Raw genomic sequence first — 72,089 nt, forward strand, 5'->3', positions numbered from 1 at the left:
CTGATGCTGGAAGCAGCTACAGGAAGCCAGTGAAGAGAACGCAGCAGTGGAGTGACATGGCTGAATTTAGGGACATTGAAGACGACCCGTGCTGCTGCATTCTGGATAAGTTGCAGGGGTCTGATGGTGCGCAGAGGAAGACCAGCCAGAAGAGAGTTGCAGTAGTCAAGTCTTGAAGTGACGAGAGACTGAACAAGCACCTGGGTGGCCTCTCTAGAGAGGAAGGGTCGAATTCTCCGGATGTTGTACAGGAGGAATCTGCAGGACCGAGTTACGTTTGCAACATGACTTGAGAACGATAACTGATCATCCATGACTACACCAAGGCTTCGAGCTTCTGTAGAAGGAGTGACCAGTGAGTTCTCAAAGGTGATGGCAAGATCATTTTTGGTCCAGCAGTTCCCGGGATGTACAGCAGCTCCGTCTTGCTGGGGTTGAGTTTGAGGTGGTGAGCTGCCATCCAAGAAGAGACGTCGGCGAGGCATGCTGAGATGCGGGCAGAAACCTGTGTGTCAGACGGGGGAAAAGAGAGCATGAGTTGAGTGTCATCGGCGTAACAGTGGTAAGAGAATCCATGAGAGGATATCACTTTACCAAGAGAGCTAGTGTAGAGTGAGAAAAGAAGAGGACCAAGAACCGAGCCTTGTGGAACGCCAGTGGAGAGACTACAAGGAACGGACGTGTCACCCTGCCATCTTACCTGGTATGAGTGTCCCTGCAGGTATTATGCAAACCATTGCCATGCAGAGCCGGTAATTCCAAGGCCGGCAAGGATAGACAGGAGGATCTTGTGGTCCACTGTGTCAAAAGCTGCGGAGAGGTCAAGAAGGATCAGAACCGAGGACAGTCTGGCAGCTTTAGCTGCATGGAGCTTCTCTGTAACTGCAATGAGAGCAGTTTCAGTAGAGTGTGCAGCTTTAAAGCCAGACTGGTTAGAGTCCTGTAGATTGTTCTGAGTGAGAAAGAGAGACAGTTGGTTGTAGACAGAACGTTCGAGAATCTTTGAGAGGAAAGAGAGAAGAGAGATAGGTCTGTAGTTGCCGATGTCCAAGTTGTCCAGAGTTTCTTTAGGATAGGCACAACTCTGGCAGACTTGAAGGCCGATGGTACATGACCTGACAACAAAGAGCTGTTTATGACAAAGGAGATGAAAGGAAGGAGGTTTGGAGCGATTGTTTGGAACAGAGGGGATGGAACAGGGTCTAGTGGACAGGTGGTAGGATTATTGGAGGTGAGAAGATGTAGGAGGTCATCTGTGAAAAGTGGAGAGAAGCAGGTCAGAGAAGAGGGAGGAGGAGGGCAGTGCCTAGAGAGGGGGGTAGAGGTAGGGGGGAAAGATCGGCGGATCTTGTCAACCTTTTCTTCAAAGAAGGAGACAAAATCTTCTGCAGACAGGGTAGTGGGAGGTGGGGGAGTAGGAGGGTTGAGGAGAGAGGGGAAGATGGTGAAGAGTTGCATGTTGGGTCAGATGCAGATGATTCCAATTTCCCCCTGTAGTAAGATGCTTTAGCAGCAGCAACTTCCGTTCTAAACCTGGAGAGAAGAGACTGATAGGAGTGGAGGTTGGAGTTGTGTTGTGACTTCCGCCACTTCCTTTCAGCCAGTCTTAGCTCTCTATGGTTGTTGCGGAGAACATCTGACAGCCACAGGGAAGGTGGAGAAAAACCAGCCTACCTTACAAGCTAAAGATGACCCCAAGTAAAAAGCAAGCACACATATTGTGTATAGTATAGTAGTACAGTAGTATATTGTAGTAGTAGTATATTGAACATTTTGAATTGTATTTGGCCTTTTTGAAATGTAGAGAAAAAGTCCTGACTAACTAGCTGTTGTAGATGTTGTAGGCAAATCAAACTTTTAATGAAACTAGCCTACACTTTAATGCTAAATGTAAGTCGTAAGTAAGAAAAGTTACTAGTCTGCATTTTGTAAGAAATGCTTGTGACTAAAGAAAATATTTTGATTAGAGTATAATTAGAATATTTAGTTTGTATTGAAAATTAGAGTGTTTAAAATTGTTTATTCAGTGGTAAAACCAGACTTGGATATAACTGTAAATATATGTATGATATGTTCTTTATACTAAATACAAATACAAAGCTTTTCACTTAGCTTGAAAAGATTTTTTAAAGATTTTTTTTGGTTGATATTAAATCAAATTATGAAAGTAAACTAGATCATAAATATAAAGAAAAACTAATAATTTCATTTTAATTTGCTCGAAAGTATAATTTATTTCAGTGTAGTTGTTGCATACCTCTACATCATGTTTGTGTCTGAATCCACATGACAAAACATGGTAAAACAACTGTTGGTAAAAGTGCAGTTGTGAAATATGTGGTTCTTTAACAATTTTATTGGTAATTATCAAATGAAATTAAATCAGGTTTATTATGACATCACATTAACATAAGTGTAACGGTACATATAAATGTCTATATGTCCATAGTAATGGAAAATCTTCACATATTATTATATACTAAACCTGAACATTTTTACAGTGCAATGTATAGTGTACGTATAGCTTAGATTAGTGTATGTATACACTATAACTTACACTATACACACACTATACATACACTACATTACTGAACATACATTATTGAACTGTTAACAACTGTTTAATCTGTAATCTGTGGGATGTGTACTTTTTTAATCAAAAAAAGTAATATAAGCTTTATTATTTATTATTTACACTTTATAAACAAAACAAGAGAAAGTAACAACGGTTCTGAAGTAAATGCTTCAGAGCAAAGACAAGTCATGACTTGATTAAATGCTACATTGATTAATGTATGAGCCTGTTTATATCTTTCTAATTTGAACCAAGCATGCACCAAGAAAAGGCAAAGGCAGATTCAAAGTACTTGGTTTAGCTCTCCATCTAGTGGACAAAATGGAAACACCAGATTATTTAAAAAAAAACTTTTAATAAATAAAGTATAAAACAAATTTGCACATGTACATGTAAGTTGAATGACTATTTAATCAGTTGATTGCCTATAAATAATGATCAACAAAAATACAGGGAAATACTTCTGTTTTTTATTTGTATATTTAATTACAAATACTATATTTCCAGCACAAAACAGTGTAGCTACAAACTGTAACAGGTTTCATTTCTATATTCTGAACCATGCATATACATTCTTAGATAGTTAGCTGTTTGTTACACTGCAATAAGGTTACTGTAAAATTAGATTATCACTATAACCATTTGAATTCTGAAATCTGAAATCTTTAACATTTTACCATGAATTTGTATTAGTATTAGTATTAGTACCTCCTTTTGCTGTGCACCTGAACTGTATGGATTCCAAATGTTTGTCCAAAAGCCCTTTATGGGCAGAGTCTTGATCTTGCACCCATTCTTTGCTTAGTGATAATCAGCAATGGTTTACTGCACAGTAATGAATGACAAAAGGGTTGTCTCTAAGAGTGCCCTCATGTTTGTGCTCTATCATTATTGATATAGTTAGTAATCGCTGCTTAATTCACAATGAGTGAGAAACTGAACTGTAATTCTTTGCATTACTGTTACATATGAAAGAATATATTCTAATCAATATGCTTATTAGCTTTTCCATCCCATTACATCAGAATTGCATATAACATTGATGCAGCCATACAAATCAACCCCCCTTCCAAACCCCCCCACCATCACCCCATTCATGTAGCTCACGGAGCAGGTGTAGCATAGAGACAAGAAAACAACACAGCAATATATTTTATCAAAAAAAAAAAAAAAAAGACAAGAAATTCTCCTTAGTTTTTTAAAAACATTTTGGGTTTTCCTGTAAATTAAATAATATTTTCTCTGGTGGGGGGGTACAAAGGTGATACAAAGGCTTTGAGCATTTGAGAAAATAAGACATAAGGCTTTGATTTGGAAGAAACATCTAACAATAAATTAATAACAATTAAACAGTGCTGCATTATGATCTTATCTGTTGGTGGGTTAGCAAAGCCATGTCCAGAGCCCCCTCCTGAGAAAGCTGGAAGCCAGAATCCATGGCTATCATCTGTTGGGTACCACCAAAAGATTAAGGATCTTAAGGTTTTAAATTGTGTGAAAATCAGAAATCAGCTGGTGGAAATGAGATAGAGAGAGAAAAAGAGTGGAGAGGGAGAAAGAGTGAGAAAAGCAAGGAGGGGAATGAGAGCATTAATGATACTTTATTTGTTGGTTAAAATGAAGGATGTCCATACTTCTATGATTAGTCTTAAAAGCATGTCAAAACTTAATACTAAAGGTTAAATGAAAAGCCATTGGATGGCATTTATCAATGTGGCTGCATAAGCAGAGTCTAATTAAAGTTAGAGTTGTTCAACTCTGATGATCATAACAGGCACCACTCTGTCTTCTGTAACGGCTTGCAAATGATTCTTATCAAGGAACAATCATTCTCCATGTGTCAGAGGTCCCTGAAAAGGTGACTGAGAAAGAATAGGCGTGTGGAAACAAGCCCTATTCTAAATGTGTTTTTTTAACCATCCTATCAGTAACTGACAAGCAACACATTCTATTCTGATTACCCTACTTATGGTTATTCATTAGTAGTGTCAATTGATTCAAACGTTTAATGACGTTAATCACAACAATATTCAGTGATTAATCACAAGTTAAAATGCTAGCTAGCAAATCCTTGAATTTTTGGATGGGAGAACAAATAAATGTGTGGTATGTCAGCATTGAGCTGTGTAGCAGTGGAAGAACTGAATGATACTTTTGGGATGAGTTGGGGAGTTGAGGGTGACGTGGGGTGGTGATCAACCAACATGTTTGCCTGAGTAATGTTCTTAACCAAAAGCTTACAGCGATGCTCCAAAATCCAGTATATCCAGTTACTCCAACAGTTCCTCCAGCAAAAGCCAGATAAACTCTTTTTGATACCGTTGATTTTGGAAGAAACAATGAATCAGCAGGCGTCCCAATACTTTTGGGATATTTATTTTCCATATAGTGTATGTCTTTTGTCCTTTGTCACATCTACAAAACCGGCAAGGTTCATTCTTGCATCAGGCAGGACGTATGTGGCTCAAAGAGGAACTGAAGTCGGATGGGTGTCGTTGCAACTAAGGGTCTGAAACTGTATCTTTGATTAGTAGAAACCAAGTCTGAGTTTAGAAAACCACAACAACCTCATTGTATTTGCAGGAGTCAGTGATAGCTGAGGATATCCCTCGAAATAAACTCTGTCTCACTGTACAGACCACCGTTCAAGGCAGTTGCTTTGTTTAGAAGTGTGCACCTCAAAGTTGCTACTTGCTGCGTGCTGACTGCAGCTAAGCCGAGACACGAACAGTAAAAACAGGAAATGTGCAGACTTGTAGCATCAGCTGAAAGAGCACCTACACACTGGAGCTGGAAACCGTTTGAGTCAGAACCTCCCATGATTTATTTACCTTCTCATTCTCTGAAACTAACTAGTGTCACCTCTAGTAGAATCTACTACTCTAGTAGAGTAGTAGAATCAGCTTAGCAGATGTTTTTATTTGTGGAAAAATGGAGATTGCAGAGAATATGATAAAAGCAAGAGTTTATTTATTTATTTTTGATGCTATATACAGTAAGAAATGACACATTTCACAAATATGCCATTACACCAAGTACATTAGATGAGATAAGATAAACAAGAGGATGTTTGGTGTAGGTCTTTAGTTTTGCACTGGAGCTGTGAAGATAAAACCCTCTGATTAGCACCTAATTTAACTACAGTGGGGCCAAAAAGTATTTAGTCAGCCACTGATTGTGCAAGTTCTCCTACTTAGAAAGATGAGAGAGGTCTGTAATTTTCATTATAGGTACACTTCAACTATGAGAGACAAAATGAGAATCCAGGAAATCACATTGTATGATTTTTAAAGAATTTATTTGTAAATTATGGTGGAAAATAAGTATTTGGTCAATAACAAAAGTTCAACTCAATACTTTGTAACATAACCTTTGTTGGCAATGACAGAGGTCAAACGTTTCCTGTAAGTCTTCACCAGATTTGCACACACTGTAGCTGGTATTTTGGCCCATTTCTCCATGCAGATCTCCTCTAAAGCAGTGATGTTTTGGGGCTGTTGCTGGGCAACACAGACTTTCATTATTATTCGTGGCTAGGCCACTCCAGGACCTTAAAATGCTTTTTACAGAGCCACTCCATTGTTGCCCGAGCGGTGTGTCTGGGATCATTGTCATGCTGGAAGACCCAGCCATGTTCCATCTTCAATGCTCTCACTGATGGAAGGAGGTTTTGGAATAAAATCTCATGATACATGGCCCCATTCATTCTTCCCTTAACATAGATCAATTGTCCTGTCCTCTTTGCAGAAAAACAGCCCCAAAGCATGATGTCTCCACCCCCATGCTTCACAGGTATGGTGCTCTTGGGATGCAACTCAGCATTCTTCTTCCTCCAAACACGGCGAGTTGAGTTTTTAATAGAAAAGTTATATTTTGGTCTCATCTGACCACATGATATTCTCCCAATCCTCTTCTGGATCATCCATATGCTCTCTGGCAAACTTCAGACGGGCCTGGACATATACTGGCTTGAGCAAGGGGTCACGCCTGGCACTGCAGGATTTGAGTCCCTCTCAGCGTAGTGTTTTACTGATGCTAGCCTTTGTTACTTTGGTCATAGCTCTCTGCAGGTAATTCATCAGGTTCCTCCGTGTAGTTCTGGGATTTTTGTTCACCGTTCTCATGATCATTTTGACCCCACAAGATGAGATCTTGCATGGGGCCCTAGATCGAAGGAGATTAGCAATGGTCTTGTATGTCTTCCATTTTCTAACAATTCCACAGCTCCCACAGTTGATTTATTCACACCAACCTGCTTGCTTATTGTAGATTCACTCTACCCAGCCTGGTGCAGGTCTACAATTTTCTTCCTAGTGTCCTTCGGCAGCTCTTTGGTCTTGGCCATGGTTAAGTTTGGAGTCTGACTGTTTGAGACTGTGGACAAGTGTCTTTTATACAGATAACGAGGTTAAACAGGTGCCATTAATACAGGTAACTAGTGGAGGACAGAAGAGCTTCTTTAAAAAGTAGTTACAGGTCTGTGAGAGCAAAAAAAATATTCTTGTGATTCTAATTTTGTCTCTCATCGTTAAAGTGTACCTATGATGAAAATTACAGACCTCTCCTATCTTTCTAAGTAGGAGAACTAAATACTTTTTGCCCCCACTGTATATGCTTACTATTCACGCTGTCCTTAAACTATAATGTTAAATAATCTTACTTGTGTGCTGGGGAAAAGCCACCTTTTTTACACTAGTAAACAAAATGCCATAAAAAGTTATTTAGTCATTTCTAATTACCACAGACTAGCTAGGTCTTCCTAGCACACAATACTACCAGTTAAGCTAATGCAAAGACATTGACCAACTGAAGCAGAGCACTAGTGGTGGGAGGAAAATGCTAGTGCTAACTGCCAATTCTGTTATAATCAGCGAACAGATGCTCAAACTGGATAATATTACCGGAATAATCCCCTAATCACTCAGTGATAGGGCTAGCACTTAGGTGGCTGCACAACCAGAAAACACATTTTTAAAATGACTATTCAATTTATCTAGCAAAACTATCCAATATGCAAATCAACCATGTAAAATGTTTTTTTACTGAGAATTTCAGCAGATCAAAAGTTTTTTACGGAGAATTTTCGCAGTTCAAATGCTTTTTTACTGAGAATTTCAGTAGTTCAGATGTTTTTTAACTGAGAATTTCAGTAGTTCAGATGTTTTTTAACTGAGAATTTCAGTAGTTCAGATGTTTTTTTTACTGAGAATTTCAGTAGTTCAGAATTAGTTTTTAATGAGAATTTCAGCAGATCAAAAGTTTTTTTTACTAAGAATTGCAGTAGTTCAGAAGTCTTTTGACTGAGAATTTTAGCAGTTCAGAAGTTTTTTTTACTGAGAATTTCAGCAGATCAAACGTTACTGAGAATTTCCGCAGTTCAAATGTTTTTTTTTTTTACTGAGAATTTCAATAGTTCAGATGTTTTTTACTGAGAATTTCAGTAGTTCAGATGTTTTTTACTGAGAATTTCAGTAGTTCAGATGTTTTTTTATACTGAGCATTTCAGTAGTTCAGATGTTTTTTTTTACTGAGAATTTCAGTAGTTCAGATGTTTTTTTTTACTGAGAATTTCAGTAGTTCAGATGTTTTTTTACTGAGAATTTCAGTAGTTCAGATGTTTTTTACTGAGCATTTCAGTAGTTCAGATGTTTTTTTTTACTGAGCATTTCAGTAGTTCAGATGTTTTTTTTACTGAGAATTTCAGTAGTTCAGATGTTTTTTTTACTGAAAATTTCAGTAGTTCAGATGTTTTTTACTGAGAATTTCAGTAGTTCAGAATTTGTTTTTACTGAGAATTTCAACAGATCAAAAGTTTTTTTTTTACTAAGAATTGCAGTAGTTCAGAAGTCTTTTGACTGAGAATTTTAGCAGTTCAGATTTTTTTGACTTAGAATTTCAGCAGTTCAGAAGTTTGACTGAGAATTACAGCAGATATACTCAGGCTTGAATACAGTCAGCTCTGCTAAATATGAACATCACTTACATTGAGGTTTACCATCAGAGTGACACTGTCGCCACACAGGTTTTGACAGACATGCTACACCATGATAAAAAAAAACCCCCATAAATACAGAGGAGCTAAAAAACAAAACAAAACGGTTAATAACATTTTAAATAACATCTATAGATCATCACTGAGTTACGGTGACAGGCATCCTCTGCAAGTCGAGAAATAATCACAGTAACTAGATGTAGCACATATCCCACTTTAGCACTACTCCCTCTGCAAAGACAACTTTATAACTTTTGACAACTAGTTTACAATGGAGGATGCTAAGCTAACACTGCTAGCTAACAAACATTGGACTTACAGTGTCACCACTCTCACTTTAATCAACTCTCACTTGTGTTTTTATGACTGAATTCAGTGTATAAGAAAATGAAAAACAAACTTGTCCATACAGTGGAATAATGGGGCAGCCATTTTGAGGAACATGAGCCCCTTTTACCTTAATCATGCTGTGCACTGCAGTCCAGTGTGGAAGCAGGCTAGTACTAGAAAGATGGACGTTCTGCAGATGATACTGGTCAATCTGCACTAATTAAATAACTGTGTTTGATTTTTGTAGCAAATAAATTTAGCCCATTAGCCTAGCATCTCCTGTTCTGTCTTGGTGGATTAATTGTATTTGAGCCATTTAGCCATATCTAGCCAGGTTATCTCTTTTAGTATGCATTGTTTTCTCAATTGCAACAATAACAAATTATATAATAACAAATTTCACAAATATGCCATTACACTAAGTACATCAGATGAGATAAGATAAACAAGAGCATGTTTGGTGTAGGTCTTTAGTTTTGCACTGGAGCTGTGGGAATAAAACCCCACTGATTAGCACCTATGCTAACTATATGCTGAAATATTCACACTGTCCTTAAACCATGACGTTAAATAATCTCAAAGAGACTAATTTGCGTGCTGGGGAAAAGTATTTGACTACAAATTGTTCTTAGACTAGTAAACAAAAAACAATTTTGTGAAATATATAAAATATCGATTTTCTCCGAATTTTAGTCATTCCGATCACCACAGACTGGCTGGGTCTCCCCCAAAACACCATACTACCAGTGCTGAGGTGTGAGGGATAGCACGTGTTTCCTTCGAGTCACGTAAAGCCAGCTAACTGAGGCTAATGCAAAGTCATTAGCCAACTGAAAGTGTTCAAGGAGAGCGCTAGTGCTAATGGCCAGTTCTGTTAGTCTGAGGTTTGTTTGGGGTGGGTGGAAGGGTTGCTTGGGGGCGATAAATGTACAGAAATCCCTAGAAATCTGGGCTGTTATGCCCAAAATCGCTATGCATGGAATAGCACCCTCATTTAGCCATGTAACTTCAATTTAGATAGTGTCAAAGATTTAACATCTGCCACTTGCTGACATTTGGAAACTCAAAAACACAACAAAATAGCTTTGCAATAATGCCACAGAAGAACCCCTTTTGGTTCCCTGGTTTTGAGACGCATGGGTGTGGAGAACCTTTTTAATGTTTAATGAAATGCTTTGCTTGTAAAACTGGACTGGGACACCCTACTGATGTAACAGGGGGCTTCCTTAGCATCTTTCCTCTCACGTGACTACAAGAAATTAACCACACTTCATAACACTACGGCGCTAGTAACAATATTTTACCTCTAGCTTTAACATGCAAATGCTCTGACCTTCAAAGTGCAGGGAGAGAATGGAAACTTCCTGTGCGCCATATGGGGAAGTGTGTGTGTGTGTGTGTGTGTGTGTGCGCAATCTTTCACTTCGCAAAAAACAACAGTAGCAAGCTCTCGTAGCCAGACTTTGAGGTGTACATTGTCCTGCAAGGTTTGTACAGCAGATCCATTTCATTTTGGGGCAGGTGGTCATCTTGCAGGTTTAAGGGCTAAACGTGTTTCACCATTGTGCGACCGACCGGGTGTGTTGCATGTTCACTTGATGCAAAAAGTGCTCAGACGAAGGAATCACGTTGTCGAAGCTGAGCTGAAGGGGAGATGAAGAGTTCCTGGCTGCCTGCGACCCTCCCGCTCCTCTTCCTTCTTGGTAGCGCCCTCCCTGAAAAGCACAGACACTGCAAAGGTGAGTTGAGGACCACCATTGTATATGGCAAGCAGCTATTCTGGTAGCTGTGGCCTGAGACCATGCCTTAATATGTGGATAAATTGTTCTTTCTCAATGTGAGCCATTTTCACATGAATAAAAAGTGTTATAAGTGTTAGATGAACACACATGAACATTTCAGTTCAAAGACTGTATTTTTTAGTCTAGAATAATACAATATAATTGCTGTTGTGCATAAACCTCGCATAATCTCCAATATGACAAATTTACAGAAGAAAAAAAAACCTTTAATAGAAGTCAGTGTTAAAGGATGTTGTTCTAAGTCATTGTGGAGCATTTCTATTGGTCAATTCATCATGAAATTCTGAGACAATGTTAAGAAGAACTGCAAAAATGGAGATGCAACATTTTTTTGTGAGAGCGACAATATTTATTTATTGATTTATATATACGTCATAGTGCAGATAATTTATATAAATTATTGATAGTTTTTATCGTTTTACTTTATATATGTCAAAACTCATATAATTTATAGCTTATATATGGCTTTAAATGATACTCTCAGCCAGAGTTCAATCTATATACATTTGTATATATTTATATTTATATCCATATTTATATATATTTATATTTTTATGTCATGACTGCACCATTTGCAAAAAGAAGTTAATCAAATTAAATGTTAATTTCTTAAGTAATGAAATTCTAAAAAGAAATAATTCTTTTAAAAATCTTTTTTGATATAACCAGAAATATACATGGTACTGTACAACTGTCATATATAAAATAACGAACATACACAATCATTTTAACATTTCAAAAAGGCGCTACCGATTACAAAACTGAATTTCAAAAAATAGGTTATAGGATGTTGATGCTTTTACAGATATAAACAGTGTGATTTAAAAAACTGTAAAGAGCTGTACACCGTTTATTAAAACGGACACAGACTCGGGCCTATGAAAAGGGGTTATTTAAGGTGAATCTCTTTTAGAGTAAGCACAAGGCTGTGTGTGGAAGAGGGCTTCTGTAAGTTGATGATTCAGGCTTTCCTTTCTTTTTTCTCTCGCATGTTTTTACTCGCATGTTTTATCTCAAGTGACGACATTTCTCCGTTGTGTCTACAGTCTATAACCACAACTGTGCAGAAACGGTGCAGAGAAAAAGACCAAGACTGTGTTTCTGAATCGTTATGACACGTGGGAGGACAGTGGCTCATCACTAGTGTTGTGTTTCTTGACTGCATGGGGAAAAACGAGAAATTGCTCTTCAGGTTTCTGATGATTAGCTCATTATCACTTGATAAACGGAAAAGATAAAAAAAGTAAGACCTACAAGAGAATTTGAGGAGCTTTTACATTTCTATGCAAACATGAAGGTTTATGGAACACATCCGAGTAGCTGAGGTCATGTTACCTCTCAGAAAAAAGAAACTCAAATTAGAGCTTCATTAGCTGTTAGTGCAAAATTGGCTTTTGTAAAAACGTATAGCTCATGTGGGAATTAACAGTCTTATACAAAAATGACTAATTTAATAATAATAAAAAATAAGAAGTAGTAAGCACAGCCTCTGTAGCTAATCCGACATAGAATATGATATTTTTCACACCATGCCATCAGCATATGGTAATATGGGAGGATACGGTTAGAGAGGGTAAAACTTCAGGTTCAGGTGGCTTTTGCATTGTGGTCGATGGGCATATTCAAGATAAAAGGAGATGTGAGATTGTCCACTTGCCCAAATTCTAATGCACAGTTACTTTACAGTTTTTCATAACATAATATAACATACATCAGAATCATCACTTTGGCTTGTGCAAATGTTGTGAAGCTCTAAGCAAACCCTCCGAGGCCTGAGGCCTGTCACCAATCGCCATCCGAAACAAAAAGCTTTCCAAGCAAATTCTCATCAGGATACAGTCCAGGTACTAGTCACATGAAGGTGACCAGGTGTAGCTGGGGTCTTTAGTGTGGGCCAGAACTGAGCCATGACTATCGGATATAGGAGTGGTTTGGGATCAGGCTGAGAGGTGGGTTTAGGTTTTGCACCGAGGTTAGGATTAAATGCAAACCCAGCAAACTCCTTTTTGAAAGCGAAAGTGACTAATGCCCACAAGGCAGGGGAGGGCTATAAGAAGATTCTTCAGCTTGTGGTTTCTACAGTGCATACTGTTATTAAGAAATGTCACTTCATGGGAACTGGTGGACAAGATGAGGTCTGAAATACCAATGTAACTCTGAGATAACTGCTTATATGCTGATAAGACAGGCGACTCAAGGCCTCCATATGACTGCCATAAGCCTCAATGAAAGGGCATACCTTTCCACTGTGCAGCATTGCTTGCTTTTAGGTCTGCTGCTGCAAAGAGGCCTTCAGAAATAAGCCGCAGAGTGTTTTATTGTACTCTGTGAACATCCTGTGTTATCTCTGGCCTTCTTGATAAGTTACTGTGTTTTGTAAAATGTATTGCACTCGTATGATTAAATAAATGTAGATTATTTTGATTAGTTTAATGCATTTTCAAAATTTCTAACCAATTCATTATGCAGGGATTATGAAAGTAATCTGCGTAATATTCCCTTTTAGAGGGTCACGGATGTGATTTAATATATTGTAAGTGTATGAATATTATTATATAATGCCTACTACTAAAAAAAGTATTGGGACACCTCCTCATTCGATGTTTTCTTCTGAAATCATGGAGAAGCATTGAGAAGGAGTTTATTCTGCTTTTGCTGAAGTAACTGTCTCTACTGACCAAGAAAGAAAGTGCTGTGAGGACTTGATTGCATTCAGCGACATGTTTGTTAGTGTTAGCAGGGTCAGGATGTTGCACAATCACCACCTGACCTCATCAACTCCCTAACTCAGTTTTGGATGGAGCATTATCATTCCAGAGAGCTGGGGGCTTGATATTGGTGCAGCCTAAACTAGCTGTATGCATAAATTAGAAAGGGTGTCCACATACATTCGGACATATGAATATAAAGAAAAGCAGTGGTTTTTAAACTGGTCCTCAGGGAGACAATCCACATTTTTGCTTGATCTCTAAGTTTCTCTATGATTTGGAGCAAAACACAATCTCCCTGAGAATCAGTTTACCAGAGCCACTGCTTTAAAGAAGCACTTTTGTAAATAAAAGATTGCAGCCATATAGGTGACCTGAGCATCTTTAGTCCAAATAAAATAAAATAAAAGCATTTATTTAATGTTAAGTTAATTATCTGTTCTCGTAACCACATGAAGCACATAGCTCTAATGTCCAGTAGCATTAGAGGAACTTAAGTCGGCCCTGCATGTTTAATCATGTATGACTGTGTGCAATAAAATCTGAAACTCTGGACAGTAAAAAAGGGGTGCATTTCACTCACATTCTCATCATTCATGGCTTAATGTCACATTTGCCACATCTCAGAATTCACTATTGTTTTTTGTGGATTTTTATTCTTGTTGTTTCATTTGTTGCTCTATCTGGTGTCGACCAGAGGAGGATTGGTTCCCCTTTTGACTCTTGTTCCGCTCAGGGTTTCTTCCTCTCGATCTGAGGGAGTTTTTCCTTGCCTCTGTCGCCACTGTCTTGCTCGAAAGCGGTTTGGACCCTGATCTCTGTAAAGCTGCTTTGTTAAAAGCTCTGTAGAAATAAATCTGAATTGAATTAATTAATTGAATTAATTAATTAAATTCTTTGACATGATGCCAATCAAATCAAATAATGGTTCATTCAAACCCAGTTCAATTGCTTGTTACCACATGAAGTAATTTCTTTGTAGGCTGAACAGATGAAGCACTTTTTTACAGTGTAAGTGACGCATAAAAAGAGTGGCACTTTTAAAAGCTCTCCCAAGGTTTTAAGGTTTCAACATGCTTTGGAGAAATACGGTGGTACAAAAATGGGTATCGGCTATGGCTATAAACTATATAACCCCCCTAAACTCTTAACAATAAAGCTGCTGCAAAGGGTTTCTTGAGCAATGCCTTTTTTTTATAGGTTTAAAGGTTCACATTTACACAGCTCTATTACAGTAGTACAGATTAGCTAAAGATCAAGTTCAAGTTGTTAACAAAATGACCAAGAAGATTCGCAACAGTGTTCTGATTAGGGCTATGAGCTAGTGGGTTAATTATGGCAATGACACGTGTACTGTGGCCCATCTGTAGCAGCTCTATTTAGGGTTTGTCATGGTGTTTAAACTCTGGGCCTCATGCAGCCTATCAGGTAAAGTGTGGACAGCTGTAGCTGTGTTCTGGCACCCAGATTGGGACAATGCCATCTCTGTCATTCCATGTTGCTGGGAAAGTATTAGACCCGTTTAGACCTGGTCAATTCATGCGTCTTGAATATCAGGATTAGAATCTGGATAAGGCAGTCTTTAGTGTGGGCCAGAACTGAGCCATGACTCCTTTGCTATTTGGGAGTGGTTTAGGACCAGGCTGAGAGATGGATTTGGGTTTTGGACCAAGGTTAGAGTTAGAAGCTAGTGCTTGAAGCAAGCCTAGCCCAGTGAATGTGCTCGAACACCAACTGTACTGACCCTAGCTTTCCATTGTCTTCCAGAAAACATCCGTGCTATTCACTACGGGAAGGTCCACGGCAATGTTTCTGTGCTATGTCCCAGTTTCACAGCAGAGAAAATGACCTTCACTTTAAACAAGAACAATTTCAGTTGCAGTAAGACAATGACCTATATGCAAGCGAGAGAGCAACAGCCAACAGCACCCATCAGTCTCCAGCTGAATACTGAGGACAACAGCACGATGTTTGTTCTACACAATGTGACTGCGGATAAGACTGGGCTGTACACCTGTACGGCAAAGAAGCTCTTCCCTCCTCCATTGCTGTTCATCAAAGATGAACCTCAAACCGTAGTGATAGTTCAAGGTAGGAGTATTTATTTTGGTATGTATATATATATATATATATATATATATATATATATATATATATATATATATATATGATATTTTTATTTGTAAGAAATCCCCCTCCAGATGATCCAGGGTTTTATTCTCGCACAGTTCTCAGCGCTCATGTGCCAGGTATTTAGGTATTTAGTTGTGTTGGGATCTGGAACAGAGGATCTCTTGGGGGACTGGTTCTTAGGTACCGCTAGGCTATGGGTCTACTTTGTATTCTTAACTCTTAATTCTTCCTTTCAGCATCTGGTTGTATGGTGTCATGAAAAGTCTGTAGTGCTAAATCTAGACAAAAAAAAATTATCACACAATTGAATACACTGTACATATATATATATATATATATATATATATATATATATATATATATATATATATATATATATATATATATATACAGTATCATGAAAAACATGGAAAAATAGTGACTATAGGGAAATAGTTACAAGAGAAGGCAAATCACACTCCAAGGCTTTTCACACACTAAGATGTACTATGCAGAGTTCTGTACAAACTGGTGGAGCTATTCTTTAGTAACAGAAGTCTATAATAACACTTTTGGCTCGCCAACGGGACATAGGCTGTTTAAGAGGGTTAACATTAAATGGAAGATAATGTAAAATAAGAGTTTAAAAATAAAATAAGTAATAAAAATAATTATTTTCTATTGGTCTGTTCATCCAGAGTTATTAAGAGTTATTAATTGAAACAATGGAGGAAACTAAAAACAGAACAGATTGGAGAGACATTTTGGATAGCAGTGATATATATATATATATATATATATATATATATATATATATATATATATATATATATATATATATATATATATACATACACACACACACACACACACACACACACACACATATATACATTATATTTATGGCATGCTGTTTAGAGCGCAAAGTTTGGATGAAGTAGTGAGTGCACAGCTCCCCCTGTTGGCCAGCGCTTAAATAGCCTTACAGTATCACAGAAAAATATACTAGACCCTAATATCCTAAGTTATATCATTAGGTTATACGAGATATTCACTGTGCTGGATAAGCTGTATATTGTATTTTGGGGGCTGTAGTTACTGTATCAGTAGTGTAAAGAGAAGGTACTAGATCTTTAAAAGGCAATAGATCTTTAAATGGAAAGATAACAGAATCAGCATTTGTTTATATTAGCTTGCATGTAAAAAAGGAAGAAGTTTGCATCCACTTTAGCACAAGGACTGCCATATGCAAAATTAGTATCATCTTTTTATTATTTTGTATAGTTATGTAATGTATGTTATTATTGATCTTGAACTGTGATTATTTAAACATGAATGCAGCATTCTTCAGGTTATTAAACTCAGTGCATGCTCAGCTGCTCTTCAACCAGACATGAGTTTGATTTATAGACATAAGAAAGATGGAATTGGTGAATAATAAGACTGTCCAAAAAACTGATGCTTATTTTATGATCAGATTGGACTGTATCCAACGTTGAGGAGCGAGGGCCAGTATGCTATCTTAAATTCAGTTGGGATGCCTGAGCTAAACTACCCTTTAAAGAAATTGACTTTGGGAAAGTAAACATTGTATTTGCATTCACACTCTCAACAACCTCACAGACACCTTGTATCTGCATTTCTGACAATAAAATGTCATAATACATACCTCCAAAACTGCAACTTTTCAGGAGAAGAGGAAAGGACTCTCTTAACTCTCAGTGGATATCAATGTAAAAATCTTTTATTCCAAGTCATTTTGCAATATTTCTTTAAGGCACATTTTAGTTGAGACAGCGACAATATGCAATTAAACAGTACAGTTGCTGATCACCATCTAATCTTATCCCAAAGGTAATATTGTGTGTAAAGGCAGACATCAACAACATCAGCCTACGTGAAGCTGTCTAGCACTCGATGATGCTTGTTGATTTCTCGCACTTGTAAAATAGCCACCCTTAATGTCATGTCACACTTTCCTTTTTCCTGTCACCAGAACAACCTCCTCTGAACTCTCAGCAGTGTCAGCCTCATGCCAATCATCTGTCCCCTGTCATCTATCTTTGGGTGGGGCTTGGGGTGCTAACCATATACGGCCTGATCATCACTTACGCTGCTATTTTGCTCAGGGTAAGTGACAGCAGTTCAGAAACCGCAACACCTCCACAAATATTAACATCCGTCCTTATTGCCACATCCCTTGCGTAGATGTGTAAAATGTGACTCATGTGGGGATTCGTTCAGTTCACGTTTACAGTCTTCGAAAGTCCCCTACCATTCACAAGTTCAGAATGTCTTGTATTATTATTATTATTATTATTATTATTAGTAGTAGTAGTAGTACTAATGTTTTATATGCAGTAACAACTATCCATCCATTCATTCTGGTCAAGGTTGTGGTGGGTCTGAAGCCTACACACTATCATTGGGCGCATGGCAGGAATACCCCCTGCACAGAGCCAATAAGAACAAATACCATTAAAATTAACATACTACTGGTTCTTCAATGGTTCTTTAGTACAGGCAATGGTTCTGTATAAAACTATGACACCTCAAACAGCCATTGAAATGCTTAAATGGTTCTTTTCTATGATGAAGAGCTACTTTTATTAATGTATTTATTGATACTGGGTCTTTAAAGCAGCAGTCCTTAAGATTTTTGTATTTCAATTGAAAGCAGTAGTCTTTCTGAGCGGGAAGGGACCAAACTATTATAATAAATGGTATCAGTGTGTCACACAGCCATCTCTGCACAAGCCTAATAAATTCATTCTAAAAACAGACAGAGTGGTCTGGTAGGTTTTTCTCCAGCTGGTAGAGTTTTCCTGGCCATGTCAGGCTTTTAGATATGTCACATGCACAGCCTCTAAAAGAAGATCTAGCAACGTTTGCTAATGGTGATGATACAGACAGAACGCTACTGCAAACGTGGAGATATCAGAGCGGCAAACTCAGTCTTCTTCGGCTCATTCACTCCACCACCACTTGCTCAAACCACCTGCCCAAAATGTAAACTTGCAATGTTTAGATTCATCTGCTCCTCACCAGAGAGGTCGCCAAATCCCCAAATCTCTAAAATTTACAGACTATCGCTTTAAGTTCCTAGTTTTCCTAGTCCATGTTTTAATGTCTTGGAACAGCAATACGTTATCAAGTAATACATAATTCAGTCATTTTTTATTTACAACAATTATTGTCATAATTCTGGATAGATCTCAAACGTCTAAAATTCACAGCTTCCTGCTGATTATTTGAAAGATGTGAAGTGTGAAGCACTGGATTAGCATTGCATTACAATCATGTTACACATGCATCTGCTACCAAACTGGTTTATTGCGCTTTTGAAAGAGAACTTTTGAAAGGCAGTGTACACACATGTGCCAACATGTTCAGTATGGGCCCAAAGTTAGGCCCATTGTCCTGAACCTAAGGTGCAAGAAGAACAGTGTAGATTTGAGGTATGCCTGAGCTACATCATGTTTTCTTACTGCTTGGCTTTCAGTCTCGACTGGCAGAAGTGGACAGTAACCAGCACGACTACATGAACATGAAGCCCAAAGCGCGCCGGAGGAACCAGGGTGGGATCCTTCACCCAACACGGAGTTGGTACAGCGATAACACTGCCAGCATAGCGCCTGCAAACTGCCCTCCAAAAGGATGGCCAATTAAACTGAGCCAGTGAACTACACTGCCACCTACTGGCACACCTATGCTGGAATCTACCCTGAGAACAGTCAACATACTGACACACTGAGCAGCACAAAGGACAAAGTACAAAACTGCTGTACCTGGGTAAAATAGCATGTGAGGAAAAGTACAGTAAAAGTATGCTGTTGTGCGAAAGTGCCTTTTTGGAAATGAACTACTTTAAGACTAAGAATAAAAATGGTAATATGATAGGGAATCTGTGTGCTAGGCCTTCTTAATAGACATAATTGTCACTATCTGCTGTTATAATCAATACTTCAGTAAATTGACAGGGAAGTGTTTTTTGTAATTCTTACTCGAATAGAAAAAGTATGCAGTATATTCAGAGTACTTCAGATAAACAGGACACTGAGTCACGCTGAGAGTCTGTAACTCTGTAATTGGGCAGATATTGTAGCAAAGCTGGTACAGTCCTTAAGTTTATGTTTCTTTTTCATCTTAAGAGTGTTGCTTCTGTAATTGTGTTGTAAATAGTAAACATTAGAAATAGTAAATGTTCTGTCTTCTACTTTTTCATTTTGTTGTCCACCTCCTCCACCTCCTCCTCCTCCTCCTATAATTGTTATTCTTGTTTACATTACATTTATGGCATCTTATCCAGAGCGACTTACAAAGTGCTTTGCTATTTACCCAAGTAAAACCTTAGCTAGTTAGAATAGACTAATAATTTAAAGATACCTCTAAGTTTAGACATTACTAAACACAAGACAATAAGACGACCATAGTACTCTAATCGTCCAAGTACTCTCTGAAGAGGTGGGTCTTCAGTCTGCGTTTGAAGACAGCGAGCGACTCAACCGTTCGGACACCCAGAGGACGCTCGTTCCACCACTTTGGTGCAGGACAGAAAAAAGCCTGGACGCTTGTCTTCCGCGGATTTTGAGGGATGGCGGGTCGAGCCGAGCCGTACTTGAAGCTCGAAGGGCTCTTGGTACTGATCAGCTTTTGGCCATTGCCATCAAGTACGGAGGGGCTGGTCCGTTCTTGGCTTTGTAGGCCAGCGTCAGGGTTTTGAAACTGATGCAGGCAGCAGCTACAGGAAGCCAGTGAAGAGAACGCAGCAGTGGAGTGACATGGCTGAATTTAGGGACATTGAAGACGACCCGTGCCGCTGCATTCTGGATGAGTTGCAGGGGTCTGATGGTGCGCAGAGGAAGACCAGCCAGAAGAGAGTTGCAGTAGTCAAGTCTGGAAGTGACGAGAGACTGAACAAGCACCTGGGTGGCCTCTCTAGAGAGGAAGGGTCGAATTCTCCGGATGTTGTACAGGAGGAATCTGCAGGACCGAGTTACGTTTGCAACATGACTTGAGAACGATAACTGATCATCCATGACTACACCAAGGCTTCGAGCTTCTGTAGAAGGAGTGACCAGTGAGTTCTCAAAGGTGATGGCAAGATCATTTTTTGGTCCAGCAGTTCCCGGGATGTACAGCAGCTCTGTCTTGCTGGGGTTGAGTTTGAGGTGGTGAGCTGCCATCCAAGAAGAGACGTCGGCGAGGCATGCCGAGATACGGGCAGAAACCTGTGTGTCAGACGGTGGGAAAGAGAGCATGAGTTGAGTGTCATCGGCGTAACAGTGGTAAGAGAATCCATGAGAGGATATCACTTTACCAAGAGAGCTAGTGTAGAGTGAGAAAAGAAGAGGACCAAGAACCGAGCCTTGTGGAACGCCAGTGGAGAGACTACAAGGAGCGGACGTGTCGCCCTGCCACACTCAACTCATGCTCTCTTTCCCACCGTCTGACACACAGGTTTCTACCCGCATCTCAGCATGCCTCGCTGACGTCTCTTCTTGGATGGCGGCTCACCACCTCAAACTCAACCCCAGCAAGACGGAGCTGCTGTACATCCCGGGAACTGCTGGACCAAAAAACGATCTTGTCATCACCTTTGTTGCAGGGGCCTGATGGTGCGCAGAGGAAGACCAGCCAGAAGAGAGTTGCAGTAGTCAAGTCTGGAAGTGACGAGAGACTGAACAAGCACCTGGGTGGCCTCTCTAGAGAGGAAGGGTCTAATTCTCCAGATGTTGTACAGGAGAAATCTCCAGGGCCGAGTTACGTTTGCAACATGACTTGAGAACGATAACTGATCATCCATGACTACACCAAGGCTTCCAGCTTCTGTAGAAGGAGTGACCAGTGAGTTCTCAAAGGTGATGGCAAGATCATTTCTTGGTCCAGCAGTTCCCGGGATGTACAGCTTGCTGATGTCAGCGAGGCATGCTGAGACACGGGCAGAAACCTGTGTGTCAGACGGGGGGAAAGAGAGCATGAGTTGAGTGTCATCTGCGTAACAGTGGTAAGAGAATCCATGGGAGGATGTTCTTTTTCTTTATTTTCTTTTATTGTTGCTGTTGTTTTTGGTGATCTCCTCCTTTTGTTACAGTTGTTCTCAGTCCTGTTCTTCTGTTTGTTTTGTTGTTCTTTCTGTTCTTGTTCTTCCTCTGGCTTTTCTTGTTCTTCTTGCTCGTCTTCTTTTCCTCCTTCTCCTTACTTTTGTCCACTGGAGGGCGACAGAGGTCTTTGTAAATCCTTCATCCAAAAAGACAGCCCAGAAAATCTGAGTGGGCCCTGCCACCCACCAACCTCCCTACCCCCTATTTTTCCCGTATCCCCATTCACACTAAACACTGTACAACTTTATTTTACCCTCAAGTTTCGTGTCATTTTTCGCTCTCTGCGCTAATTTATACTATTTATACAAAAAATATATATAATTATAATTATAATAAAATAATAGCGCGCTGTGTATTAACCACCGTTGTTTGAAAGCTAGTAGAGGAACACATTATCCAACCCTGCTGCAGAATGAGGGGTTTGTCGAAGTACATACTTCAGTAGGCAGGATACTGGCCAATCCGAGATCCGGAGGCGGGGTTTGTGTAAATATGGGTGGGAAAATGTTAATAAACTAATTAAAATAAATAATTAACTATTAACTTTTAATAATAGACGTAAAATGGAATAGTGGCCAATCTTTGGGCAAGACAACAGACAGCCAATCCGAGCGCAGTAGGCGGGGTTTGTGAAAATTTGGGTAAAATCATTGGACGGGAGGAATAATAATTAATATAATTAATATAGGTTGCTGGTCAGTCTTTATAGGACTGGTAAATCCGACATTTGTGTAAAAATGGGTGGCGGAAATAGTAACAAACTAGTAAAAAAAACTAACGAACAAAATAAAGCGACTAACGTGAAATAGTCACCAATCTTTGGCAAAGACACCGGCCAGCCAATCCGACGGAAGGAGGCTTGGTTTGTGTAAATATGGGCGGGGCAATGCTCTTAAACTATTTAAAATACATAAATAAATAACGTAAATTATAATAGACGTACTATGATATAATCGCATAATCTTTGGGAAAGATATCGGCCAGCCAATCCGAGAGAAGGGGCGGGGTAAATTGTGTAAATATGGATAGAGAAATGTTAATAAACTAGTTTTAAAAAAATAATAATAATAAGGAGAATATTAATAGACATATCATGAAATAGTCGCCTAATCTTTGGGAAAGACACCAGATAGCCAATCCGATCGCAGGAAGCTGAGTTTGTGAAAATACGGGCAAATTAATCTAATATCCGCGAGAGAAATATTAATGAACATAATTAATCTAGGGGGCTGGTCGGGCTTCGTTTATAAGACTGGTAAATTCGATATTTGTGTAAATATGGTGAAGAAAATCGACTGAAACTACTGAAAAAAATGTAAAAAAAGAAAATGTAAAATAGTCGCTAATGTTTGGGAAAGACACCGGGCAGCCAATCCGAGCGCAGGGGGCGTGGTTTGTCGGAATACGGGTGGGGAAATCCCTTCTGGAGGAGAATCCTGAGTTCAGCGCCCAGCCTAACAAGAGGAGGAGGTGAGCGGGGAGAACTTCACTGACACCCTCAGCGGGCTCTTCATCACTTATAACGAGATGACCGCCCTGACCGCCCTGACTGCCCTACTGTAATGCAGTGCAGCCGTTTCTTCTGGAAGTAGGGGGCCTTGCAGATTTGGGCAGACTCCGTTATGAGTACTTCTGTATGAGGAACTCATTTATACGCGTCGTAGAGGAGCAGCCAGGTAGCGTTACTGTGGGCGAAGTGTTCAGCTGGTCGCTTGGGCTGAGCGCGCTCGGTGGATGTACAGGCAGCCGGAGATGGATCTGCAGAGGCTGAATGAAAGTCAGTCGGCGGTGTGGGAGAGTGGCAACGCTACTGCGGACAACTCAACAGCCGCCGTGGAGGTGAACGGCACCTGTGGCAACGCATGCATGATCATCCCCAAACTTCAGCCTGCACGACAGAAAGGTGAGCGGTTTCCTCCTCAGGCAGCATGTTTAGTTTTTTTTTTTTAAAGATCCTGGAATAAAAGACAGCTATGAATTTGCTAGATGTCTTTCTTGGATTTCTTAGGTTAACTCTCCTGGTACACTGCACCAGTCATGTCTGTAGGGGACTAGCATAAATAACATACACGGTAAACAGGTTTAGGATGGAAAGAGGCAAATTAGACTTAGAATTAGACATCTAGAATAATAGAATAATAAAGATGTGTGTTTATGAATATGAATATGAATATGAATATTGTTGGACCAGTGTTCATTCATTCCCACTGTAAAAGCTGGCCATCTTGAACAAGTGTCAGGTCCTGTTATTTTGTACGGATGGCCCCAGTCTGCAGTGCACTCTTAGCTAAAAAGAGGGTTCTATGTGGTGCCATTAAAAGGTTAGTAGAACCCTTTTTCGTGCTATATAGAACCATTTCTGAGATCTTCCTAAATGACGAAGAAGAAGAAGACACCATTTATAAATGGGTTCTTCAAGGGTTCCTTTGGAAAGACAGTGATTATGTAAAGAACCTTGGCACCTCAACCAGGCAACCAGTTCTTCCTTTAAGGATTAAAATTTTATAATTTCAGAAAAATATCTAGAGTGATATTATAAGAGACTAAAGGTTGTTACTGTGAAGTTCATCTATAACATCATGTAATATTATTTTATTATTACATCTACACAATGTTATCATATAATACATCTGTAGACTCCCATAAAAGAATATAGTAATTGCTTAAATTCACTATAATATTTTTTATAGTTGACCTATAGAAATTCCTCTAGTTTCACTGTAGCTTACAGTTTTACTGTAAATTTCATATAATCTCATATTCATTAGATTTGTCATGTAATCACAGCCTACGAAAAACCCACAGTTATTGTCAGTTGGTTCAGATAGCCTACCTACGTTTCTGTCCTCAGCGGTGACGATCACAGGGAAGCCCTTAGGGTTCCTTGGAGCACATTGCCAAAGTGTTTTCGGTCCCCATTGATTCCAACATGTAGCAGCTTGAAAGTAATACCAGCACGTCACATTATTGGGAAGAAATGTAAAAGGACTCAACGATGAAAGTCCAAATGTGCGGCAGTGCAGAATTTGTCTGAAAAGCTTTTACATTGATTGCCAAGCGCATTCTAATTAGAGCAACATGTTTCCTTCCAGATTACTGTCAGCAGGGAGGATTGCCCTTTGGAGGCACATTTGTTACATTTGTTTTTTTTTTTGCAGAAAAATAGATTAAACAAACCATTTTAGCCGTGCTTGTTTAAAAAGCACCATGGCATAATCATGCTCATAATCATAATTACTGTCATCATTGCCTTTATCATCTATCCTCATCAGTGGCTGAAATACAGATGAGCCAGGAAACCGAGAACACTCATTTTATTGACTTCATTTTTCATTTTGGAACTGATACAGGAACTTAAAGATAATGGTGCTGAGATAGTTGAGGACATAAGGTTCTTGGAAGAAGCCTTAAAGAACCTGTATGTTATGTGGAGGTTCTTTGAACTTTACAGTGATTAAACACTGACCTCGTTTACCCCTGGTCACTTCATGTGACTAGTATCTGGGTTTACACTCTGTGGTCAAATGCGTCTCCGGTTAGCCAGACTAAAATCTAATTGCTATTTGTGATAGAATATGCAAATGTACTCGTTGGGCGGCGATTATTACTGGTGTTTTGGTTGTACTGGGAGGGGTTGTGTTGGTCTTAGTGAGGCGGTGCGTTAACACTGCTGTAACATGTGGCTCAAGTGCGTCTCAGATCAGACCGTCTCCTGAAGGGACCTTATCCAGATATTTGCCTGATACTCAAGAAGCATAAAGTGACCAGGTGCAAATAGGGTCAGTGATTCTTTAAACAGCCATCCATTGAAATGTCCTTTGGGAGCCATAAGTGGTTCTTCTGTGGCATTAATCCAAACAGCAGTTTCTGGTACCTTTAGATCTTTTTGCTGTGTTATGATTCTAAATGATTTCTATTAGATGACTGAGTCTTCATATTTGTTTATTTCCTAAATATAGGTATGATTCAGCCCAATTTGAAAGTGATTCATCCAGAATTTAACATCATTTTAGGAGAAGGACCACATCCTTAACCCCTCCTTTTCTAGGTCTTCATCACCTCACAGAATATCCCAGTTCAAACAAGCTTTGACCCCACCTTCTCCCTCTTCTTCAGACCACCTTTCTAAAGGAGGGGGGGCTTAGGGCAGGCTTCACACGCAGACCACAGAAAAGCTGACCCGGACTCCTGGCCAAAAACACTTCTGAGTACGCCCTCCTGTTTTACCTCAGGGTGTGGTCCGCACTAGCAAACTAAGGAAGAACAAATATTCTATATAGTGCTGAAAAAGGGTTCTTAAAAATCTTTAAATAATGGTTTTGCACAGCACCAGCAAGGGTTCTCTTGTTGTTGCAAGCCAGACAACCTTTCTGGCTACCATATAAAACTCTCATTTGCTAAGAATGTGGCTTTTCATAAGGCGGTATAAAATAAACTGTGTCATTTGAAGTGAAATGCTATTCTACATCTATTCTACACGTAATTCCAACTGCTGATGCCATTTTACATTTCTGCCATTTGGCTGACACTCTAATCCAGTGCGACTTACATGAATTGTGTTACACAGGTAGAGTTCTGGGAGACTTGCCCATAGACTTTTATTGGTATAGCGTGGTGGGCTTGCCCAGCCAGGGCATCAAACCCTAGTTTGCCACAGGGAAGGTATAAATAAAAAAATACTTTGTTGGAAACGTCTTGGAAGCTGAATGAATGTGTCAGAGAGTCCATCTTATCTGAGCTGCCTAACCTTCGTTATTTATGAGTTTGGTGCAGCTTGATTTCAGAAAATATGAGGACAGACAATTAGGTCTGATATGAGAGAAATATTGAGGCAGGAGCCATCCAGCTATAGAATGGGGGTTCAGATTAAAACTATAAAACACGCTCTCAGTGGAATAGAGATAGATGATGACAGAGGAAAAGAGAGAGAGAGTGAGAGTGAGAGAGTGGGAGTAAGAGTGAGATAAAACCCAGTGACGCGAGCCCACAAGTCTTTCCAGGGCTCAGATGTTTAGTCTTATGCCGAGAGCGCTGGCTTTCTAAAATTCTTTCTGGAAAGTGAGCAAACAGTAGTTGCATTCACCATGTCTCCCAAGATCCTGCTGATAATAAGGAAAAATTGCACCGTGTCCATGTAGCATGCACCCACCAGGTGTAGAAGCAATTTCTGTAAAGAAGACCAAGTGAGTAGGGACAGACCAAACACCTGTTTCTTATGCATGATGGTTCTTGTCGTACTAAGACTATTATTCTTACAGAAAGACAGAAAACAGACCCTTAGGCATAACGGGTGCTGCTGTACTGCTCTAACCACTTGTCGCATTTTAATCATTCAATCATTAAATTCATTAAAAGCACCATTTGTTTTTATTGAGCCCCAAAAACAGACCTTTATAAGAGCTGTATTAAAGATTCTTGGCCTGGATAGCACTGGTTTGAGGAACGAGGAAGTGCAGTTACTATAGAACACAAATAAATAAGTAAATAAAATGATTTAACTAAATAAACTAATAGTTGCATTGTTATAAAATATTAGACCATCAACATAAGGGATGCACCGATACCAATTTTTTCTTTCTGATACCGATACCAGATGTTCAAGTATTTGCAGATACAGAGTACCGATCCTGACACCAACTCTTACCTAAATACTTGATAACTGGCTATAAATCCTGACATTTATGGTGTTCTGCTTTTAATAGGTTGTACTTTTAATATCCTATCCCAAATAAGATCTAATAAGTTTGAAAGAACAGTGTTTTACTGGTTGAGTAGCTGAAAATTTGAAACATTTCAGAGCTATGAAAAAATACAAATTTCCACAATGCAGAAAAACATGCAAGTAGGGAAGCATAATCTCAAATCTCATAAAGTGCTGTAAAAGTAAAAGCATTAAATTGCATTAAATGTCTGATTAATTGGAAGAACTTACTGGTTGTTTAAACGTTTGGTTTCATCATAAAGTATATCAACAAAAATGTTCTATGGAAAAAAAAGGTAGGGCATTGGTAAGCATCATGGTATCTGTGCTCTCTATTGCCTATATACCAATTCTGTGTGTAAGTGCCAGTATCAGCGCTGATACTGATACGGTATCAGCATTGTTGCAACACTAATCAACACAATTTCTGACAATCATTCAAACGTTGTCATCCTCATACAGAGTAATAGAGAGTAAAATGGAGGAGATAAAGACCAGGAAGGTGCCAATAAGGCACTTTTGCACAAAAGTGAAGAAGCACTAGATGTTAACAGTCTTGCATGCTGCCTGGCAGACAGTAGTTCTTGTTATGAATTGTTCAGTAGCCCAGTTGGTAATCATATAGTAATTATGTTACCATCAGGGAACACGCAAGCTATAGGCTGAGGCTCCATAACTCACATTGTAAGTGAATTTAGCTCTTGATAATACCATTCATCACAATCATTCTGCGGACCATAACTCTTTGCCTAGATTTCCATATACATTTGTCATCCAAGCTTTACGACATTGCATTAGCTGCCTAATGAACCCTTGCTGAGACTTTTCCCTTTTTCTATTTCACTAATTACTACGTTACTATATGTATTGCAATTGCGAAACTCCTTAAGTGTCAGTCCTATACCTGACCTATCAACCAGGATGCCTCACATTCACATTCCCCAGAGCGTTCCTCATGCTCACGTCTCATTTTTAATGGCTTCAATTTTTTACCTGGCTTCATTTTTAAAACTTTATCACACACCCGTTTCTTATCTCTTGGACGAGAGCTGTCACTTCGCCTCTGCTGCTGAAGGAATGAGCCTTGTTGCTGTACTGTGGCAGTGACATTTTATGGTAATGAGAAAAGTCCTTGCAGAGCTAAAAATTAGCGCTCTTACATTTGGCATGGTGCCCAAATAAATTGGTTTGGAACCATTTAATAGGCTTGAAATTACTGCAAGGCCCGTTAGCTGGTTTAATTATGCATGTGACATGCTAAATCACAAAGACAAGCCCCATTGACTGACATTAATTAAGGTGAACTTATTAGAATGCTGGCCTAAACAATGTTTAAAGCAGCACTTCTGAAGACCAGATGGAGACGAGCCACTAGGCATCAGTCAAAAAGCAACAGGATCATTAGAAACCCAATTGAATTCGATTGTCATGAAGAACCTCCCAATAAGAATTACATCAGCTGAACCTAAAACCTGCTTTCATTCCCCCTGTCTATTCAATGTAGCTACTATCAGGTAGATTCCCCTTGATTTGATCTGATGGCCTTATCGATTCTTACAAGAGGGAGAAGAGCCCAATTAGGCTGTGCTCTACTGAGAGCTTTATTGCTCTGGGTGGAGGAACTGACTGTGACGGAACTGTCACTGGCCTTTTTTTTTTTGTCAAACCCTGTCCTCAGTCATGTGTATTGATAACTGTGGAATAACTGAAGTTATGCCCTTCTATGTAGTACAGAATAGTTAAACAATAATATGCAAGAAGATTTCCAACATAGAAAACAGCAATTTAACCAAAAATCTACATAACCACTGATTTTAAGAACCCTTGAAGTACCTCCTTTTTTAAAAGGTTCTTTACATGATGCCTTAAACAGTAGTTCTCAATCCTTGTCCAGGAAGAGCCCTGCGTGTTTACCCATCTCCCAGCACACCCAACACATACCTGTGGGGTGCGCGACAGGATTCACAGATTGAGAAGAGGCAGTAAATGTTAATCGACGTGTGGAAAATGGGCAGACGTTAATCATTGGCAAAAGGAGTGATTGCATTTGGCCGTGCCAATAACCATAGTGGGAAGGAAGTAGATAAATCTGTAAGTGTATTGAAGCGTATGGTCATATGGGTCCACCAGCCGTGGCAGAAATCCCAGTCTACAGGAAATTCTCATCAGAATTGTGTCTGAAAGACAAAACTGATGGACAGAATCAAGATTGACGAGAATCAAGAGTAACAGTTCTGACGAGAATTTCCTCTAGACTGGAGTTTTTGCCACTGCTGGTAGACCCGTATGACCGTACCCTTCCATACACCTGCAAATGCAGCTGCTTCCTTCACACTATGGCCTTTGGTGATGCCTTAACAGTGGTTCTCAACCCGGGTCCTGGAGGACCCCCTGCCTGACACATTTTATTGTTTCCCAACACACATGATCCAGGAAATTAGCGTATTAACAAACCCACCCTGAGTTGAAGTTCCTGAGTAGTGTATTAGAGCAGAAAAACACTAAACTGTTCCACCAGGACCAGGGTTGGGGACGACTTTTGGTTCCCTAAAAACCCTTTCAAAGGACATTTCTTTTTGAGAAGCATGACATGTGAGTGTGAAGAACATTTTTTGCAGTTTATAGAACCTCCATATGATCTAAAAGTTTGCAGAAGAAATCTTAAATGAGTATAGAAACTTTACATGGTACATGTATGTTTAACACTTCGCTCGCTCGAAGAACTTTCTGATGAAACTTCTAGTTTTAAGAGTGTAGGGTTTTCACTGTATGATAGTCATAGCAGTATATGATATTTCCCAGTTTTTAACTTTGTGTTCCTGTTTTTCTTCTTACTATTATTAGACATTGACCCTTAAGCCCTTAACACTGCTATTACACCCTAATGTGTATTACTCTGGTGGGGCTATTCTTTGGTCATAGAAGTTTGTAATAACACTTAAAAATAGCCTGTTATGTTGTTAGGAATGGGTTAAATGAATAAAAATGTATTTTATAGTTAAAATATTAAACAATGTATTATTGGAATTATATATAAAATATCTCCCTTTTGAGAATAAATAAAAAAAAATCAAATTGAAAGCGGCATGTGAGGTTGAGCTCTTTTCAACTATTTTATTTCCATCTAATTATTATTTTCTTAATGAATTAATTTGCTGATTATTTTCACCATAAATCAATAAATTGTTTGGTTTGGTTGTAATTCTCTGGTCAGTTGCATTCTTTTCAGTTGCGGTATTGAGCAAATGTACACAGTATGATCACCATCAATTTTCATTGCCATGAAAATTTTCAGATTACCATGGTGTACCTTACAATAGTTTACAGCTGCAACACTGTGTGGAAGAGTGTGGAACAACCATAGAAATGCCCAAAAGGAGCAATGGCATAGAGGAACCACTTCTGCTTCCTTAGAGAACCTTTCAATGAGCAGGTTTGAAGATTTTTTTATTTTTTATTTGAATGAACCTCCACATATTGTACAAGTTCTACACCAAGTAAAGGATTAGCGTCATGACCACCTGTCCATGCTGATAGCTATTTACAAACCTTAATTTTTCATACTGAATGGCAAGGATGTCTACAAAGCAACTTAATTTGCTGAACTTTAATTAGTTCATCTGACGCCTTACTATCAATTGTTGGGGCGTACCTGCTTGTGCTGTTATGTGATTCCTGAGCAGGCAGACTTACACATGAAACTCCTTTCAATCTTCTTCAAAAGAAAGAGCTTACGCCAGTTTGGTGGTGCAATCACCTGGAAATGAAAGTTCGATAAAAGCTTGAAAGATGCAGAGGTGCAAGGGAGGGACAAAAATACACTGTGAATCTCCTGCAGGGCAAATGATGGTGACTTGATGGTCTAGATTTGCAATTCATAGAGACATTCGCGGAGCCTGATTACTTCAGTGATTGCTCTACTGTAATCAAAAGGGACAGTTTTCTTGTCGGAGTCTATATGATTGACTCTCAGACTTGGTAAGAATTATTCAAGTGTGAAAAGGGCCGAGCCAATATATCAGCATATCTAATGTAGGAAGGGTTGTGCCGTTGCATGCAATTAATACATCATTGCGAGTGATTATTATACCATTACATCAATTTAGATAACACCTCAGCAATCAAGAGGACAATTGTACCCTGTCTAGCTTTGATTCAGACAGTATAGGTTTTCTGGACACAGATTAGGCCTTATCATGGACCAAAAGGGTCTTCCATTGGGAATCCGATTAATATTGGAATGCAATCCTACAGGCTTAACCTCTGTCTGGTGGATGGTCACAGCATATGTTGTTATAGAGTGTAGAGAAGTATTGCCAATGGAATAGGACTCCATGCCAGGCGTGGGCTAGAAGGGGTATGAAGCCCCCCCCAGCATTGAGCTGTGGAGCAGTGGAACTGTGTTATCTGGAATGATGGTGTTTCATCCAATATGAGTTGGGGCTGAGTCAGGGATGAGGTATGGTGGAGATTATCCAACATCCTGACCTTAGGGACATCCCAAATGTTGATTCAGTGACAAGAGCATCAAGAGGATGATGCTCTTGTTACTGAATGCAATCAAATCCTCCAACACAATTCTAAACCAAATTACTCCAATAAAAGCATTCTAAACTCCTTTTTAACACCTTTTAATTTAGAGAAACAATGAATGAGCAGGTGTCCCAATACCTTTGTCCACATTGTCAAGGAAATGCTTCAAATTTAAAAGCAGGGGATATGCAAGGGTTCATAGATGCCGAATAAGAACGAGTTTTGCTTCTGTAAGTTTTAACATTAACTTGATACCTTAGTCAAATACCTAAATAAGTATACTATGCTATAATAGGCACATATTGCTCCACCTATTGTTTTTTTAGATCTACACAATATGGCCAAAAGTATTGGGACACCTGCTCACTTATTGTTTCTTCTGAAATCAAGGGTATTAAAAAAGAGTTTATCCTGCTTTTGTTGGAGTAACTGTCTCTACTGTAAAGGGAAGAAGACTTTCTACTAGAATTTGGAACACTGCTGTGAGGATTTGATTGCATTCAGTGACAAGAGCATTGGTGAGGTCAGGATGTTAGATGATCATCACCCGAACTCATAGCAGCACTGGATGGAGAACCATTCTCTCATTCGAGAGAACACAGCACCACTGTTCCACGACTCAGTGATGGAGGGCTTTATACCCCTTTAGCCCACGACTGGCACTAGGCAGCATGGTGCCAATAGGTTCATGTTTATCTGCTCCAGAGAGTCCTATTGTATTGACAATACTTCTACAGGGACTAGACAAGCTGTGTGTGTTCAAATGCATTCATTTGAAGGGGTGTCCACAAACATTTGGACATATAGTGGACAGGAAACACTTGTTTATAATAATATTAATATATAATAATAATATATGCATTCTTTTGTGGGCCAACATAGAATTTCCAGACTTTCCAGCATAAGGAACTAAAAAAGCTTTGCATAGTGTCCTGTTGTCTTTATTCCCTCTGAAATTGCATGTGTGTCATTTAGCAAGAATTCTGCATGATGACTGATAAATAATCCAAACAATGTAAAGCAGTTGGAGTGAAATTAATGACTTCCTGGTTCATTGAATAATTTACGGAAGGCTCTTAATCAACTAATGCGTTGAGAGATTTACACTCCAATCCACTGAGTGCTATGGCTAAACCACTGGCTCTTCCTCCTTCAGAAATGGACTCGCTGCGGATCCTGCTCTACTCGCTTATCTTCCTCATCAGTGTCTTTGGCAACCTGCTGATTATCGTCGTGCTGATGGTCAACAAGCGAATGCGCACCGTCACCAACTCCTTCTTGCTCTCCCTGGCTGTCAGCGACCTTATGATGGCTGTCTTCTGTATGCCCTTCACGCTCATCCCAAACTTACTGGAGGACTTCATCTTTGGAGCAGTCATGTGCAAGACAGTCACTTATTTCATGGGTGAGGTGCTCTTTAATTTTTTTTATCTAAAAATCTTTCACCTTTGGCGGAAGGCACTTCTACCCTAGCTAAAACCTTGGTTCTTTAGAAAATAATTATTTCTATAAATAAGATGCGAGTGTGAAGAACCAGTTGAAAGAACCCACAAGTGATTTCTATACAAATCAGAGGCTTCTCCTAGAAAATCACTGTCAGGAACTATTTGCGATCTTCTGATTTCAAAGTGTAGGGGCACAATGTACTTCTTGACATTTAAAAAAAAGAAAAGATATGTATTTCAAACCTTTTTACGTGTCCTAGAAAGAGAACCTGGGGCTATAATAAGCTTCTTCTAATAAAGCTACTTCTTCTTAGAGTAGCTTCTCTGTGATTCTCCATTATGTATAATGACCTTACTAAAAGGAACAGATCCTTGTTACAGAAATTAGCCTGTGCTAATGCAACATAATGATGCACCTACAATGTGCCTAACTGTATAGCCTTGCCATTTTTTCAGTGAATACAATGTGTAGATAAATTTGAGATAAATAGCTGGAGCCCTTATGTATGATTGTGTCAGTAGTGCTTGTAAACAGGTTGCATCTGTAGTGTCAGTAAGTCACTACACTGACATCCGGTTTCAGCCTCCGGTTTCTCCACAGTGTTGTCCTTTAGGTGATCCTAGGTCAACAGGCTGGCCATCCTGAACTTTGACATATGTGACAATTCATCACAACCTTGGCCCTGTCCCATTACTCACACTTGCGCCCTTGTGTGTGGTTTGCGTTTGCCCGCTAAGTGTGCAAGATTGTCCCATTTCTTTACATTTCCCCAACAAGGGTGCTCACGAGCGCCCCCTATTAGCACTTAATAAGCCCCTCTCGCAGGTTCGCATCAGATCGCGCTTTTGTGAAAGGCACTTACCCATGATCCTCTGCGATCCAGTGACGCTCCTCATTTCAATGAAATGTAGAAAAAGAAGCTCTTTAAGAGTGAGTTGAATCTATGGCCCTTTTTAAATGGTTTTGAGGGAAATGTATCTGAAGTTTGGAGAAGCAACTCTGTTAACTTGCTATTTTGCTAATCATGTTTCATTATCCTTTAAATGCGTTTCTGCTGCAGCCAGACATGTATAAAGTACTAGAGACTCAGAGTTGGGTAAAAGTACAAGTGGTCTATCAAAAAAGTGACTTGAGCAGAAGTAGAAGTGTCTTTAAGCTCCGTACTTAAGTGGAAGTACTAAAGTATTCAGCATTTTTTGTACTTAAGTATTGCAAGTAGTTTATTCTAAAATGTACTACTTAAGTACTGAAAGTAAAAGTACAAGTATTGTGTTATGCAGTTATTACATAACTTATATATTATATATATATACATACATATATGTAGTATATGTGATATTATGCTCAGACTTAAGGACTGTCACAACTCATTTGGCATTTGACTGTAGAAGACAGAGTTCATGTACATAAGTATTCAATTAACTCTCTAAACAAACATGCCCAAGGCCACATACGAGTATTTGAACGTGGTGAAGATGGTGTTTCTTCTTGTGGTTCTTCCATATCTGAATAAACCAACAGAGCTCTAGCGTTAGTGTCCTCACTGCAGCGGTGGAGTGAGAGGAAGCATGGCCAATTCTGCTCTAAACTCTCCAATGCTGTAAACACTTAATGCCTCTTTTATAAAAGAGCACTTTCCAGAGAGGCTTAGGGCGATGATTGGGACAGGGCCCTTGACCTATGAAGTAACACTAATTGGCGTTTCTTGCTCGTGGGCTCCCCCCTACAGTGGGGAGGTGTTTTTGCACTTTGAGCCACCACTAAAGAACACATTTTTTCTGGATGAGCTGAGAGATCCAGAACCGTCACTGGAAGGCTGTAGAGTAATACTGCAGGACTTCTGGTTTTGCAGTATAACACAGTTCTCGTGAGCACTGTCCTGCTCACTTTACCAAAGTTACATAGTGCAGTTAGGAGTGTGCTAAGCCCAGGAGTAGCAATGACAGCTACGCTATGCTCCTTATTACAGTGGAGCATCAACATGATTTTGAAGCTGCTATTTTAAGGTAAAAATGCTACACAGCCTCATTTGTAGCTTGTTGATACCAGCAAATTATTGAAATTCTGTCAATTGAGTGTCATCCTGACTAAATAAAAACAACTATTTTATTAAAACTCTGCTTAAAATAAAAACAATACAAATATTTCATTTCATTAATAAGTGTCAGTGAGGCCTGGTGCACATATGCCCACCTTTAAGTGTAGAAAGGTCAAGATGCACTGCTGTTTTTCTGCTGTCGGCTGCATCTATGCTTGGGTTGCCAGCTATTCAACAACAAGATCAATTAGTAGAAGAGAGTTCATTACCCCTTAATGCAGAAAGGCTTCTTACACACCAAAATGTATTATTCAGTAAGTACATGGACTTTTGGGCCGCTGGCGGGCCACAGACTGTTTGAGGGGTTAGTTTATAATATTTTTACTGTATATGATCAAAGTGTGAAGCATTTTTGGGGGCCAAGTTACATTTAGACTGATACAAATATATGAATCATGATAGATGATTTATCGCTGCCGACAAACGCCCTGTCCACCAATCACTGCTCTCTCGAGTGACTACTGACAGCTAGCAGTTCTAACTGAACTCATTGTGTTTCCTCCTCACCTGTGGAGCTGTGTCTCCAAGATCAAACTCATTTAACCTGCATCTGCATGTGTGTAGAAGCTCTCCAAAAGTTTCATCTGGAAAGAACTCTTCTCCCTCCTTCTTTCACTCTTTGAAAAGCAGCATGAAGTGTTTACCCTGTGAGGCCCTGTCTGAAACCACTTATTTGCCCCTATGTAGTGAACTTTGCAGGTTGTAAAATAGTGGCACCTGCACCCAAGCAGTGCACGATCTGTCTGATCTAATGTCATTTAAATGTAGCAGACGGTTAGACAACTCTTTTTTAACTATGCTGCCAGTTTTTAAAGTAGTGTCTATGTAGGGAGTATGATGGGATTTGAGATGGTGCCAACAATCTCTTCTCAGAAAGAGTAAACTGTGCAGGGTAGTGGTAAAAGGACAAGGACAATGTTTCTTTGTGGAGATTAAATTTTAGGAGTGCTTCTGCACACAGCTTGTAGCTGTTTTAGAAAATCAGCTCCACAGTAGATATGAAAAGTGACGTTGCCTCCAGTCTGAGGTGGAAAAAATTTTGTCTTGTTTATTCGTGTTGAGTTCGGTGTTCGGTGTTGCTCAAGAACTCAGAAATCAGTTAGTAAATCAGTTAGTAGTGTGGTGTGCTTGCATGGCCAGGGAATCGAACCTCATGCTGCTACAGGAAGGGCGGTGTTGTTAACCACTACAGTACACAGCTTCAGTCAGTGCAGTTTCTGAGACTGGAGCACAAGCTTTTACTTCTATGGTAACTTTGTGATGAGTTACTGGCGTCTTGGTTCATCTTAAGGCTTGGAGAGCTAATCATACAAATTTCCTATGTCATCAACCTGCAACAATCCTCCTTTTACTACTGAAGAACTGAAGAGACCCCTGCTCGCCAATAATTATAGCAGTCATGCACATATGTCACATCCTCCTCACTGTTCACTGTTGCACTCTTTCAAGCAGATTTTCCTTACAACTCTAGTCACTCAAATCTTTCTCAATATAACTTTCATTATAAATCGGTAGGGTGAGCAGGTGGATGGTGCTCCCTGTTAGACCTCAATGCTCAATGGAGTGACAGGAGATTTGGGGGTCTCCCTAGTCACCAGTTCTGGAGTGGTGATTTCACAGTCAGGCTACTTGCAAGCTCCAGGTCCTCTTTCTTCTTATAATTCACAAATGTGCCCAGTGTAAGATCCTGAGCTGTCTCTGACTGTCAGATTCGAATCTGATCCACATGTCGCTTTATGGTTTGTCCCGCTTCAGTAAGCACTGTATAAGAGAGAGGGCCAGCGCTGGCTGTGATCACTGTTGGAATCCACTTAGGCCTGTAGCCATAGATAAGAACATGGCTGAGAAGCTTCTCTGTATCAAGGCAGGAGTAAATCAGAGGTCCGCCTTAACCGTTGTGCTGGCATCATCATCATCATCATCATCACCATCACTTCTGCTGGGGACAGATCAGTTGTGGTATATGGTGTGATCCAGTAGCAGGGAAAAAAGCATGACAGTCTGGTCTCCTTTCTGGATCTCGTGTCTCATTTTCTTCATTCTTTCCTTGAAGGTCAGAACAGCTGGCTTACTGAGCTGAGACATTCAAAGAAGGATGGAAAGGTGCAGACCTTTCATGTTAAGCACCATTTTTCATCATTACGGATTCATGTAGATGTCCATCCATTTTGAGTAGGCATCAACAATCATCAAGGATATCTTTCCAAGCAAATGTCCAGAATGTGGGTTCTTGACCAGGGTGTTTTTAAGGCCACTCTCAGGAGTGTAAGGGGGCAGCAACTGGACCTTTTCAATGCTTCAGTGTACCTGTCTTGCCACCTCTGGGTCTGACCGCACGTATGATCTGGCTAACAGTATGGCTCTGATGCAGAAGCTATGAGGTGAACAGAACTTGATTTCCTCCACTCCTAGTGAACAGCTTCCCTCGAGTGCTGATTTAGCAAGGCCAAGAGAGTTGACAAGCTTGGCAAGAAATTCCCGTAGTAGTTTAAGAGAGCCAAGTAGGCTTTTCGCTCTGAAATACTGGTGCATACGGAGGCCTGGAGAATAGGCTTCACTTTCTTCATGGGATGCAAGCCTTGTGCATTCATCTTGTGGCCTAAATACTCCACATCATCTTGTAGAACAAACAGACTGGTTTCCTTGGAAATGCAGACTGCATGTCAAAGCCCAGAATGTCATTTAAAGACTTTCCTTTCATTGCTTTTGGTAATATTCCCGGACATGGAGGCTTCCCCGAATTTCTCTTGGTATGTTCCCTCTCAGATACTGTTAGAACTCCTCATCCACCAGTGCCTGCTTGTACGCATGGCTCATTTCCAGCCTTAGGAAACTGCCTGTGTATGGACATTGCAGCGCACAGGTCCTCCAGTCGTGCTATTGGGTAGTGTTCCCAAGGCGCTGTTCTATTTACAGCGTGTTCGTAGTCATCACAGAGCCTTATGGAGCCATCTGGTTTGAGGATGGGGGACGTGGAAGCTGCCCACTCTTTACAGTACTTTACAGTACAGGTCTGATTATGTCCTCTTTTTCAATCTGTTTATTTCTTGAACTTTCTTTTTCTTGGATGGAAAAATATTCTGCATCTAGAGCTACATGCACTGTATTAGGTTTCCATGCTTTACTTGGCCCCAGTCTAATGTTGTTTTCATCTGACCACCCTCTCCATGTCATAGTTGAGGTCCTTGACCCATTGAGTTAATATTACCTAACTTTAGCCTCGTATGTCATCAAAACAAGACAATCAACCCGAAGAGACCCCTGCTGACCAATAAAGACTAATATGACAAGTGTCCGACACAATTCATATCTGTAACTTGGCTCTGTGTAGTTTTTTTCTGCCATCATTTTTTTTAGTCTAATTTAGACAGGCAGGACAGTGAGTGTGTTTACATGCACATAGTAATCAGATAACTGAAGAAACTCTGATTCTAAAGCTATTCAACAGAATCTACATAAGTGAGTAATCAGATTTCTATATAAATATGCAACTTGCACCTTTACTGTTGCATAGCAACTAACCAATAAACTCCAATAAAGATTGGTATGTGAAAAAAAATCAACCGCCTTGCTGCAGTTGTCTTATTAACCTAAGCTATGTTCACATTACAAGCCTCATTAATCAATTTAGATTTTTTCTGTAGATCAGATCTTTTCGGTTCACATTCATAAACCTAAGTGACCCTGAAACAGTACGCATACGCACAGTGATACATATATGCACGTCACCTCCGTCACCTGCCGATTCTGGCTAATGACGACAGCATGGGTACAAGCAAAAGGATGCATTAAGTCCGATCTGACTGTTCACAATCGGGTCCCATGCCCACAAATCGGATACATATTGGATCTAGGAGTATTCTTCCCCTCCTTCAGAAGTCAGATTTTACCCATGACTGTATCTGATGTCATTTGTAATGATGAGCATACAGTCCCACACCTAAGTGAATTTGTGATTAATAGTCTAGACGGACGATGTTAAAGCAGCATTATGCCAAAATTGCTCCCTCTATTGCTCCCCCTACAGACAGGAAGTGTGATTTCTGCTTTGAGCCAGCATTAAAGAACACATTCTACACTGTCATGACTGGCTAGGTCTGACTAGGAGGGATGAACACTCGCAATGCGATGCAAGAGAATTTATTAAACATAAACAGGGGGTAAACGTAAATGAAAAGGCAGCGAAGTTCAGGGCCAAATGAATAACCAAAACACAAACGTTAACGGTAAGTAACGTGGGCAAAAAACACACCTGAGGCTGGTGGGACCTACGGAGCTAGGCTTGAACGGGGGGAATGAGAAGGGTAGGCAGAACGAAAACACAAACCAGCAGGCAGAGCCTGGGGAAAACGAGGGACAACAAAACTGCGCTTGCCAGGCGCTACTCAATTTACGTGACGTAGAATAAAGATCAGCTGCAGAACCCAGAAGCAGAACCAGAACAGAGCTGAAACGTGGCACACCCCTAAACAGTACGATAAAGTTGATCGAGGAGAACGAGGAAATTTGACCGTGAGCTTGGATCAGATGGCAACGCACCAAGATCAGAGTATTCTAGGCAAAGGGTGTTCTCACGCTAGCTCCTTAAATACCACAGCCCCAGGTGAACCGAATCAACAGAACAAAGAACATAAATCAAACACACGTGAAACCAACTGAACCATGATGTGCAACATGAACCTGGATATCAACTTAAAAGTCTGTGATACAAAAAAAGAACATGAACGTCAAACTAAAAGTCTGTGAAACTTGACATGAACTAAACCTGAGTCCTGAGGAGAGCCTGCGGGCCGCGGACCGGGACCGCGGACCTGACATACACATGCATTTCTGAACAAGCTGAGAGATACAGAACTGTCACTGAAAGTGACAGAGGTATGTGGACTAAGTCTGAGCGGTAGAGTATTATTACAGGATTTTACACGAATATGACTTGGGTTACCGCTTCACCTGAGTTACATAGTGCAGTTAGCAGCATGCTGAAGCCGGAGTGGGAATTCTAGAGATGCTATTCTCTTTTATAAGAAAGTGGAGCATCACAACGATTCTGAAGCTGTTATTTTTAAGTAAAATTCTACATAATGTTGCTTTAATTGCAGTAATGGACTCCTAGATTGAGTTAGCCTCAGAATGCGCTAATATACAACCTACAAATTCTGAGGGATACTGATATCTGAAGATATCAATACTGACATCAGTCTGAGTTATCGGCTGTTTGCAGTCTTTTAATTATGGAATTATTGCTTCTTGGTAGACTGTCTATACACTTTTTAAAAAATCAATCTGGAGTTGGGGACCATGTGACTTTCTTAGCATCACTGTGGGACAGTAGTGGTCTAAAAACCTTAGGGAAAGTGATCTAGTACCACTTCAACAGCTATTAGATACTTCATTGTCTAGTGTGTACAGAAATATAGCTTTGATGTGAAAGGCACAGCAAATTGAGCCCTGAGGTCCCACAAATGTTCCGTCAGACTCAGATCTTAACAATATTTCTTTCATTCCGAACATGATCATAAAGGCCATAATGCTGAATAGATTGTACACAGTAGACAAGCCATATTGTTTCTTCTGCACACAGACCATTAACGTTTTTGATGAGGGTCCAGTTTGAATTCATTTTGTTTAGCAGTAAGTTGAATTTCAGACCCCTGGGCCAAATGAGGAATTCATTATGCAGTTAAAATCACTTTGAATACGGTATGTTTTTTTTTTGGTAGTGAGAAGAGGGGAATGATTGAATGGACTTTATAAACTAAGTTAGAGGAGATGCGCCATTACTTACGAGCACAAGCAAGAAAAGTGAGACGTAAGTGGAAGCTGCCTAGATGTTTTATTAGCTAAGACAAAAACAATCCCTTCGTAAACACACAGGGCCATTACGCCTCTGTTTCAATGCATCACCGAAAGACGATGTAGGCTAAACACAATTCATGTGCAGCTAATGTGAAGACACGGGCCATTGAACACCAGTAATTCTTGTAAGATTATAAATTGTTTCAATTTCGCTCATAGCCTGAGAGGGCGTAGGCTACCCTGCAAGTTCAAATCTTACAAGAGACAGCTGTTGCCGGCTTCTTATGTCTGCAGTGCCGCTGAGACTCCAGGATTTTAGCAACTTGGGATTCATTTGGACCAAATGTAACCTTTTAGATGCTGCAGTTATTGCTGGTGATAACAGTAGCGGCCGGTTATTTTATTTCTCACTAGTAGTTCATTAAAAGAAGCAGAGAAATGCTACTGAAAAGGCAGATCCTATACAGACCCTTTATTCCATACCTTCATTTCCTACCTGTGTAATGCTGATCCAGGTAGCAGTCGCAGTGTAAACAGCACATTCACTGCTGTCCTATGAAAATCATGTATCTCAGTTTCTGTCTGATTTTAGTTTAGCTGCTCTGTACACTGTGTGAATAATTCTGGATAAATGGATCAATAGAAATGCTCTAAAATTACTTCGAATATTTTTTTCTTTCTGCTGTAAAGTCATCATTTTGAAGATACATGTTTTTCTTTGTACAGGGAGGATCTGTATTAGCATCGACAGATACATACATAAATAATATCATATCTTAATTTCAACCCACAGTTCCCACATCAGCTCCATATGCATCACTAGTTTAGCGCATGTTTTACCATGCTTGTCATGTTTACTTAAGATTTAAATAAACGAAATGATTAGAAGTGCAGATTGTAAATCAAATATATGTAATCCTCAAGTACATTTGTATAATAAAAAAAGAAAACATAACAATTGTCAATTTTCACACTTTTAAAAAGAGTTCTGAATATTACCAAAATAATTACTTTAAGTAAAAGTGAATTTTTGTATTGTTGTGTAGAAAAATATACGACATAGAACTCTAGATGAAGTGATTTGTTTTGTAGGGATCTTCAGACATCCCTAACAACTGACAACTAAATTGTACTGTAGATTTAGAGCACTATATCTGTACTTTGTTCAATACTGTATATTCCATTCATGTTATAGATTCAGTTGTTAGTAAGTTTGATCACTTTAAATTACACTTAAAATAAAACATAAAACACAGTAAACACAGTAAAGTCTAATTCACAATTCTAATTCTCTTTAATAAACATTGCAGAGGCTGGGAACTTGATTAGCAGTTAATGCTATTTTTTTTAACCCTCCATATAACTACACAGGACCAGTCAAGAGGGTGGTGCACTATTCCACTGTGCAGGGTTGCTTGCAGAAACATCATGGAAGAGGCACGTGAAATAAACTTTTTTTTTTGCAACCTCGTCACAGAACTCAATATCTGAAGTGTGCTACAGGACATGTAGAGAAGCCATTTTGGAAAAAAGAATGCAATGGAAAATAGATTTTTATGGCAATAATCAGCAATGGGACATTCTTAGAAAAACGTTGCGTTGCACTGCATTTATTGGACACCTGGAAAGCATGGGGGTGTATCTATCATGTATTGGGGGGCAATATTGGTAGTACTTCAAGAAGCACCATGAACAACCTGAAGAGACATCACAGTCCCCTGACTTACACTTCATATAACTTTTGTGGAGTGACCTTAAACAAGCTGTCAATGCAAGACTACCCAATCATATCCCAGAACTAGACGACTCCTGCAAGGAAGATTGGGGAAAAAATATGTGGTTCTGAATATAATGGATATGAAGCTGCTTCTGTCAAGCATCCTGTGAAGAACCTTCTATTTATGAGTGTAAGGAACAGAAGCGAGGCCTAATATCAGGGTAAAAGTTATATTTCCACCCCAAGCTGACTTGGCATGAGGCCGGCTCCTGTTGGGTCACTCCTACAGTGCCATGTGTCAGCCTTGAGTCAGAGGAAAGCGTTCGGCTGCTTCACGGCAGAGAATGTTTTGTCACGTCCTACAGCTACGCTGGCATTTTCTTGCTGTGTCTTGGTTTATTTGGTTCACCTCTGCCGCATTAATCTGAGCCAAGCCTTGGGCTGCTTGGTTTCCATCAGCCACAAGCAATCGATGAACAGAACCATTACAACACCCTCAAGCCATTGATTTTTGTGTCTAATCTCTGAGGCCATGTCTGTTAATGTCTGCCCTTAAGGAGAAACATTGCCGCTAGAAACCTAAAGGCCATCAAAGTCATACTAAATGATGTTGGAATGCCCCCAGAGATGTGGGTTAAGGTCTTTTAAGTGTGGTCTACACCAGCCATTATTCTACCGCCTGTTTAACATGGCCCATGCTAACCATTCTTTGCACCTACTCTGAATTCTTTTTCAAAGGTGACTTTCAAACTAAAAAGGTACCATCAAATCCTTTTTTCCCCATTTCTTTTAAGAGCTGGTACCTTGGAATCTTGGAGTCTGGCCCTATTAGAATTAGAATTAGAACTCCTGCCTCCCTTTTAGTGGAGATAAGAAGTTTTCTGAATGGGAAATCAAAGCGAAAGTTGGAGACAATTTCAGCTGTGGTTGTGCCCGGCCATTGCTCTGCCTTTTCCTGAGGCTCTTCAAGCTTCACTACGTTTCTTCATGAAAGCCTCAGCTCATTCATGTGTCTTCTGGACTCAAGGGCAGCCTGATACACACACACACAAGCTCCAGGAGTTCATTTCCAAAGCTGTGGCTTCACATTGCTCAGGCACTTCAGAGGTGATTGAAAAGTGCATAAGTCAAACCCAGAAGTCCCAAGAGCTAAATCAATGGATGAAAAGACCATAGCCTGCAATAATAAAGGGCTGCAAAAGAAGGCTTTTCGGTGTCGATAAAAACAAATAAATGTATTCCCACACGCCAGCAATTATTTATGAAGAAAGAAGAAAGAATGCACAGAAGAGCTTCTATAGAAAATCCATTTGAAAATATTGCAGGACTATAAAGTCATTAGCTTAGGTGCGACTCTTCATCTGAGTGGGTAAACAGCTAATTTACTTGACTAAGCTCTACTCTTTTATTAACACATTTCTTAAGTAGTTTTAGTATCCTCATAACCGTGGCCATGGTCTGAATAAGAAAGAGGGAAAATCCTGTAGACACCTATTAAAAGAAACCATAACTGGTAAACAAGTAGGCATATTTATTTATTCATTTATTTACTTATTTGTGCATTTTATTGTATTTATTTATTTATTTATCCCCCATTTATTTATTTATTATTGACTTTTCACACCAACCAGCCCTACAGGACAGCTGAGCAAGCCCTCCGCACGGCATACATATTCATATATGCAAAGGTTCTTCGGCTGCTGCTCTCAATCCTGTGGCATATACCAAAGCCCGCTATTTCTCAGTGAGAAAAAATTAAAGCCACGGAACACTGAGCCCCTTGTCAAAAACAGTGAATCACAGTGTATCAAAGATTAGGGAGATTTTTATTTATGTATTTTTTTAGAAATGGATATTCTTAAAATGGTACGATGGGCTCTTTGGCATAATGCCACATGAAAACACCTTAAACTACCATTGGATAGTTTTAGTATAATCACTGTTCTTTTTACTATAAAGAGTAAAAAAGAAGGGAGACCCTGCTATGAGTTTGTCTGGACAGAGGTTTGATATTAATCAGCAGAATCAAGCAGATGATGTTCTCTGAAAAATAAAGGATGATGCCACAAAATAAATACTTTTGGTTTGCCTAAAAATACACATAAAGGCCACCAAACCCCCCAGAGAGGGTTAAGGTCTTTTAAGTGTGTTCTACGCCAGCCATTATTCTACCGCCTGTTTAAAGAAGGGAGACCCTGCTATGAGTTTGTGTGGCCAGAATTGTGATATTATTGGGCTGTATCAAGCAGTTGAAAAGAAACCTAAAGTCATGCTAAATTACATTTATGGTGTGGCCAGTGTAGTGTTAGGAGTCTTGCCCAAGCACTCTTATTGGTGTAGCGTAGCATAGTCAACGAGACTGGGAATTGAAACCCAGCCTCCCACATGGAGTGGCAGCTCAGTGGCAGGTAGTGGTGTTATCTTTTGTGCCACACCAACCACCATAAATGATGCTGGAATGCTTCTGTAGAGATGTGGGTTAAGGTCTTTAAAGTGCAGCCTACACCAGCCATTATTCTGTAAATTGGTTTAGAACTTTTACACAGGTCCTTTAAAGCTTTAACAGGTTCTTCACACTCACACGTCTCTTTTTCAGACAGATTAATCAGTGGTTCCTCTATACTCTAAGCAGACTGGGTCTTATATACCATTGAAAAGGGCTCCTTGACATGTAACAATGGTGGAACCCTTTCTTGTGGTATTTAGAACCAGTTAAGTAAAGTCCTTCAGTTAAAAATAGCTTATTTTAAGGCTTCATAGTATATTGTTTTCGGCACCGTGTCTCTACATCTCTATCAATCACAACCCTCAAACTTCCATCTCACCTCTCACAATTCTCCACAGGTATCTCGGTGAGCATTTCTACCTTCAGCCTGGTTGCCATAGCAATCGAGAGGTACAGTGCCATCTGCAACCCGCTGACATCCCGGGCCTGGCAGACCCGCTCGCATGCCTACAAAGTCATCGCTGGTACCTGGGTGTTGTCTGTGGGCATCATGATACCGTATCCCGTTTTCAGCACGCTGGTGTCCTTCAACAAGCCCAACAATACTACTGCTAACATGTGCCGCCTAGACTGGCCCGTTAGCCAAGTGGAGCAGGTCTGGTGAGTTTGAATTGTGTCATTGAGCTTAGCCTCGAGTTAATGACTGATGAATAAGCCTTTGCACTAAAACGAAATGAAAAATAAACAGTTTTGCTAACACAGATGTGCAAATGCACACACACAGCTCGCCTAGTCCCAGTACACAAGCCTATTAGCACCATGTCTAATGCCAGGCATAGGCTAGAGGGGTATCCAGCATTAAGCCGTGGAGCAGTGGAACTTCCAGTGTTTCCTGGAATAATGGTCGGTGCTCCGTCCAGTACTTTTGGGATGAGTTGGGAAGTTGGGGATGAGGTAGGGTGGTGATTATTCAACATCCTGACCTCACTAAAAAGAGTGTCGCTGTAAGAAGCATGTACTGATGTACTTCATCCTCTTAACCTTTGTGTGTGATTAAGGGAGACCCAGATATCTAGGTGGGTATTTGTGTAATGTCTTTTTTCGGATGTTAAAAGCTGATGAAATAACATAGCCTCCAGCAGTGCCTGTAGAGAAAATGAAGAAAAGTGAAGCCTTATCACAGAACTTATACAATTTGCCAGTCATTCTTGTCTTATTTTAAAGGTTCCCTCCACGCTCTGAATGCCTCACTAGTTAAGTCTGTCAAAAACCTACCCCAAGCTAGGACAAGACGGAGAAGCAGACCAATTAAACCTATCTTTGGCATCTTTTCACATTTTCTGAGGGCAGGAGATACAGACCTTCCACCCAACCTGAATCTCATGTCGCCCTTTCAGACCCCTTTCCTTTTGTGTAATGTAGAAAGTGTGGGGAGGGGGGTCAGAGAGACCCCTAGGTCTCACAGGTTTGAGTAATTAGCTGGCATGCTGAAGAGACAGAGCTCTTAAGGTTGTCATACCAATACCTTTAATGATTATAGCCAGGAAACTGTTAATGTGCACCCCTTGCTGTGTGCAAAATGATAATACTGACCTTCTAGATGAAATGTCTTCTACTTTAGGGGAAGGGAGTTTAATGGTGTTGAATTTTCCCAGTTCTTCTACCTGTGATTTAAATGAAGTAAGAATGTACAAGCCTGACTTTTCAAGCATGTAATGTAGCACTTCAGTTTAATAATGATCTTGGGTTGTTTTGATAAAAGTTCAGAGTAACCTTTTTAGTGAAAGTTCTTCTCAAACCCCACTTGCACAGTTTTCACAAAGATCCTGACATTCACCAGTGTTTTCTTATTTGGGATTCGTTCAGTTTACGAGGACCGTGAAATCCGTCATTATGCATTATGCAAACAAAGGACATGCGTGAACCATGCAGAGACTACTCAGAAAGGGGAGAAGAGAGCTAGAGAACCAGCCACTGAACCCTAAATGGCTAGGCCGACCAAACCTGACTAACCAGCATGAAAGAGGGTCACCTAGCTGGAGCAAGAGTCGGGGGTAAAACCAGGGAGCAAGCGAAAGCGCCTTGCCAATACCTTGCGGTACCAAGGGGCTGACAGTTATAAACACATCAGTAATCTGACAGACATTTCTCAATAACAAATTTAAAAACTGAGATTTGGGAGTGTGAAGAACCTTTAAATTGAGAACCTCAAATAAAGTAAGATACCATATTCTTTCTAAAAACTTTCTTCACAAACCCCTGATGCATTTTCAAAACATTTATGTTAATTCATGTGTTAACACATGATTAGGTAATTCCAAATAACATGATTACATTTTCAAAGATATTTTGATGGTAAAAATGTTGTATCATGATATTTAAAGACATTGTAATGATACACAAAATTTAAAGCACTGTATTTATTTATATTTGACCTGTATACTTAAACTAGTATTGAGTCAGCAGAGACTTTTCTGCACTATGCTCTGAGCTCAGCACTCGACAAGGCTGCTCCATAACTTTCTGTGGTGGGACACTTCATGGCTGAGTTGCTGTGGTTCTTAAACACTTCCACTTTTCAAGAATACCACTCAATGTTGATGGTGGAATATATAGAAGTGAAAACATTTCACCAACTGGCTATTACAGTAGCTCACTGGAATTCTGTAAACCACCCATCCTTTTACAAATGTTTGCAAAGGCAGACTTTACTCACCTGTGACAGCGGGACTAAATAAAACACCTGGATTCAATGATTAAGAGGTTTGTCCCAATACCTCTGCCCATATAGTCCAAGTATGATCACTAATGTCAGACCATGAATGTTAGAGCTAGGCCTTCAGTTAATAAAAAAACAAAAACTCACCTCTATGATAATGTTAATTTCTTCTGGCATGCAAAGTTTCAAGTAGTATGTAAATGCTTGGCTATCACTTGTGCACATCAATCTTTTGGCTGTTGAGATTAAAAACAGCCTTTTGGAGTTTTCAGCAGACACAAAGAGAATGTTTAGTGTGTATTTATGAGTTTTACAGTGCCTCTTCCAGTAATAACTGAAAATCCAGCTGACCCGTGGCTCATATTGCTACAGTGACGTATCTCATAGTTTTAGAAGGCCTAGAGCAGGGGTCACCAATCCTGTCTGTGAAGACCAAGTGTGGCTACAGGTTTTCATTGCAATCAAGCAGAAGCACATCTGATTTCAGTGGTTTAATCAGTTGATCTTCAAACAATTGATTGGTTAGATGAGATCTGATCAACTTGCTTGGTTGGATTGATAACCTACTGACACACTGACTGGAGATACGATCAGCTACCCCTTGTATAGATTGACGTTTTCCTCACACAATTTGTCCCTCGCAATGGAAATGAAAACTTAATGGGTAATTGGTAGGGCTGTGAGTGTGAGAACCTTTAAATTGCTAAAGAACCTTTTACATAGTACTTAATGGGACCAACAATGGCTCTTCTATGGCATCACTAAAAACTTTCTTTTTAAGAGTCTTGCAAAAGTAAAATAGTTAGCTGGCTGGGCTACATTGGCCCAGGTACTACTTTGATTAGACATTTTTGGTTCAGAGCAGAGTTTACACAGCATGTATGATGTTTGCTAACAAGCATACAAGGGTTCTGTTAACCCTTCACTGCAGAAAGGCGTATTACACACTAAGGCTGTATTACTCAGACTTCTGTAGAAACTGGTGGGGCTATTCTTTGGGAATAGAAGTGTGTAGTAACACGTTTGGCCTGCTGGAGGGCCATAGGCTGGTTAAGGGGTTCATTAAGTTTACTAAAAATATTTGGGATTATTATTTTTTTAGCTTCCAGAAATCCTTAGTTCTGTCCTGATGACCTGGAAGTCCCTGAACATTTACTTTATCTTTACTGGTAATTAATAAAATAGCAGTTATTACAACCACATTTCCAATCATATTAAAATCTCACATCTCTAAAAATTGAAAAAAGTTTCTTAAATGAAATCCACATTAGCATTTTGAACCCCATCATCTTCATGTAAATACAAAAACCAAAGACAGTGGAGTTATAAAGTTTTGATGTGGTAATAAATTTACCCATAATTATAACATCCCTAATTATAGAAGGAGCTATTAAAAGTTAATGGCCAGACACAGGATGTTTTACAGACATTTATTGGAATGACCTTAATTTTCCCGAACTTTTACAGTGTATCAATGACACTGTGTTGATTCTGAAATGTAGCAAGAAAGCCTGCTAGCACTTAATGATACTTGAAAAAACAAATGAAAATGAAGCTCCCAGACCTATTTCTCAAGCCACTTCCCAAAGCTAAGACTGGACTTAGGAGTGTTTGCTTGGTTAAATGGTTATTCAGATTCGGAAGGAAACCCTATCATACAAGGTTCCTTAAAAATATCTTTATATATAGAACCAAAACAGGTTCAATTATTGCTTATTGTTAAAATTTTCTTTGTTTAGTACTATACAGAACACTTTTTGTGGCTCACATGGGTGGGTTCCAGTTGGACACGAGCTGTACATGTGTTGTTACTGCAAATGGGCCCCATCGTTACAGCCCACCTTAATCTCACATGAACCTCAAATGGTCCTCATCGTTACACCCCACCCCGTTACACATGAATCGCACATGGGGCCTATATGAGACCCATGTGCAGTATATACAGCCCAGATTGGGCCCCTGTTTAAGCCCTCCTGGTGCCATCAATTGAACCTGGTGGACATCCATATGTGGGTCCAACATGGAACTCAAAACTTTCTGGTACCTAGTTGGGCTAACCATATAGGCCCCATATGGGCATGTTATCTGGAGAGTGTATGGTGGTCCCCCTCTTTCTGTTTTACAGTGATTCTGAAAAGCAGCAAGAAAGCATGCAAGCACAGAGCTTTAAGATCATACTTAACGATCCTGCAAAAATACAAGAAAGTAAAGCTTCCGGACCACTGGCGAGTATCTCCCAGAACCATCGCTCAAGCTACTTCCTGAAGCCTGTTTGAGACCCCAGTTATTTTTAATTTTCTTTTGCTTTGATTAAATTTGAAAGCCACGTATGGGACAGGATGACGAGCATCTTTGATACTAAATAAATGCAACACTGAAGGGTGCCACTATCACAAAGGTGTCTGAGAGATGAAAAAGATCAGCGCAAAAGGGCTGGCGGAAGATGCTTTCAGGCAGCACTCCCACGCTGTCATTTGAATAATAACACAATGAAATAATAACATCAACTCACTTTGAATTTTTTTAACACGCCAATCCTGATTTTGCCTTGGTCCAGCAGATGTTCTGACTGATCTTTTCCCTCCTCTGTTCTCCTCTCATAGGATGTCCGCTGTTTAATGCTAATTCACTGTAAGCTGCTGCGCTGGTTGGTTTTGTAGTGTTCCCTTGGGACCAGTGTGTTTGCTTATCTGTGCAAATTCAGCGCTCGAGGTTGAGGGTTACACTAATTTAAGAAATCATTAAAAGCCCTTTGCAGTCAGTAAATGAACACATTAGGTTTCATCACTCCCTGCGTTGTCAGGCAGGCACTGTATCTGATAATTGCTTGAGTTTGACTTACCTTAAGAGCTCAGTGCAATGTTTAGGCCTATTGATTCAGCACTTTTTCATTTTGTTTATGCCTCCTCTCTCTTTCTTTCTATCTGTCTTTATGTGTCTCTCTCAGGTATGTTCTGCTGCTGTTAATTCTATTCTTCATCCCTGGTGGGGTGATGTCCATTGCTTATGGCCTCATCTCCAGGGAGCTCTACCGAGGGATCCAGTTTGAGATGGAGCAGAAGAAAGACAGTAGTGGTGAGAATGAGACCGATTGCTTCTTTTAAAGACTTCTTCAACATCAATAGCAATAAGCCCAAAAGCCCCAAGTAGTTGCCTTTATTGATTAAAGACTTTTCATACAGTATGTCCAACAGACAGTTCTGAAGCCCAATGTCGTGCCCTGAAACGAATCTCTCATTACAAATCATTACAGAGCAGTACTTAGTTTTAGTGCTGAAGTAAGCAGATATTTAATTTATTGGCCACTCTGTCAAATATGTATTTGATTAATCAGTTAAAGCTCTAAAAGTGGTTGACTGGTTTCTTACACTTTCTAGAAACAATACAGTGGAGCTTTGTCCAACAATGAGACGTATATTCAACTCATTTAATTGAGAAACACAGAGCATTAGGTGGAAAGGTTCATGAAAGGGCCCATATCACCTCTCTTTATCCCTGAAACAGGCTGTTTTTGTTACCGTGCCTTTAAGACCGATATATGTAAATGAGCTGTATTCCACCCTGTTTTTATCCAAAAACATGTCAACCTACAAACTGCTGTAGGTTGAATATGCTGATAAACGTAATATGGTTGGTTTCATGACATTTTTGTAAGTATGTTTTTATTGTTTTCCAAAAATAAGAGAAAGAATAAACAAACACATTGACGCACCACGATGAGGTTGGGGAAATAAAATATATTTTAAATGAAATAAAATAAAATAATGGTCAAGAAAAAAAAGTGGGGGCAAAAAAGGAGGGTTGGGGGTCGTTCATTACATTACAAAAACAATTCATTCAAAATATGCCATCCTATACTATTGGGATGAGTTAGGGTCATTCAACATCCACTAAATCTAGTAGAAAACTGGACAATTACTCCAACAAAAGCAAGATAAACTATTTTTGTTTATTCTCTTCATTCTGAATAAACTATAAATTAAAAAAATAAAAGCATTAGCAATGTGGTGTCCCAAAACTTTAGTCCAAATAGTTTACATTTTTGCTGCTACAGATAGATAATGACAGCCATGTCCTGTTAAAGGTAAAGGTAAACACGTCCTTTTTTTGAACATCAACCAATTAAGGTAAACCTTTTAAGGTGTTTGATGTCTAAAGGTGTGTAATGGGTTCCTTGAGCCATAGAAGGACCTCTTTTGATTTCCCAAGGAAGCCTTTTTTAATAAAATAGATCTATGACTATGAAGAACCTTTTAAAAGGTTTAAAGAACTTTTGCTTGATGGAAATATTCTTTACCAATTTAAAGGCACGCTATACAAAAATAGGAACTTCAGGAGACCTGTATTAGCTGTGTAATACCTTTTAATATCTATTAACTACAGACATTAAACAAACAGCACAGTCCTTCTTGGATTCTGTTTCCTGATTAGTCAATCCTGACAGCCAGGGCAGCTTTTTTTGTATAAAACCTTCTTGTGTGCTGAGCACTCGATCCAGAGCTCTTAGTCCTAGTCTTGCTGGGTATCAGGGGAAGCTGCCGAAAGGCGTATTGGCTGAGCTTTTGTCTCTAAGGCCCAGTTCCAAACACTTTATTCGTTGGCTCAGGACTCCCACAAAGAAGGGGTAAAAAGCATTGCTTTGGTGCTGAGTGCTGTTAAGGATAGCCCTGCTGTGCTGTACTGTATGTGTGTAGGCTTGTTGGGTCGCTAAGGGTGATGCAGCAGTACATGCAGTGGTTGGGGACAGGGGGTTGTCACTTTGGAAAGATCATAGTGGAATAGCTGCACAGTCTTTACCCTGGAGCAATCTTTTCACAGTCAGACTGGACTTAAATCACATATGAATAGCTTCTGATGCACTGCAAATACGCCTGAGCTGGTGTATATTTGCTGAAGTCTATTTGCTGGTGAAGACGTCATTGCGTATATATGTACTTACCCTCGTGTATGATTATGAGCCTGTATTTCAGCTTATCTAGTAAGGCATCTAGAGAAGTTATCTAGTTTCTAAGAATTGTTAACAACACATTGTCATTGTCATATTAGTGCCTCACAACCTCATAACCTCAACACCATTTGAAAATGCTTGCTAGCCCTTTAAGAGTGAACCGAAAAATGAACTATAAATATACTAGTATTCAGAAATTTGGTATCAGCATTTAAAGGGTTTGGAATGAATGTTTTCTTAATAAAATGCCAATAAATACATGTGCAAAATGTTTAAGAAAGAAAGAAATGAGAATAAATACTTGAACTATGATGTGAAATGTCAAATTCCCTTTGATTTGCTGTTTAATGAATATATTTGATGTATAAATGTTATATATTATAAATTAAATGAACCATGTTTAGACATTTCTGACAAAAATGATTCATATGAGAATTAATTGCAAATTTGTGTAATGTAGTCCAAAATACAATCCAAAATCGTGTCTAAGTTTCATAATGGCACCTTAATAAATTCCCCTCACCAACTGTGTGCTGATTTCTGTTCATAGCACTGACGAACGGAATGAATGGCACTATATCCCACGGCCATGATGATGGCGATGGCTGCTACATCCAGGTGCCCAAGAAGGCTCCTGCAATGGAGCTGTCCACCCTCAGCACCTCAGCCCCCTCCAAGACGGACCGGCCACGTAGCAACACCTCGGAAGCCAAACTACTTGCCAAGAAGCGTGTGATCCGCATGCTAATCATCATCGTGGTCATGTTCTTCGTCTGCTGGATGCCACTCTATGCAGCCAACACCTGGAAGGCCTTCGACCAGCTCTCAGCAATGCAAGCCCTCTCCGGAGCTCCCATCTCCTTTATCCAGCTTCTGTCGTACACCTCCGCTTGCGTCAACCCTATTATCTACTGCTTCATGAACAAGCGCTTCAGAAAGGCTCTGCTGGCCACCTTCGCCTGCTGCAGCCTGCCGTGTCGTCGTCTCAGGAGGAGGGAAGGCGACGAGGACCCGACTGGGGTCACTGCAGCATCTATGTCAAAATTTAGCTACACTACTGTCAGCACAGTGGGGCCTTGCTAACTCGGCGGGGGCTCATCCGGGATCATTACGGCAAGGCTTGCTTGTTCAACACCCTGTTTCGTTTTGAGATTTGTCAGTGGTGGTGTTGTGCTTTCAGTCTTTATAGCATGCATTGTCTGGTGATTGTCTGCTTTTAGACTTTCTGTGTTGTATGTAGCATTAAGTAGTCGTGTTTCCAATAGTTTTGGCTGCCAAAAAGTGACAAGCAGCATGATTGAGGATGTCCAAGGTATCAGCATTCATACGACAAGAACTGCTCATCACACTGAACGTCACAAAAGACTAAGGAAAAAAGAATTATCTACCAATCACACACTGTGCTGCGTAGGAAAATCATGTAAATACTCTATGCGCTATTCCTGCTGTGTTGTTATATCGTTCAATGCATGATACAATCTATGAATAGATTTTGAAGTCAGCTATGTAATGGCTACACAATGGTACTGATTTTATTGTTTAGCATGTATGATTGGTGTTGTTTCCTTCATCATTTGTTTTTTAACCCGGAGCCCTTAAACATGTAAATGAATTGCATGGAGATCATTCAGAATACAATTTGGGACAACTGGCCCAGGAAATGATTTTATTCCAACCCAATCATCAAAGAAATAGACAAACCTCTGGGAGCATGTGGATACTTCATAAATGAGAGTTTCTTAGTAATTCAAATGAGTTGGACGTAAAAGTAAGTTTGGTAAATAGGAATAATAAGGGCCTCTTCTTCTACTGGACATTGTTTTGGCCTGGGATCAGGCCAATCTCAGTCCTGGAGAACCTCCACTTTTAAAATTAAGTAAAAGAGGTACAGAAAGGTTTCTTTGGGGTGATGATGTACAAGAACCACTAAAGAAACTTTCAATCAGTCATGTTTTACTGGAAATGAGATGTATGAGGGTTAAATACTCTTCTTGTGTTACTAGGAACATGTGCATGTTGCTAACTTTATTCGCAGCTATTGCTTACCTGCACATACAAGAGATATGGTGCCATCCTATGACAATACGGATAACTTACAGATACCTTAAGTGGACAGATGGGAGTAATACATTTAAATGGTAATTTCTAAAATAATTAATTCTACCATTGTAACCAAGTACCACCTTTTTAGATATAACATTTAAAATGTAATAAAAAATAAAAAAGACCAGAGAATTAACTTTTTTTTTTTTCTTAAATTGCACATTTAATCTGAGGACCATACATAAACATTTATTTATAAGAGCATTTGAACTGTAGAATTGTGGCGTTTTGACGTTTACACCTTAAAAGCATCTCATCTAAACTTTGCTCAGTGATCTGAAGGCATGTTAATTAGTAAGTACTATAAACATTATTTGGTAACTTTTAATGAAACCAATATGTAACTTTTCTATATGGATGAAAATGCAGAACTGAAATGAGGGTGTGGGGTAGAGCCTGACTCCTTCCATCCTGTGTTGACGCCCTGAATTGCTAGATTCTGTACATCAAATTATTAGACTACACAGTTCCTCAAGGAAATATGTGCCTTATCCACATGTCTATGTCTTTGATACATATCTCCCAGCTCATTGTTATAGAAGTTTAGTGCTCTGTGAAATCAATTCAGCTGCTTAAACAGAGGACAGAGAGGGAACCTAGCTTAAGTCCTTGTCCAATCCATTATAATCCACTGTTCTACACTGCCGTTCCGCATCAGAAGCAGTGACTCTTTTTTACAAGGTCTGACTTGAGCAATTTTGCTTTGGGGCAAAATAAAACACAAGAAGGATAATAAACTGCGGAAGGATGTTCTCTTCCACGACCCTGGTGGCACCCTCAAAGTCCACACAATGGAAATGCATATAGCGTGCCCAAAAAAAGCAAGACGGACAATTTGCTTATGTATGGTGCTTTAATTACTTTCTTCCTCATTGCACAAGCTGAGGAGGCACCTGGGACAGAGGCTTTCTCGCAATGCCTCAAAGCCTTTCCTTGAATACATGAAAGGTAATACCAGCCCTTGTTTATAGTGAGCTTAAAGCGTGCAGGGAGCCCTTTTTAAAGTCCTGTATGTTGAGACATGAAAGATATGGATTCTCCTTGGTCTGCATTTTTAATTGATGAAAAGATTTGACTGCACTGCGCCACTGCAGTGTTTCATTCCAACATCATACCTGACTTTTGAAGACAAATCTAATTTGGAACTGATTTCACTGAATCCTGAATCCTAAATGGAAGAAAAGGATTCTTTGGAACGATGGCATAGAATGACCACTTTTGTTTCCCTTAAAGAACATTTCGGCCAGGAACGCATATTACACTGGGTCCCACAACTCTAACAATTCTACCAAAATGTGCAATTAATACATTTTTAGGGCCCTTGTTAGTCACAGGCCCTTAGAATCATAATGCTCCCCCCCTACAGTGCAACTGCTTTCAGCATAGGGTTCTTCCAATCTCAGTTCAAACCTCTCAGTTTAAAGATGCATTAGTGCAATTGTTCTCAAATTGGTCCTTAGAGACCCCCAGATGTCCTAGATATTCATACAAAGCAAACATTTGGAGGTCCTTAAAGATAGGTTTAAAAACCACAGTGGTTTGAAAGTGGTTCTCAAACTAGTCTCTTTAGGATGCTCTAGATGATCCAGATTTGTGCTCCAACTTGAAACACTAAATATGTATAATCTAGGGGTCCCTGGGAGTCTGAGAATCACTGCTTTAGGGAACTAAAAGTGGCTCTATTTTGAGAGTGGTTCTCAAACCATTCCTCAGGGACCACCAGACACTCCACATTGTGGCTCTATACCAATTCCCAACACATTGGATTAACCAAAAATGTGAACTGTCATAACTCTAAGGACCACTTTTCAGCACCTTTAGAACTGCATGATAAGAACCATTTGAGGACCAGGCTACCGTTGTATTGCTATATTACAGTTGAGATCTGCAGTGTATTAAAATACATTGGGAAACGGTTAATGGCACATTATTAAAAGATCAGTGTGAACCATCTTGACCACAGTTATTTACATTTGTTGGATCAAAGCCTTATCTGAAATGGTTATTGGTCAGGATGCTCACACTACCTGTTTGGGCATTTAATGAAAGCTTGGAGGACTCATTTGCCTATTGCAGCCGATCAGTTTTACTATTCCATCCCTCTCTATTTTCCTCCCACTTTTGCACTTGCACACATACATAATCAGATGGAACCCAGCAGATCTGGACCAGACTCTTTTATCCCTTGCTATGCTGTGCACTAAGCTCACCCTTTACAGCCCCTACTTTTTAGCCCCTACTATCCCACTCTCTTTTTTCCCCTCCAATTCTCACACACAGTCAGTCAGTCCTCTCTCTCTCTGTCTGCCTTTTGATGGACCACCGTTGTGTATTGTGAGTAAACAACAAGTGTTGCTTCTCAGCATACTAGGTGGAGTTGTATCTTCAGAAATGCTGGTGTCATGTCTTGTGATAAATCAAAGTTCCTTCCAGCCCTCAGAGAGCTTTCTCCAGCGTTTTGAATGCTGACTAACACCCCAGTCTGGTCATCCATTCCACTCTACTAAGACAAATATAAACTCAGTTTCCAAGACTACGGATCCTTCCTTTCAAGAAGGCCTTGAAGGAGATCAAAATTAGCTTAAAGTAACGGATGTAGGGTCAAACTGAACTAGACAGTACCTGTGTAAAACATTACAAGATGGACAATTAGAAACGTCATAGCTAAAGAGAGTGTTTGTGCTAATTCAGGCTAAATCTGTGGTTTTGGAGATCTTCACTATAAGTTCACACTGTATTCAATGCTATAAAAAGTGTATTAATTTAAATTGTATTATCACCCTAGTGATCCCAGACTAGTCAATAGTCTTATAAACAAAAGGTTCTTTAAAGTAAACTGTTCCTGGCTTGGATATACACTCCTAAACAAAGGAGCCAATGAAGGTTACTTTGCAGAATGCCATAGAAGAACCACTTTGTATTCCCTTAAAAACTGGATTGTTGTCTATAGAGAAAATACATCTCAATAAAATTTGAAAAATGTGCAATTTGATAATGTAAAGGTTCTAGGAAAAAAACAATCACATTGGAATAGAACCTTTACATGACATAAATGTGTTTAAGACCTTTTGATGGCTCATCACATTCACAAATCTCTTTAACATTTTTTTTTTGGAGGAACCAAATGTGGTTTGTCGTTGGCATCACTGAAAGATCTCTTTGTGAACAGTTTTAGGTAACAAAAACTTGAATTGGTGTAGAACTTTATTGGTGTAGAACTTTATGTGATGGTTCTTTAAACTGGTACTCATTTACAAAATTAGTTATTTAAAGAATCATCCACTAAGAGGTTCTCTAGTGGTTCTTCTGTGCCACTGCTCAACAAACGTTTTAAGAGTGCACAGTTCTGGAAGAAATGGTGTAGAACTTTGACCTTTTATTCAAGTTCTTTCCCATCTCATTTACAAAAAAAATTGCTTCTTGAAAGAATTGTCCATTGAAAGGTTCTTTAGATAAGTGTTTTTTCTTTAAAGAAAGGCTGTAGAATAACCACTTCCCAGAGGATCCTTCCAATGGACACCTCTGTCAAAGAACTGTCTATTGAAAGGTGGTGCTTCTACGGCCACACTTTAAAGAAGTCTTTCTGGGATTTGTTCGTGATTAATAAGCATCTAATCTGATGATTGTTCACCTGTGCTCCATCCCACAAGACATCCATGTATGATTGTTTTGCAAATGCAGATGTACATAAGCAATATCTTAAAAGGGTCATCTCTGTAGTTGCTCTGTGGTCGTATTCTTAGCTAATGGCTTACACATATTTGACTCAATGACATTTTCCAAACTCCCTAACCCAGACTTTCCCACCCAGCTTACTGGAGCTACACAACACCAAAACTCCAAAAGAAAACCTAGTGACCTCTTCTTAGAACGTGCATTGACGAAATGATAGACGCAGTGATATTGCAATACAGTGGGCATTCATCTCTATCTAGAGTGCTCTGCTTTTATTAACCCATACCATTCATGTAGCCTACTGTTGCCTATTACTATTGACAGTTTACTGTGTATGTGCCTTTGCAAGTGTGCTCCAATATGACAGGCGTTTAGAAGTGTGCTATTAAGATGGTGCTTAACCATTCATATTGAAGCGTGAGTGAACGCTGAGTGAACTGCTTGGTTAAGCAGCTTTCGGCACAATATATGGGCAACGTCTGGAACGAAGAGGCTTATCATATGACCAGATAACATGACGTTTATGTAAATAGTCAGTAAGTAAAATGTCGATTGCAAGATAACCGCTGTTGAACCTCAAGTACCTGCTGATTCTTAGTATAGACACCAAGCTCTAGCTGCTGCTGTGGAGTGTGAAGCACAAAGTGTGCTTTAATGTAGGGGTAGTGTAATACATTTTAGTGTACGTTGAATTATAACATAGATTAAAGCGAGTAGCTTTGATGCAATGATTTATATTTTAACATAGAGATATATATGTTCGTAAACAACTGTGGTAGTAGATACTAGGGGTGGACAGATGGGCCTGTGCCGATACCTGATATTTTTCATGTACATATCTAGGCCAATGCCATTTTATAGAATAGAAAGATACCTGAATCTATCTTGATTACAATTACAGAGAGTTATAAATGCAGTAAAAATAGTCAAACGTTACATATTTCTAGTGCAGTACCCCAGCATCACATCTTAAACCACGTCTGATGCCATTTCAACTAAATATCCGGCAATCTGATTCCAGTATTATCATGTTTCACTTATTTAAGGCACATTCCCTTGCGTTCTTGTTATTTTGTAGTTAGGGATTTTCTAATATATGTTTCATGTGGGTTTTCATCTAGGGTTTAATATTTATAGCTGAATGTCATATCATGCAAAGGCAGCAGAATATGAATAATTCACTGTAGGCTATTTTTATTTACAGTGTTGGACTTTGTGAGGGGGGGAATTTGCATTTACATGTCTGTAAACTGAAGCATCCAAAGATTAACCAACGGTTTGGGAATTTGGAAGGAATCAATGGATTTGGATTGTGGATCTTTGCCAGTGTGCAGTGGCAGCCAGAATTTAGCACTGAGACAGTGACACTGGGGTTCAAAATTGGAGTTTCTTTGGCTCCAACACAGTCTCTCGGCCACCATAGCCTTAATAGAGTGAGCAAGTGTGTGTGTGTGTGTGGGTTGGTGTATTTATCACATGTTATAATGGCAGGTCATTCTTTTCAAAGCTGGCCCACCTGAGGCGGTGTTCATCATGCGTGATTTAAGCATTGATCAGTGCTAATGCTAGCTTGTGTTTGCTTGTTTGTGTTGTTAATGTTCTACCGATATTGTGCCGTGTCACCTCGCTGCTAGCTGCCCATCTTTTACATCCAGGTCTGGATCCATATTTCTGGTCTTCATGATTAATATCAGCTTGGGTTCTTGTGACCAGGAAAATGAGAATATTTTTCCTCAGGTGAAGTTTTTTTTTTTTGTAATTCAATATTCTGTAGTCCTTGGGAGGAAGCATGCGGTAATGAAGGGTAGTTGAAATGAAAAATGCTCTGCTTCGACTGCGCTGTAAAGCTGTTTACAAGTAATTTGTTCTCATTGCAGCTCGCTCTCTTGCCCATTGATTTGTGGCTTCTGGAGCAATAGGTGGAGAATTACTGGGGCGATTTTAGCTAGACAAGTCTATTGACTCTCTATTCTCAGTGTATTTTTGCAGGTAAAGCTATCAGGGCCCGACTAATACAAACATTTTGATTTTAGGTGGCTGAAAAATTCCGGTAGTTCATAATATTGGCTGATTAAAAAATGTAATTTTCTTTTATTGTTCGATTGTTTTAGTCGAACAGTGCTTTACTAACAGATATCATCATCACTTCCCATTTATCAAGCTTCTTCAAGTAGAAAAATATCAATACAATTTTAGCCCTAGGAATGGAGAATTTTTTTGCACTGGGGGCAAAATTACTCTTAATTCTATTCAATATTTGGCTTTTGCTCATCACCTCTAAATTTTCTTATTTTTCATCACTTCTTTTTGTTATTTCTTATCTTTCTTATCTGTGTGTGTAAGTATCTCATATCATTCCCATGCTTAAGTTCCCAAGCTAAGTCTACATGCATTTTACAGGCTTTTTAAAATCTTACCATCATGGTGTTGTATATTCAAATTTACCAGTTCATGTATTTAAATAGGATGGGCTTTACATCGGGTTCCCTGGTGGTGCAGCTGCTTTATGTTTTTATCCTATCACCAGGAGATCATGAGGTTGAATCCCAAAAATGCAAGAGTTAAAAAAAAGTACTGGGTATGTTTTCATAGCCAGCACCAAACAATTGTCTTCTACATCAGCTAATGGTTTACCAACTGTTAACTAATCAATATTGGTCGGACCCTAGTAGCTGTGTCAAGTACAGTATGTATTGCAGTAGAGTTCCAACATATATGATTTTGAAAAGGTTGGGAATTTATTTTTTTATTAGACTGAGCATAATTGTGTGCTTAGAGCTCCAGCCATATCTTACAGCTTTCTTTAAATTCTATTGATAATAAACTCTGGATCTGGAAATATGATTAGTAACGAATACTAGCACTGCCATTCTGCTTAGCAACAAAGAGACGGTCTGTGTCAAAGCTTCTCTTACTGATTCTGTCTAACACATGCTTGGAAGATCAGGAGCAGTTTTGTTATGTATAAATGTCTACATATTGTTGTGGTCAAGCTTGAATAAAGCCTTGTGGAAATGTGTCATCCATGTGTGATTTGTTAAACAGTGATATTGCAAAACCTTTTCTGGGATTTTTTCTTAAAGTATAGTCCTTTCCTTAAGGATCTTGACTTAGTAACACATGCATTGAATGAGTTAATGTGTTAATCCCCTGTGAAAAGGAATTGTACATAAATGCAACAGTAAAAATGTACAAATTTACAAATGTGTTTGTAACAGGTTTCAGCAGTACAACCCTCATATGACTATAAATCTAATATTATACCTTGATGATGTTCTTATTATGACAAATCATGATTTACACATGGACAACTTTCATTCTGGCTTAAACAGAGGCTTACAGGTGGGTAAATGCAGCTTTAGTAGTCTTGCTCATAGACTTTTATTAGTGTGGTGCGGTGTGCTTGCCTGGTAAGTAGATTAAACGTCATTGGGATGGGACTGTTGGTACACACTACACTACACCTACTGCTTCTACTAGCTGGCGTCAAAACACGTAATTTCAACTCCAGAATTCTGATCCATTGAGGGGTGGAGGTTAACATACTCGTTTTGCAGTTACCAGCTTCTGCAGGCTCCCTAGGGGCCATTTCGCCAAAGAAATGGGAATCGATTAGTTGGATTTTTTTTTGTTGTTGTTGTTAGGGCCATGATACTGTTGATACATGATGCTGTTGACCACTGCGTAGATATCAAACAGAGCATGTATCACATTCTGGTTTATGTGACCTACGTCTGTCTGCTGAATTGAAAGCTATGTCATCTAGTTAGCGCATCAAACATCTCTTTCTGGTATAAGTCCGAATATTGTCCTTGGTTACCACATTTAATTTAGCACAAATATCAGCAATAAGCCAAGCTGAGGAGACTGTACTATTGGTTAACTCAAGGAACCATCAGAAAGAGATAGAAGAGGTAGAAGTGCTTGTTTTCACCGTTAGTTCAGTCTGATGTTGACTTAATGACACACTGTTATACTGCCTCCACTGCCTTCGCCATCGACGTGACGCATTAAAGCAACATTATGTAACATTTTTACCTGAAAATAACAGACTCAAAAGCCTGCTGATGCTCTACTGACTTGTAATAGGATGGTATCGCCTGAAGCAGAAACAGCACTATGTAACTTTGGAGAAGTCCACATGCTGTCCACATGCTTCTTTCACTTTTATTGGCTGTTCTGTATTTCTGTATCTATCACCTTGCTTCAGAAATTCATGTATACAGCATGTTCTTTAGTGGTGGCTCAAGGCATGATTCGACTTCCCGGCTGCAGGGGAAGCCCAGGAGCAAGAAATACCAATTCTTAGATAATGCTGCTTTAATTTCTGAAAACGTGCACAACCTTCACTCTGAACAAATGCAGGATGCAAGGATGCAAAGAAAATGCAAAGAAAAAAGGATGCACAGAAAAGCAAGTATATTGCAACCCTTGGGTAAAATATTTCTACCTGAAGACTGGAGATATGAGGGCAGTAAATCGTAAATTTAATCTTGACAAATTTAATCTTGCACCTTCAGGAATCTCGCAGATCCTGCTGAACTTAGAGGCAGGGGCGGAGCCTACGTGAACATGATAAATGGCATGTCAATACCTTAAATGTTGTAAAAACTCAAACCATCTCGCCAGGCCGTCAAGTCCAGTATTATCCCCTTACAAAGCATGTCCACAGCTGGATTCATGAATTTTAATCATACATTGAATACGTCAAAGTGTTTTACGATGTTAATGTTGCTCGGCTAAATATCTAAAACTAACAGCTTGCTGCATAATTTACTGGACCCCAAAAATGCGGCAAGCAAGACGTTTTTAAAGAAATTATTGACACTACAAGAATACATGAGCCCAAAAATGCTTGTAATGAAGATTTAGACTTTATAAGACCAGTCAAAAAATGAGAGCATAATGGAGTACACTGTCGAGCTGCCAAGGCTGTCACAACACTGCCAGTTTGGTGATAGCTTGATCGACGCACTGAGGGACAGGCCTGAATATGGTATGCATAGTGAAAATACCCAGAAGAGGCTGCTCGCAGAAAAAGACCCGACTTTAAAGCAGGCATTGCACATAGCATTTGTATCAGAACTCCAACAAAAAAGTCTTAAGTGCCAGACAGAGAACCCTTCCCTGAAAAATGAAGGAAATCAAAATTCTATCACTGTGGCAAAGCGTTATACAAGGCCTCTGACAGCAGGTTTATCATGTCACAAATCAGACAAAAGGAAACAACAAAAACTGGCTGCAGAGAAGCTCTCAAAGAAACAGGACATGGATATAATAAAAAAAAAAAAGTAGGAACACAAGTAACATATTCTGAGAAAGATGACTTGCCAGGTAGAGACTTTCACAGCATTTCGGACTCCAATTGCATAATCATATGGCTTGCAGTAGAGGTGTCAAGAGTCAATCTGAAAATGGAGCTCGACACTGGGTCTGCCTTATCTGTCATCTCAGTGGCAGATTACCACAGACTGTTTTTCATGCTGCTGTTGCAAGACTTCACTGATGCTGAAGATGTCTTACACGACTGCAAATCACATCAGTTAGAGCTCTTAGCTGCTTGTCAATGGTGGACCTCCTCTATTTGGGTGTGCGGCACTGCTGGCCAACTGTCAGCACTAGCAAACTGCAAGTGAGCCAAATTTGGCCCACATTACAACATTTACTTTTAAGACACTGTTCAGCTTTTTTTGCCCACATGTTTTAAAACAGATCTGGGCAGATCTGGAGACACATGGTTATAGTGTAATATTTCTTGAAGTGAATAGGGAAACGCTTATGATAACTGTGTTAAGTTGAATGTCCTTCCCAACTGCAGCGGGAGCCTAGGAGCAAGAAATAGCACTTTTTCTCAATGACGCTTTAAATTGCAAGTTAACAGAATAAAACAATTATCTGATGTTCAGGGCATCTTAAATGTTTGTCAGACGTTAGTTGCCATGTTAAGTTAGTCGTTTTTGTTTTACAGTGTATTAAACATTTCTTCTAGTAAAAATGAAAGTCCTTTTGTATGGAAATAGCTATGTGTCTAGTGGTAATAATGCTAATATGGAAACAGAACTGGCAATATTTAATGAATGTCAATAAAAAATAATTCTGTTCAGCTTAAGTGGATAAATGATATGTCAGTACCTTAAACTTGAATTCGAAAAGAGTGCATTTGTACATATGTTCATGCCATGTGACAGATTTCCCTCACACTCCTCTTACAGCAAACATAAAGGCTGCGTTTTGGCCGGCTGTTAAAGCAACATTATGGGAAAATTGATATTTCTTTCTTCTGGGTTCCCTCTACAGTCATGAAGTGTAAGTCGAGCTTTGAGCCTCTCCTAAAGGACACACTTTACACATGCATTTCTGGACAAGCTGAGAGATACATAAATACATACCCATCACTGATAGTGAAAGAAGCATGTGAACTGAGATGGCAGAGTAATATTACAGAATTTTCATACAAATATGATTACGCAATTGCGAGGTTACGCAATGTTCCACAGTTCTTACAAGCATTTTCTTGCTCACTTTAGCAAAGTTAGAAAGTTCAGTTGCTGCCATGAAATGATTAATAACTAGTAGTAATGATACACAATAATGAGACACATTTCTCTCTATTCGAAAGTCAGTGTAGCATCACAATGGTTCTGAAGGGGTCATTTTAAGGTAAAATGCTACATTATGCTGCTAAAATTCAAGGGTGGATGTTTACTCAATGTGCTCAATAAAAGACATATTGTACTACTGATTGTGTGTTATTAGTTTAGTTAGATTGTGTTTGCTTACAATTGTGATTTTTCTAAGTAATCAATGCAAAATTCCAGGTAATTCCAAAGGGTTCACTTACTTTTTTCTGCAATTATATTTTTCAACTCCAGCCCTGGGAGGCTAACCTTACCTCACACCTGGTCCAGTTAAATTAATGATCAAACCCCTTTTTTTACAGTTGCAGGTGTGATGAGACTGTAATAGCTGAAACTGTGCTTTCCAGCACCTCAGTACTGGGGTCAGCGCTCAAAATCTCCGCCTCTCATGCTGTCCATATTATCATGTTTTCCCTGCTCTAACACAGCTGGTCCAGCTCACAAAGGTCTTAATAATCAGGCGTGCTGCTAAAAGAGCTCCTCTAAGTGTGCTATAAAGACAGCAGTTTAATTTAATTCAGTGTGGTCAGTGTGGTCATTTTATCTTCTTTGGGTTTTAGTGTAGATGTTGTTGATGAAGTTCCCTTCAAAAGAGCCTGGAGAGGAACAACACAGAAAGCCTGCCCTCCGAGCAATTACATGGTAAAGCTTCGAGATCACCCAGGTCATGCAGGTTTTGTGCAAACTAATCCCTTTTATGTGGGGCAAGGTGCAGTGGTCTGTGTAATGGTGGTCAGTTCAATAGGTGTTGGGACAGTGGTGGCTCAGCAGTTAAAGCTCTGGGCTATTGCTGACAGGGTTGTGGGTTCGATACTCTGGCTCGGCAAGCTGACATTGTTGGGCCTTTGAGCAAGCAACCCTACTACTCCCCTCTACTCCCCAGGTGCTGCAGCAATGCAGCAATGGCTGACCACCGCTCTGGGCATCACTGTCCACTGTGTGTGTTTGACTGGTGTGTATGTGTGTTCACAGCACTGATGGGGTAAAAGCCAAATATGCTTGTCTTTAAGGGTGATCTGTGCCGTCACTGCATGCGGTAGGGGACCTGACTCAGGTTCTACGTGACCATGGCTAGTGGTCCTGATGTAAGGACTTTTACAACTAAGCAACACTGTAAACATATGCAGGGTAAAAGCCCAGAATTTATTTTTGCAAAACTTTTTTTTGCTATTTTTGTGTTAATTGTCTGTCAATATTTCTTGGAGGCGATGGTTGTGATGGTTGGCTGAAATGCAGATGATAATGGCTGCAAACAGCCAACTGGATCACTTCTGTGCCATCATTCTATGCTGTATGTGGCCAGACTCTGGTGCATACTTGGGGTATATCTGCCAACGGGGAGTACCATCAATCCATGTCGCTAGTGAGCCAGATGAAAATAAGGGATGTGAGCCCGGCCTGGGCCATACCAATTTTTCTTTCTGGGAGCGGTTGAGAAAACTCCAGTTGGATCGGCACTCCATTAAAGCCCCTAATGTATCATTGCTGGATCACAGAAGCACAAGTACCACCAGAAATTCTCACAGCTGCTTATTGACTCTAAGCAGGTATTTGAGGGAGGCACAGACATTCCCAAGGGCATGAAAGCTGGGATTGATGTAGAAAAATAAAAAAGCTAGACCAAAATCCTACAAAGCTCATGATGTGTCATATGATCTCAGGCCTAAAGTGGAAGCTGAGCTAAAACAGGCGCATGCACCCAGGATTTTGTCAAATGTGAGTGAGGAACACCCATAGTTCAATTGCTAAAGAAAGAAAGGCTAGAGATGTCTGATGCACTGAAGATACACTGTATTTCTATCCCTTTCAGGCGGTTGGACAGAGGCCTTTATTCTCAGATTGACTCATTGCAAGCCTACTCACAAACTGAGATTGAGGAATCACGTTGAAAATGTCTTACAATAAACAACCCTCAAGGGCAATAGCATCGTCATCAGAGATATGTCATAGAGCAATCCACAGAGTGCTTGCTGATTTCATATTGTGGACAAATTGACAAATAGGGCTTGCACAAGTGACAGGAGAAGGCTGTTAAAGTCCTGTTACATGCACCTCAGCATTGAGATTTAATCTTATAAATTACTACCACATGCTTCTCCCACCTCACAACGGAAGTTGTGAGAAGGCCTTCATGGATACCAACCAAAGACTGATGACTTCTGTTAAACACCATGACCCCTATTGACCCATCAAGCTGCCCTGCAATGCATCAAAGTACGGCATCGGTCCTGTATTGTGGCACACTCTGAAAGATGGATTAGAACACCCTATAGTGTTTGCTTCAAGAGGCAAGAGAGCGGTTACGAGGCCCTCAGTCTTGTGTGGGAAGTGAAAAAAAGAGCTGATGCTAGTAACTGATCACCAGCCCCTTCTTTCAATCTTCAGCCCTGCCAAAAAAGGGAGTTCTGGTGATGAATGCTACCTGCTTGCAACAGTGGGTTTATCCTTTTAGATTCCTATCATTTAAGGGCACCAGATCACACGCAATAATAATGATGGCCTGCTACGCCTTCCACTGGAACTGGCATCTGGAACTGTGTCCAGCAGCGTCATGGAAGTGTTCCAGTTCACCTTAGTGAAACAGCTTCCAGTCACAAAGGCTGATGTTCACTGAGAAACACGGAATGACTCGACCTTGACAAAGATTTATGATGTTGTTATGAATGTGACGATGGCCAGCTCAGGGTTATGTTCCCAGAAGTCTCTTTGATGTGCAGAGCATGTGTAGTTATCCTCACAATGCAGCATGCTAGAGTCCTGAAGAATTTGCATCAAGGACATGTGGGAACATTCAATAGATGAAAAGATGAAAAGATGAAAATAACTGAAAGCCTGTTGAATCAAATCAAATCAGCCATTGGACATCTGCCAAATTCCAGCATGACCAAGCTAATCAATCAGCATAACCAAGCTTGTTGCCAAGCATGAACTGTATGACCAAGGTGGTCGACCAGCATGATCAATTTGACCAAGGTGGTCGACCAGCATGACCAGTATGACCAAGGTAGTCGACAAGCATTATTAAGATGACCAAGGTGGTCGACCAGCATGACCAGTATGACCAAGGTGGTCGACCAGCATTATCAATTTGACCAAGGTGGTCAACCAGCATGACCAGTATGACCAAGGTGGTTGTCCAGCATGACCAACCTAATGACACCGGTAGTTCAGCAAGCTCAAACGAAAATCCTACACTTTACTGGTCAAAAGCTTGACCATTGAGACCAGCTTAGCTCTCAATGTACCGGCTCCTGGATGACCATCTTTTCAACCACTTCGAGCATGAAGGAAATGGATTTTTCAGGAGGGGGTTTTCAGCTCTGATCATGGAAGACAAGTGTTCTGCATGGTTTGGGCAGAACATTGACCAAGCCAAGCTGAATACCAGCCCCCCAGGATTGAAACTGAGGACCTTTACCAGACTCAACCTCCAAGTGGTTGTTTATGTGGTGACCCTCCAAGAGCCCAGAGCTTTGATGAAAAAGCTTAAGGAGGCTGTATCCTCCTGACCAACCGCAACTCACCACTGCAACAATAATGAAACTGTCACCAGAGGCAGAAATATTTAACATTTCATGAGATGCTGTTGTAGAGACCTACAACAAGAAAATGGAAGGAGTGGAGAGTGGAGATGTTAGACCAGCTCCTGGGTTATTCTTTAGTGCACCACAAAACCACCAAGTGGAACAAAACCCTCGTCCACCACTTTGTAGATGTTGGCACCACAAATAGCTTGATACTACACAAGGAGATGTGTGCAACCAAACATAAAATATCCATAACCCACCAGTGCTTTCTGAAACTGTTCTCTACAGAGCTGGTGGGAGTACTGTGTGCTGGCGAGAAGAGGTACTATGAGCATGTATTAGTGGCAATTCCAGAGCCAGAAGACAAAGAAGGCAAAGAAAGCATCTGAAAGGTGGAGACGGTACAGGCTCATACTTACAGGTCAATGTTTTTAACACAAGTATGCAATAGTGGAAGTGGCTGCATCTTAACTGCATGCTATACATTAATAATATAAGGTATCAACTATACTAATCCTTATAGGGCTGGTTTGGCAGGTTAGTACCCGTGATATTAATGTACTACTCCATTTCACACTAACAGGAAGAGATGAAGTGTTGCTATGCCAACATATGTACAAAGTTGTTCCTTCCTCTCCGTTTTGCATTGCATTGTGGGACAATGGAATGCATTGTGTGTCCATGGAAATCATACATACCATTCTGTACAGTGTGGATATCTGAGTATACTGAAATTGAGTATGCAATTGGGACACACCCGGTGTGTACGTCAGTGTTTTAAAGTTTTAAAGGGTTAACATGCTCTGAAATCCATCTCCAGTAAGTCATGTTCATCTCAACAAAATGCAAAGAGATCCAAAGAGATCAATCAAAAGTATTGGGACACTTGCTAATTAATTGTTTCTTCTGAACTCAATGATATTAAAAAGAGTCTATCCTGCTTTTGGTGGAGTAACTACTGGAGTCTCTACTGTCGAGGGAAGAAGGCTTTCTACTAGGTTTTGGAACATTGCTGTGAGGACTTGATTACAGTGGCAAGAGTGTTCGTGAGGTCAGCATTTCGGATGATCACCACTCCACCTCAGCCCCAACTCCTGAACTCATCCCAAAAGTATTGGAAGGAGCACCAACCATCATTCCAGAGTCAACACAGTTCCATAGCTCCACAGCTCAATGCTGGTGGGCTTTATACACCTCTAGCCCACGCCTGGCTTTGGGTCAGTGGTTCCTGTTTATCTGCTCTAGAGAGTTCCATTCTATTGACAAAATTACTCTACAGGGACTAGACAAGCTGTGTGTGTGCATTTGCACATCTGTGTCAGCACACAGTGTACATGGGTTAATAAGCTGAGTGGGTGCATCAAGATTTGCCGTTGTGACCAAACCGGACCAGGCGTCATGGCCTATTCGGCTTCCAACATTTATTAATCAACCACATGCTACTGTTTCAGCAGAGGTTTCTTTTAACATCTGCACTAGAAAAAATGCATAATATCCTTGTCTCTTGTCTTGTCAGCAAGGACAAGCCCCAGAAACCTTCCGGTGTCCTTCCAGTGAACCAGCTAATACTTTTATCTCTGTCGCTGACAGCATTAAACCCTGCAGAGGAGTAGTGGCTACAGTACCACTCACAAATCCAAGAGTCAACTGTCCCATTAATCGTTTTTTCCTCTTTTATATAATAATACCTTTTCGGTAGTAGGGTATAACTTTTTGGCACTGAGCCAGACTAGCCAGCCGTGCTATGACCACATACCGGACTCTTGAAGTTGGGGCAGTCATCTTGTGTCTCTTTCCCTAAAGCAGCAGCTGAGAAATTGCTTTGAATTGGTTTGAAGTCCAGCTGGCCCAAAATCAGCGCAGACAGATGGGCCCTGTTCTACGGGACTATGCCACATGTGGCTACTTTGACCAAAGCAGCTTTTGAGCCTGATTAATCTTTTCAGGAGCACTCTCTATGAGAAGAACAGACAAACAAAAGCACATACAGGAACATTATTACTGTTGAAATATGTATTCATATATTTACATAAAAAACAATGTATTCAGGTACTGAATTAAATATGCATGAACTGTATATACACAGCACTTTATTAGGAATAACCGCACCCACAAACCTATACATTCATGCAATTAGCAGCCAATCATATGTCAGCATCCACCAAATGCACACCCAAGCGCACAGAACCTTCATCTGGATGGACTGCAATCACAGAAGGCCATGCCGGGTTCCATTACCGTCAGTGAAGAACAGAAAGCTGAGGCTGCAAGGGGCACAGGCTCACCAAAACTGGACAGCTGAAGACTGGAGAATGTAGCTGATGGAGCTCGATTTCTGCTGAGACACATAGATGGTGGGGTCAAAATTTGGTGCCATGAATCCTAGACCCCACCTGTCATGTGTCCAGGCTGGTGGAGGTGGTGCATAGCATGGGCAATGTTTTCTTACCACAGGACAAAAACCACAGTGTCCACAATCAATGAAAGAGGCATCAGTGGGCATAACTACTGTAGCTCATTACAATTTAATGCTCCAGCAATCCCAGCATTATCATCATCATCATCATCATTTATCACAGATCATAATACTGATCTGTAGCCATGCTTTGATCTCACAGCTCCATGAACAGCATAATAAAAGGCTGCCTGAATGTGCCAGTGCATTTCAGCAGGGTGAGACTGAGCTCAGTATTATAGCAGCACGAGTAACATCTTTCACACAGTCTTGGAATCCCTCTTTACGCCCGCTCTGCACCACAAGCACAGAGAGAGAGAAAAAGAGAGAGAGCTGTCCGTTCTGTTCTTCTTTGGTGTAACAACAGCTACGGGCCAAAAGTGGGCAGCCGTCCGACAGCAGATATTGAGGAAATCAAGGCCAGGCAGCAGAGCGGAATGGGCGTTATGTGAGGGCAAAAAGAGCCAAAGGATTGCTCTATGTCATCCGCCTCGCACACTGCTTCACCATCAAAGACTTGTGTGAAACCATGGCTGAATACTGAGTAATAGGCAAGAGCGCCAATGCCAGTAGGTCATCCGCGTCCCTGGGGGCTAACAACATTAGCATAGTCCTGTTATCAAATGAAACAGCTTGCTAGCGGCTCATTACAGGGGCCAAGAAG

The 72,089-nt window shown here is 40.0% G+C and overlaps 2 protein-coding genes across 2 annotated transcripts; both read left to right on the forward strand.

Annotated features, from left to right (window-relative positions):
* The first annotated feature begins 10,338 nt into the window (after positions 1-10,338).
* LOC140535760 (T-cell-specific surface glycoprotein CD28 homolog) lies at positions 10,339-19,721 on the forward strand. Its single transcript, XM_072657234.1, has 4 exons — positions 10,339-10,636; positions 15,175-15,498; positions 17,516-17,649; positions 19,022-19,721. Exons 1-4 carry the CDS (start codon positions 10,552-10,554, stop codon positions 19,199-19,201), a joined length of 723 nt encoding a protein of 240 aa, XP_072513335.1. The 5' UTR covers positions 10,339-10,551; the 3' UTR covers positions 19,202-19,721.
* Positions 19,722-23,081: 3,360 nt separating this feature from the next.
* On the forward strand, positions 23,082-58,101 carry cckbra (cholecystokinin B receptor a). The gene is made up of 5 exons (XM_072657422.1): positions 23,082-23,526; positions 33,014-33,262; positions 45,759-46,020; positions 51,027-51,154; positions 53,578-58,101. Exons 1-5 carry the CDS (start codon positions 23,358-23,360, stop codon positions 54,108-54,110), a joined length of 1,341 nt encoding a protein of 446 aa, XP_072513523.1. The 5' UTR covers positions 23,082-23,357; the 3' UTR covers positions 54,111-58,101.
* The last annotated feature ends 13,988 nt before the right edge of the window (positions 58,102-72,089 follow it).

Source organism: Salminus brasiliensis, chromosome 15, assembly GCF_030463535.1.
Source record: "Salminus brasiliensis chromosome 15, fSalBra1.hap2, whole genome shotgun sequence".
Taxonomy (NCBI): Eukaryota; Metazoa; Chordata; class Actinopteri; order Characiformes; family Bryconidae; genus Salminus; species Salminus brasiliensis.

Bases quoted from the DNA above. Each gene is read 5' to 3' on its own strand.
- LOC140535760 (XM_072657234.1), top strand. From the start codon at position 10,552: ATGAAGAGTTCCTGGCTGCCTGCGACCCTCCCGCTCCTCTTCCTTCTT. The intron at 10,637-15,174 runs GTGAGTTGAGGA...ATTGTCTTCCAG, and splicing joins AAAGCACAGACACTGCAAAG to AAAACATCCGTGCTATTCAC. The intron at 17,650-19,021 runs GTAAGTGACAGC...CTTGGCTTTCAG, and splicing joins ACGCTGCTATTTTGCTCAGG to TCTCGACTGGCAGAAGTGGA.
- cckbra (XM_072657422.1), top strand. From the start codon at position 23,358: ATGTACAGGCAGCCGGAGATGGATCTGCAGAGGCTGAATGAAAGTCAG. The intron at 46,021-51,026 runs GTGAGTTTGAAT...TGTCTCTCTCAG, and splicing joins AGCCAAGTGGAGCAGGTCTG to GTATGTTCTGCTGCTGTTAA. The intron at 51,155-53,577 runs GTGAGAATGAGA...TTCTGTTCATAG, and splicing joins GCAGAAGAAAGACAGTAGTG to CACTGACGAACGGAATGAAT.